Raw genomic sequence first — 68,235 nt, 5'->3', positions numbered from 1 at the left:
CTAATCCTTGAAAGTAATCCCCCAAACACCAGACAATGGGCCCATCACCCTCCTGCATAAAGCTATACCTCCGATGCACCAAGCCTGAGCAAGCAAGTAGCTGTAAGAAGGCATAGGAAGAGGTGAACAAGCAGGAGGACAGCAGGTTTGCCTGGGCTTTTATGTCAGATAACCCTAATGGGGTTATCATTCCCCAAGTCTTTTACTTTGGATTAACCAGGTTTTGGGGTTTGGATTCTCTCTCCCTTGGCATCACAGTGGCCAACTGAAATCTACTGGGGATTTGCTACCTTGCTGCTCAATAGCTCAGCATCCTTCCTGTTGATGAGAGAGCTTAAGCTGGTACCCAATCTGCCGAGGTTATACCGCAACAGATTTAAGCCATAAAGTGCAGGTGACACATCCCAAAGAACCCGCATTTGCGCACATTTATGCACATTTACAGTCAGCAAAACATATAAATATAAGGTCCTATTTAATGTTGTAGAAGAGCAAAAATACCTTCTACCCTCAAAAGCAAAGTACTGCAACAACCCAGGAGATGCTAAAATCAGCCTCAGAGACTTGAAAATATGCCTCAGTTACCAGACTCAGAAATCCAAAGGGCAAGCTCATGTAATGTATTTTACTTAGCAATCACCTAACACATCCCTTCCCTATAACCCACTCCAGTGATTTGTAAGCCTGGGTATTCCCTTCCCTTTGACAGCCCTCACAAAGAGGATTTCCTGCTGGACATGCGAGAGGACTCTATTGGAAACCCCCCAAATGCTGTCTGAGCTGACCTGAGGACGTCAGACTCCAGCTCTACTTTTATCCCCAATTAGGAAGTGGTTGTTGGTTGCCTCAGAATTGCATTTGTCAGGAATGGAAATTCTTTGCCAAAATAAATCAGTCAGATCTATCCGGGACATAGATTTTGTTACTGTCCCAGAGTATTATCCCAAAACACCGTCAGCTCAGCCAGCCCTGGCCCTCTCCCCTTTCATGCTTGTACCCCAGTCATTGAATTGTCTGTTAGAAGTTGTACTGAGGGCACAGAAACCTCCTCACTGCTACACCAGATGAGGATGAAACACAGAAATGAACTACTAGTGAGCCCTGAGCCTTTGTTGTGACTGACTAAGGATACAATCCTCTTTGTGCTCTTCTCACCTTGATGATCAAGCAGTGTGGTGTCTCAAGGATGTGGACACGGACACAAGACACAGTTGTGCCAATTGTCACATCTCAGCCACTTTTTGGCCGCCCAGCACATAGCCTTGACAAGCGTCCTACAGCCAGGCACCACAACACCGCTTGAGATCGAATACACAAGCTTCATGCCAAAGCAGGATGCAGCCTGGTGGCAAAGCATCCATCTGAGGGGCCAAAGATCTATTTTGATCGTGTTTGCCATCTCTCAAGCATCCAGACAGAACAATACATCACAGTCCCTGTGGACACCTGCAGCTGTACAATTCACTGTTGCCTTCAAAGGCCAGACTACCTCAGGAACCACTGGAAGTCCTGCCTGTGGTGAGGCTGATGTCAGGTTGACCTACTCCATAGCTAGGAGCTCAGCGCACGCACTTGGACATGAAGGGTATGGTTCCAAGACAGAAACTCTACCAGGTAAAGTGCTAGGATCCCCTCCATTATCCACACCCAGGGAACAAATCTGAACTACCCCTCTCAAGCTGTCCTACAGCCTTCTGCCAAAGTGACTACCTGCAAGGCAGACAAGTTACTGAAGCATCCAACCACACTTGGAGCCTTCCAAGGGCTTCAGCTACAAGACAAACTAAAGGCCATTGCCACCAGAGCTTCTTTATCAACTATTGCACATCCCTTTCCCCCACCTCTAATCCACCGGCTCAATAATTGCATCTTCAGAACAGCAGCAGAGGGACACAAGAGTGCTCCAAGTATCCAGTCACATTAAAAAGGATGGGCTAGAACCGAAGCAGCAGGGATTGCCAAATTAGGGTTGTGATTCACCTCTCCCAGCCTCCTTTAAATGGAATTAGGAGACTCAGTGTAACTCACCTGACCTAGTACCAGAGCCTGCCCTTGCGAGCTCTGATTGCTATCTGGGTAATCTGACCAGGGAGCATAGAACAGGGCAGATGACACTATGAGAGACCGCAAGTGCCCAGCCTACCAACAACGCCTTCTTGGTTCCAAGCCCAAAGCAGGTCTGATATCACCCTGTCACTCTGTCCTGGCTGACAGTGGCAGGGCTCTTGATGGTCTTGTGAGGGCTTTCACCACATCAAGAAGGCAGCTAAGCTTTTACCCCCCAAACAGCCCATGGCAATCAATTCCCTCATTCTCCCGTGTTATAGTGACCCAATGTGGGACAGACCTGGATCTTTACTGCTCACTGCCAGTCACAAGGCCAGGGCAGGAACCTCAGCAGGTAAATGCCTGTAGGAGTGCGATGGGAGCAGGAAGAGCTGGACTGTTCCCTGATGGAAAGGATAGCCCAAGGGACCTCCCTAATCAGACACATTCACCCAGAACCTGATGAGAGTAAGCCAGGAGGTGATGGCAACAGGTCCCACCCGCAGCCCTGTCATTGTCAAAGGCAAGGGAAAAAAGTCAGGTCCAAAATCAACCTGGGAAATTCAAAGAGCAGCTTGGGAACAGCCTGAAAACAACCACAATGACAGCAAAGTGCAGGAAAAGGAGAGATGCCCAGGCCTGAGTTTAAGTAGAGCTGCTGGGCCATGAGCAGAGGCTGTGGGAAGGGGTCCCATGTGAGATTGCTCAGGGCAATTAAGGCCTATTAGTGCCCTGGATTGCAGGAGAGCTTCATTCCTGTGACACAGCAGCTCATCCAAACCTTGCACCCAACAGGGGCTCTCAGCACCATGTTTTCAATTCAGCTCTTCCTTCCACCCTGCCTCCTCTAAATCCTCCTGCTTCTACAGGTGGAAGCGTGAAGTCTGAAGTGTTCAAACCTGACTAACAAGTACTGAGCACTTGGAGCCTTCCCTGGTATTGCTCAGATCACCTGGATGCACATGACCTGGTGCCCACACGCTGGACCACTGGGATATGAGCAACTTGGTCCTTGTGGGTACATGTATATGTGGGGTGGAGGGAATGGAAACATTTTGCTTTACAATAAAATCAAACCACTTCCTCTCCTTTAATGTCTCACACTGAGTTCTGCCACCTCGACACAGCATCACTCCCTACCACACAGCTACGTTTGCAACTGCCTGGGAAAGGCAGATCCTGTGAGTAGGCGCTGGATGATGATACTTTATCTCGCAGCCCAGTTTACAACCTGGTCTCTGGCAATACTTTTTCTGTATTGCCTTTTGTGATAGCCGTATATTTTCCAGCAGCCAAGCACGTTCTGCTGCCTGTGGTCAGGCAGACAGGCAGGCTCCTGCCTGACAAAAGGGCAGAGGGACACAGGGAGGTCTCTTCTCGAGGCAGATGGATGGAGATGCCTCATTGAAATGGGCAGGATAATGTCAGGGGTGCTGATACATCACAGCCAGACTAGAAGGGAGGAAAGGAGGAGTGGGTGTCAGAGACAGATCCTGTGTCAGGACGGGTGATGGATGAGGGAAGACCGTCTTCTGGGAAGGGTGGCTGGGGCAGACAATGCCAGTGCCAGGAGCTGAGCAGGAGGAAACAAGACCCACGCGAAGGCCCTGGTTAACCCTGCATTTGGACAGAACTGAAGGCAAACTGAATGGCAAGCAAATTGCTCCCAGTTTGGGCCTTTACAAAGCCCCACATGTCCTTGTCAATCTCTTTGACTGGCAGATTGGGAGTTCCAGATGGTTCAGAGCTGTCTGGGACCATGATAGTGAATGGGTCGTTCTCTCAGCCATTCATGTGCTTATCAGGTGTATCTCACTTTACACTCACCACTTACTCCTTCCTCTCTTTTCACCAGCAAGTGTGTCTGCTTTAAAGGGGTTGTAACCACAGTGACCATACAGGGGCAGAGCTGTCTATGCAGCCCCTGGTGAAAGGGAGAAACCTCACACTTTTATCATCCGAGATGGCTGCCCTGTATTCCTCAGTGCCACCACGATTTCATAGCCCTTATTGTTCCCCAGGGCCAGATGGGTCACGCTGACGGTTTCTCAAACCCTGCTGGGAGGAGGAAAGCCCTAGTGAGATGCTCCTCTTGGCCATTCCTTTCCTTTCATGGCAATATTAAGCAACTTGGGTCCCACTCCAAACTGGCAGCATCAGAGTGGCAGACCGCTGATGCAGGAGGGTCAGTCTAGCACAGAGAACAAGACTCCAGCAGCCCAGGAAGATACAAACTCAAAAGAGCCCTAAAAAGCAGGGAGCAATGAACTAAGCCATTAACTGTTGTTGCTCCCCTCCTGCAAGAATATGAAGACAACGTTTCTGGGCTTAGTGTCGATGAAGACATGCCCATCTTTCCAAGTAAAATTGTAGTTCTCTGTCCCATACATCTAAATGTTCAGCTTTTCCTTCCTGGTGCGTATTTTCCTATCTATCCATCATCTTCCAAGCAGCTATCTCCTATTCCAGGTGCCTTTCTTTTCCCTGTCCTCTCTCTTTATTTATCCTGTTGGGCAATTTGTGTCTTCTTTGTAGCTTCTGAACTCACATCTCATTGATAAGAACATTGAGATCTGCAGTTTGTCTTCTCTGGCAGGGTTTTGGCCTCCTTCCTGCCTCTCTAGGTATGCCTGCAAAAATAGCATATGAGCATTGCTGCCTTATGACCATATCCTTGAGAAATAAACTTCCCCAAACAACAAGCCCCAGCCGTCTGAGGCAGAAGCCAAGATACACTGGCCTTGCCACATGCCGCAAAGGTCAATAGACCCAAATTGCTGGATCAGAGAGGAGGACAGAATGCCAGGAGCAAAGGCCATATAAATCTACTGACTGTCAGCTTAACTATGTCAGCTGATTTCTGAGCTCAACAGGAGAGGGAAAGGAGAAAGATGGTCCCAGTTTACCTTTACAGGTCTCAATGGATTGAGGCTTCTTTCAAACACAAGCAGTTACAGCAGTTCCTGAAGTGTTTCACCCAGGAAACCTGGGATCAACTGGATCGAGTCTTGGAGTGAAATCTACTCTCAAAAGTGGTCATTCTTTGAGCGTGACGCTTGACTCAGAGTATGGAAAGGCTGGCAAAAAAACCAGGACCAAGTGAAGGATAAAGGCATCAGTAGGCAAAGGAATGGAGAAGAAGGAAAATTCAAACCAAAGTTATTGAAATTCATCCAAGCAGTGATACTAGCAAGTAGGACAAATGGAATTCACTGACCATAAAGAGGAATATCAGCAGGTTTTCAACCATCCGATCTGGTTAACACAACCACCTAGTTGGAATAAGCAGGCGGAGTGTCTGACAGAGTTAGCAGAGATTGATTTCTTTTATAGTGGGAACTCTGGGACACAGCTTTCTGCCACTCCAATTCAGAGCTCTTTGCTAAGGTCAGGAACTAATTCTGAGAGGACAAACAGCGGAGACACTGCACTCAGAAACTCTTGGCTGCAGTAAAGGCCAGTTGGGAGTGACTTGCTCCATAGTTATTTTGGCGATTTGTTGGCCCTCCCCTTGGGCATTCTCTTTCAGTAGCCAAACTATAGTGAACTTTGAGCACAGCAGAGCACACACATATCAGGCCAGCAGCAGGGCAATGAAGAAAGCTGTAAGACAGTGCATTCATTTGAACCAACAAGGCAGCATTACAGGAGACTTAAGTGTTACCAACATCCCTGCCAGTGAAGCCCATAGAAAAGGAGGTCCCAATTCTCCCTGCTAGCAAAACCTCCACATCACTTAGGTAGAAATCACAGATTTCATCCAGACAGAAATACCACTCCTGTGTGTGTGTCCTCTCCTCTGCCAGCCACAGCAATGATTCCCCCATCATCCGGTGTCTACAAATGTGGGTGTATTTGCATTCAGGTCTGCGTGTACACAGCACTTTACTGGCGCACGCCGAGTGCTTCAGGGCCTAAAGAATCACAGCAGCTCTCTCAGGGTTCGTGACTCTGCCGACTTGTGACCAAGAATGTGAATAGCTGTGACCCAGAGTATCCACTCCACCTCCTTCGGCATCCAGCTGACAATTGAGTTGACAGCAGAGCTAATGCTCCAGCACGCGGTAGAGGGCTGAGTCCTCTGCTGCAGGCTATAAATTACAGGCGGCCAGTTTTAACACCTCTTGATGCAGAACAGCTCTCCGTGGCGGTGGCTGTGTCATCTGCCTGCCCAAACACGTGTCAGCGATAAGGAAATCACCCCCCCTGGTGAGAGGCATCTTAGAAGCTCTGAGGAGAGGTCGCAGTTGCAGGCAGGACAGTGTGAACGTGGCTGCAGGCACCTTCTGACCCCCCTGGGCTCTTGGCTTCAAGGACAGGAGCTCTCTCTGCAAACAGATCTCCCTGGCAGAGGCCTGCGCCAAACACATCTGCTACAACAGAACGTGTCCTGTGCCCTTCCGTTAGGGATGTTGGGCTGGACCATGAAGCCCCACACTGTTTCCTGAGCTATTGCATGAGTGGTTTCACGTGGGCAATGAGCTTTCCTTAGGCAACCACTAGAAAAGTGTCTCTCCAGACTTTAGGGCAAAACACTATAAGACCTGGCACAACCATTCTATTGTCCACCATCCCTTTCAGAGGTACTGGGAACATCCGGAGGCTCTCTGAGTCATTTCTCCATGTTCGGTGAGACCCACTGACTGATGTGGTTGTGAATCAAAGGAAAAGAAAGAAAGGAAATGATTGTTTCACAGAGAACAAGCAGCCATTGGAATAATCTTCCCAGGTGCATTCCCCAGCACTGGACATTTCTAAGATTCAGCTGGACAGAGTTGGGACACCTCATCTAGGTCATGCTGGGCCTAGAAAGGTTGGACCAGGGGATCCTTGAGGTCCCTTCCAACCTGGTGCTCTACAATACCACAATTCTATCACTCTATGAATCTCAGTGCCACCATTCAGAAAGGAGATTTCTCATGGAAAGAGTCGCCAGGAAGCAAAACCCAATAAAGGTCTCTTCATAGTCCTGCGTGAGCTTTCCCTCACACTCCAGCATCACCCAGCAGTGACGAATTGCTTTGCTTTACCTCATTTGGATGAAGTGGGAGAAGCAGCCGCAGGGGCAGTGAGACCAGCGTCCTGCTCTGCCAGCACCCCCATAGCACCACGCTCCTGTAACGCGGCCAGAGCCACGGCTGGGCCAACCCCACTTTACCCGCGAGCTCCCGGCACACCCGTCCTTAAGGAAATGATCCAGCAGAGCATCTACTGCAGCCAGTGCCAGAATCCACGTCCCCGTCAGGCTGCTCGCTGTTCTCTGTGCACTGCAGGAAGGCGAACTGGCTCGTGGTCAGGGCTGCTGGGTAGCACATGACACTAAGCATGAGCACTGGTAGTCCTGGGAAGATGTCATTCCCGCTCCAGGCTTTTTGTCTCCGCTGACACGGCTGTAGCATATTTTCCAGGTCAGCCACTGCAGCAGTGTGAGCCTGTGGAATTCCAGGTTAAAGCTATTTACTTGGCACTGCAGAGGAACAAGTGGACTTGGGGCATTGTGGTCTCATCACAGACACACGGCATCAAGAGGGCCCTCCAGGCTGGGTGGTGAATAGCTCCCTGCAACCATCAATGACAACACACAATTAGCTCCACTAAGGAAGAGTCACAGCACAGACCTGGCAAACTGCCCTTCCTCCCACTGCTCCCTCATTAGGCTGCTCCTCTCTTGCTGGATCTTCAATTAGCTTGTCAGCAGCAGCTTGGCCTGGATCGAATCCCCTGCATTCTCCCAAAGGAAACCATATAGGACAGATGGGACAGCAAAAGCAGCAAGAGAGTAGGGTGAGAAGACATGGAAAGGAATCACGATGCGTCTGTGACCGGAGGCAGGACAAACTGGGAGCGTTCAAAATGTAAGTAAGCTGAGACTCAGCAATCTCATTCCAGCAAACCCACCATAGGGCCAGCAGAAGGGAGAGACAAAACCCAGCAAAAGCCTTGAGGAATAAAGCCATTTATTGTGCTGTTAAAGTGAAGAGCCCAGCCATGGCCAACCCCCAGCTGCACAGGAAAGCTTTGTCTCCCCTTGCTTCCATGAGCCAACACTTGGCCTCAAACCACCTTTTCCCTGTATTCTGCAGCCGTTCCCCTTGTCTGCATCCCTCTGAGCCCAGCAGATGCTGCACAGCACTGAGCATGGAAGGAGGGGAGGGCAGAAGAGCTGGATGGGGTGAGCAGCCCATAAAACACACACCTGTTGTCAAGCAGAAGCCAAGGCTTATGTCAGCCTGCTGCAAATATTTCCCCTTCCACCTTGGTGACCTTTCCAATCACACTTCACGAGGGAGACTGCTCCCATTAAGTGCTACTTGATCCTCTGTTAATGCAGCAGTTATGAAAGGACCACAGCACTTGTTGATAGGATAAACACCTCTGCAGCGGGAGAAGCTGCAGGGAAGGGGCACACACCTACTCTCCCCTCTGCTTCCTCGGGTCCCTCTGTCCATCACCACCGTTACAGCCCCATGTTTGGACAAGGAAAGCGGAGCCTGGCTGCAGCAGTAATCACTGCTCTGTATCTGCTGGCTCAGCTGAGCTGCCAGCACCTGAACTGACACAGAGAAGAGGATCTGGTTTTCTGATCACTGAATGCTCATGAAGTCACAGAATCCCAGCCTGGTTTGGGTTGAAGGGACCTTAAAGCTCCTCCAGCTCCAACCCCTGCCACGGGCAGGGACCCCTTCCACTGGAGCAGCTTGCTCCAAGCCCCTGTGTCCAACCTGGCCTTGAACACTGCCAGGGATGGGGCAGCCACAGCTTCTCTGGGCACCCTGGGCCAGCGCCTCAGCACCCTCACAGGGAAGAGCTTCTGCCTAAAACCAAAGTATCTGCAGGGTGGCTGAAGTCCCCCATGAGGACAAGGGCCTGCGAGCGTGAGGCTGCTCCTGTCTGTCTATAGACACTTTCATTCACAGAGTCCTCAACGGGGTGGCCTGTAGCAGATCCCCACAGTAATGTCCCCCGTTGCAGCTCTCCCTTGGACCCATTCATGTAAATAGCTACATCCGCTCCCCATCCGCCCAGCCTGTCTTTCCTAAAGAGCCTGTAACCTTCCATTCCCACACTCCAGTCATAGGAGCCATCCCACCACGTTTCAGTGATGTTCATGATATCACATCCCTGTAGCCGTGCACACATCCCAAATTCCTCTTGTTTATCCCCCATACTCCAGGTGTTTGTATAGAGGCATCTGAGCCGAGCTCTGAATGAAGCCGACTTCTTGGCTGGAGAGGCTGATGCAGCTCTGCATCGCTCCAAGCATTCATTACAGGCGCTGGCATCTGACCGGGAGCGTTGGGACAGATTGGTCCCCCCCACCCTCAACACATCCAGTTTAAAGCTGCCTTGACCAGCCTGGCAAGTCTCCAACCAAAGCAGCTCTTCCCCTTCTTCATCAGACCAGCCCCATCAGCCTCCAGTAGACCTGGCCTCCCAAAACGGGCCCCATGGTCTGAGTAAACCCCTGACTATGGCACCATCCCTCTAACCATTTATTAACCTGCCAGATCCATCTGGCCTTGCCAAGGTCCTCCCTTCTGACCTGCAGGATTGATGAGAAAACCACCTGAGCCCCAGAGCCCCTGCCTGCCTCTCCCAGGGCTCTGTGGTCCTTAATGCCTCCCAGGCTGCTGCTGGCTGTATCACTGGCAGCCCCATGGACCACTAGAAGTGAGTAATAGTAGGGCTTCCTAGAGCAGGCAGTCTCTCAGCAACATCCCTAATCTGAGCCCCTGGTAGGCAACACACCTCCCTTGAGAGCGGGTCAGGCCGACAGACGGGTGCCTCTGTGCCTTTCAAAGCAGCATCTCCTACTACTATCACCCGCTGCTTTGTCCTGAATAACAAAGCCACCAGTGCCCTGGCGATGATGATTCGGAGCACATGTGCAGGGCTCCTAACACTGGGCACTGACAAGAAGTTTCATCAACTCAGATAAATACCCTTGCCTTCTCGGTGATGGCCCCTCGTGCTCCACATGCCTCACCTCCCCTACCTGCCAACATTTGAAACCTATAAATAGGGCCAACTGGGAGAGGAGCAGGGCATGTACATGGCCACCCACTAGATATCTGACAGGCTGTCAGTGGTTTGCAGGTCCCAGCAGTGCAGATCACCCATGTTTCCATAGAAAGGGCAAGCACCTCCCTCCACAGATGTTCTTTAGTCCTACAGCCAGAGGCTGAATCTTGCTCTGCACTACAGACCCCTTTGTCACTGAGCCCAAAAGAGCAGTGGATTGCACCATGATTTTTGGCTCACTCCTCCATGGGACCATTTGTACACAGAGCCAGAAGCCCAGCACAATCCAGTGCAGGTCTCAGTGGTGTGGAAGCATCAGTGGAGGTGGGTTACATTTGCACAGGCCACTGCTGTCAAAAGATACCACTTGGAACCTCCTCTTGGAAAACTCCTGACCAAGCAGAAAGCCATCGCAGCAGGGGTGCACCAGCAGCTTCTGTGTCTTCCCTTCCAAGCACAAGGCTCTTTGACATGTACAGGACAACCTGCTTTCCAATCAGTGTCTGCTTGCTGGTAAAAGCTGTTAATGCTTTGTATGGTCTCCTGTCAGCAACATTATCCCCTCCTGTCCTATCCCCTCCTGATGAGACTGGGATGAGGGATTGTCCTCTTTGGTGCCTGCAGTGGGACATGGAGAGGGGGAAGGTGAAATACAATATGAGCAATATTATCTATGGCAGCAAGCAAGGCTAACCAAAAAACTGTGAGGGAAGCAGGATTCCGAGAAGAGGGAATGCTGGGGGAGGATAAAGCATGGAGTTCTCTTGACAGCGCTCCAGGATCATTTCGAAAGGGCCCAAGAAATGATTTTTTAGCGTCTATTTTTATGACCAGCCCCATGTGTGCTGAGGGCCCTGCCTGCCTCACCGCTATCCTCTTACTTCCAAGATTAGCAACTGAAAGATTCATTTGGATTCAGTGAGGATGGGATATTTTCTAGCAGATGCATCGCTGCCTGCTGGGGAGCAGCTCTGAGCTGCAAAGAGCACGTACAGGGAAACCCCACACCACAGGCAACCCCTCCGGACAGGAGTCCCCCAGCTGGGAATCCACCAGTTTGGGTTAATGTCAGCACAGCTGGGGTGGTGACATCAAGTGACTGTCATCTGTCACCGATCATAAATACATGTACCCCGCTGCAGCTGCCAACAAAAGCTGTGGAGACAACAGAGGATCAAGGCTATGCTCCTGCTCTCTGGGGGAAGAGCATCAAGAGGTATTAAATACTCAACTGAGCCCGTGGTCTTTGGTTCAGGAAGTTCCTAAGAGAGATGGAGCTGGGAGGGACTGAAACCATGGCTCTTGTACCCTTCCCCATACACGGCTGCCACATGACCCAGGGAATCTGGGAATGCTCCATCCCTGGCGGTGTTCAAGGCCAGGTTGGACAGAGCCTTGGGTGCCATGGTTTAGTGTGAGATGTCCCTGCCCATGGCAGGGGGGTTGGAACTGGATGAGCTTAACGTCCTTTCCAACCCTGACTATTCTATGATCCTACAATGGGAGAAAAGCAGGCTGCTTGTCCCATTGCTCTGATGTGGTGCCGCACAGGAGTACCCTTGTGCTTGTATGAACGTTAGCAGTGTAACATGGGGAACCTTCAGGAGCTTCCCACCTGCGTGTCAGTGCTGGTTGTCCCAGCTTATGTTTTACCTCTTCCATGTAACAGCAAAATGAAAGGCTTATGAGCACTCCCTGTCCCTTTCCAAGACCTGCAAAACCCATGGACAGATGCTCTCTGCCCTCCCTGGTTGCTGGTCCCCACAGGAGATGAGTGACTGGAGCCGAAGCCTGCATTGCCCTGCTCCTCAAGGTCTCACATGAAGTATTTTCCCCACTGTGCTGGTTTTGGCTGGGATAGAGTAAATCCTGCTCACAGCAGCTGCCTTGGATTTGTGCTGGAAATCATATCAATAACATGGGGTTAGTTATCTAAGACCTTCTCTGCTTCTCACCCCCTCAGCCCCAGGCTGGGTGCACAAGAAGCTGGGAGGGGACACAGCCAGGACAGCTGCCCCAAGGGATATTCCATACCCCGGGACATGGTGCTCAGCACATAATCTTGAGGGCTGTCACCAGAGGCTGCAGCTTGTGACTGATAACGCTTGGTCATTAACGTGTGCTCAGAGATCCCTATGAGGATTCACCACGTCTTTTGAGACTGTCAGGCCTTTCATGCCGAGATCGTAACGCACCCTCACAAGCAGCTCTTGTGATCCTCACAAGTTCCTCACAGGAACCTTATGGCACTGCTGAGAACCATTGGACTGAGGAAACTGAGGCACATCACCAGAAGAGCTTCCTTGGAGTTGTAAGGAAGCCAGCAGCAAAAGAGAAAACACGTGCTATTCCCTGGTCTAACCAAGCATCCCATACAGGCAGAGAGGCTGACCCAATGCTCAGTGCCCAGCTCCCCTGCATCCTCTCATTGTCACTGTGCAATTCTGAAAGCATTTCGTTTCATGTTTAACACAAAGACCAGATCATTTTGCTGCAGCTGAAGAATAAGGTCTCTTCTCCCTGAATGACAGGGTGCTCCTCACAATGGCAGGATGCATCTCTAGGGTATTTACAAGTTGTTCGGTTACAATGGAAAACAACTCATCCTTTACCTATCTGGCACCTTGGGGCAGGAAGAAGGTTTCCAGTGTGGTCACTAACACCCCTTTCCAGACTGATCAAGGACAAGCTGACCTGGGTGTCCTCAGTCACTGTCATGCTAACAAAAATGCCCCCTGTCCTTCAGAAGCTGACCCCACAAATACCACTCAGGACTCATTGCATCGGTTCAGGGCATTAACAGTGATGCCCAATGCATTTCCCCTCTTTTATGTATTCGTGTGCTTGTTTCCCACACTGATTCCCTCACCCTCCGTGCCAAATGAACTGCGTTTGGCCTCTATTCCCAGGACATCACATGGAAAACTCCTCCGAGGCATCTCCCTCACCTCTCTGCTGCCAACAAAGTGAGAGGCAGAAACCGGGAGGGAACAGCCCCACGAAGTCATTGCTAACGCTGCAGTGTCCCAGGTACGATGAAGCCTCCTGAAGGCTGGATGTGTGCAGTGGTGCTCTTAGGAATGAAGACAAGGCTGAGCAACAGGTAGGGAGAAATGAAGCAGCAAATCCTGTTGCCTCCAGCCAAACTCTCTCTTTTTCCACTGCTGCTGGGCTTTAAACACAGTGACAGGAGATAACTGTGCCCGCTGCATCAGAGTCACCCGGGACAGGCAAAAAGGCTGCTGAGCAGGGGGAAAGCCAGCAAGAAAGGGAACAGAAAACAGCTTCCTGGAGGTGTTGTGTGTGAGATCTCCCTCCTATCACTGCAAAGGATGCAGCCAATCCTCTCTCCCAAGGAACTGGAAGCCAGTGCCTTGAAAAATGGACTTGAAAGTGAAACGCAACTTTCAGCCTTGTACTTGGTGGGTCTGTCTTTGAGGCACTCTCCTAGAAAGCCTGATCCCTGCACTCAGTGTCTGGGCTGCCTGGGCTGTTCCTTTGCTTAGTGCAAGGGGATTGCTCGGTGTCTGGTCCCCAGTTCAGGCTGTTTCATCCTGGTGTCCACCCAGCTCACTCCAGCCCATGGACCTTTGGGCTGCAAAAGCACATAGCAAACAGCTTGCTGTGACAAGAGCATGGTAGGGAGGATGAAAACACCTCTTCCCCAACGGTGCTGGGAGGGTTGGTAACAGAAAACCCCCGTGGTCATCTGGCTTTTAACCCTGCAAGCTGTGGGTCACTGCACAGCAGCACCAGTGTCCCCCCTGAAGTGGGATCTGCACTGAAGAGGTTGTTCCGCTCAGCAGCACTGTAGTGGGAGGAAGGAATTAGAAGTCCCTTGTGCATCTCATACTCAGCATTGTTCTCATGGGGTATTTCCTTGGATCGGTCCAGCTGATGTAGGCCACGCTCCCATAACAAAATCCAGCTGAGTGCAAGGGTCAGGATTTCACAGGGTACAGCGATGGGGTGAGAAAAGGCAAACACAGCAGTGATCCCCCCACCCGGGTGCATGGGGCCGTGTGGGACGTTTTAAGCGCAGGGGTCTCAGGAGGCTCCGCATTCAACCCTAAAGCAAACAATCTCAGTCCATTTACTCCATTCGGACTTACACGTATTTCTGGCTAAATACATCTCATAGAATCATGGAATGGTTTGGGTTGGAAGGGACCTTAAAGCTCATCCAGTTCCAACCGCCGTTCCAAACACAAGACCCCATGGCTTTGGGAAGACACAACATTCTCCTCAGCACAACCATGGAGCAGAAATGGGTTTTAATTCAAGAGACTGATGGCAGACCCCTGGCCTTAGATCCTAGAGGATCATGAGTGGCATTTATAACCATACATCAGCCAAAAAGCATCACCAAGATAATGACGATGCCCTTCGACGGACACAGCAACACCTCCGGGGCTTAGCGCCCGTCCTGCCCGCGGTCCGCCCCACACCGCCCAGCTCCCCCCAGCTCCGAGGGGCGGTCGGGCGTGCGGACCTGCCCCTCGGGACACCTGCCTTCCGATTGGCTGCTGACACTGCCTGTCACGGCTCGTCACCCTCCGTAACCAATGAGCGCGCAAAGAACCGCGGCGGGGGCGGGGCTTGCAGGGGCCGGGGGCGGCGGTGATGAGGGTCGCGCCGGCGTCAAGGGACAGGTAGGGCTGGGGTGGCTGCGCCGGGCGGCCTGAGGGGCGGCGCGGCCCGGCCCGGCCCGGCCCGATCCGGTCCCTTCCATCCCATCCTTTCCCTGCTTCCCTTTTCCCCTTCCCTATTTCCCTTCCCTGATGCGCTTCCCGCCCCCCGGGGTCTGGGCCGTGGCTGTGATGGAGCACGGTGGTCGCTCGCTCGGTGGCGGCAGCGGCTTGGGGTAACCGGGGGGCATCCCGGGAGGCTCGGCCCCTGAAGCGGGGTGGAGCTGGGATGTGGCAGCCTCTGGAGCTCTGAGCATCCGCTGCCCTTGGCGGGCATTGAGGGGTCGCCGCCGGGCTCCGAGCGGGTCGGTTGGGTGTTGGCGCTGGGGAGAGCACAGAGCCCGCGGTGGGGCGGGGATGGACAGCGCATGGGAGCATCGTAAATAGAGCCTTGGAGGGGCTCCAGGTGATGAAGGGACAGGCCAAGGGGAATGGCTTTAACCTGCCAGAGGGGAGACTGAGATGAGCTCTTAGGCAGAAGCTCTTCCCTGTGAGGGTGCTGAGGCGCTGGCCCAGGGTGCCCAGAGAAGCTGTGGCTGCCCCATCCCTGGCAGTGTTCAAGGCCAGGTTGGACACAGGGCTTGGAGCAAGCTGCTCCAGTGGAAGGGGTCCCTGCCCGTGGCAGGGGTTGGAGCTGGAGGAGCTTTAAGGTCCCTTCCGACACAAACCAGGCTGGGATTCTGTGTTAAAGGTGAAGAGTTTATTGGGATGCTCCCAGGGAAAAGAAGCAGGTGTGCTATGGGCCATACCTGGGAGTACCGTGCTCCTCGGTCCCTCCAAGGCCATAACCACACACAGGTCCCTCTCCCCTGCTATCATTCATGGTGCTGCTGGGTTTTGGTACAGGTACAGATGCTTTTAGTCAGATAGCTGCTGGGAGCTTGGCTGATTGCAAAACAAGAGTTTTAAGGCATCTGTGCAATCACCCCTTTGAACATACATCGTCAATCATTGAAAGAACTACGCATAAATAGCCCTTTGTATGGCTGTTGATGTTGTACAGGTCATGATGGACTTGACTCTTGGAGTCATCCAACATGTTTATCAACATGGTGCAATAGATCACATTTCCCCCTGCTTTTATTAAGAATCACATCCCTGAGTTGTTTGGGTGACCTGAATTCACCTGAGCAGGCTAAAACCAAATACATACCTCATTGTTGAGTTAACAACTCAAACGAGTAGTAATCCAAACCCACTTACAATGAGGAGTGTGCATGGTGCAGCCTAGCTATGTCACACCATTTCTGATGGAGAGCTCAAACCCTGGTGTGCAAATAGTCTGCCAAGTGCAAGGTCCTGCACCTGGGTCGGAGCAATCACAGGAATAGCTACAGGTTGGGCAGAGAAGAGATTCAGAGCAGCCCTGCAGAGAAGGACTTGGGGGTGTTGGTTGATGAGAAAATGAACATGAACCAGCTGCAGTGCGCGCTCGCAGCCCAGAAAGCAACCGTATCCTGGGCTGCATCAAGAGGAGCGTGACCAGCAGGTCCAAGGAGGTGATCCTGCCCCTCTGCTCTGCTCTCGTGAGACCTCACTTGGAGCATTGTGTGCAGTTCTGGTGTCCTCAACATAAAAAGGACATGGAACTGTTGGCACAAGTCCAGAGGAGGCCACGAGGATGATCAGGGGCTGGAGCAGCTCCTGTGTGAAGACAGGCTGAGAAAGTTGGGGCTGTTCAGCCTGGAGAAGAGAAGCTGCGTGGAGACCTCAGAGCAGCTTCCAGTATCTGAAGGGGGCCTATAGGAATGCTGAGGAGGGACTCTTCATCAGGGACTGTGGTGACAGGACAAGGGGTAACGGGTTCAAACTGAAACAGGGGAAGTTTAGATTGGATCTAAGGAAGAAATTCTTTACTGTGAGGGTGCTGAGGCACTGGAATGGGTTGCCCAGGGAGGTTGTGAATGCTCCATCCCTGGTGGTGTTCAAGGCCAGGTTGGACAGAGCCTTGAGTGCCATGGTTTAGTGGGAGGTGTCCCTGCCCATGGCAGGGGGGTTGGAACTGGATGATCTCAAGGTCCTTTCCAACCCTAACTATTCTATGATTCTATGCTTCTGACTGGGGTGCAGAGGGTTAAGAAACCCTGGGATAAGCTGATTAGACTGGAATGCATTTTGATGGGGTTTGGCAGATCAGCTTGTTACAAGTGGCTGGTATTTTGTTTAAAGAAGAAAGAGGAACTTGGTGTTTGCAATCTGTAATGCTCATTTTTGGTGTTGACGTGAGCATAGCAAACAGTGGAGGAATATTCCAGTGATGGAAACACTCATGGAATTATGCGAGCCAGTAGAAAATAACCTGGAGTGAGCTGTGGGATTACCCGTGCCCTACAGAGCTGATTAATGAAGGTGTTTATTACCTTCCCTGAGTAAAGCTGTGCTGAGGTGGCTTTTCAGTGCACCAGGAATGATGCCACCTTGGGGACAGCTGCCTTTTGTGCTGCCCTCATGCATGGGGCTGCAGCCTTGTGGAGACTGCTATTGTGGCAAAGGAAATGGGCTCGTATTCCTTTGGATTCGGGCAAACACACGTCTCTGGAACAGCCTTATCTGTGCATTTTGCATATGCAGAATACCACAATAGGGTGCTGGGGACTTGCAGAAGTCACTCTGGAAGGAAGTCAGCAATACTTCCTGCAGGACTGCTGTAGTTGGGATGTGTGGCTCTAGAAGGTGGAAGCTTTTTCAATGGGAGTGTTTCTTGGCATCTGTGTAAAGTGTTTCCAGGAGTTTTCTCACTGGCATCAGCGCCTTGATTCAGGGATAAATTTCTACATCCTGAGCAAAGGGGGCCATAAAAAGAAAGCTCCAGTTAACTCTTTATGGCTGCATTCAGTTGAGATCCTCTGTCCTGGATGTGAGTTTCTGTTTCCTCAGGCTTCCATGATGTTTGCCCAGTGCAGCCCGAGGTGTGCGAGCTCCGTCCTGCTGCTGGTGCTGCTCTGCTGCATACTTCTTCCTCCGGCACTAGGCAGCAAGGTGAGTGACCTGCATCAGATACACACTGAACCGTGCGTGCAGTGCCACAGGAGCAAAAGCAGTGGAGAAGCAACTGGGTTTCACAACGACAGGGAGTGCTGAGGTGTGTTCTTCATGGCAGTGGCCTCTGCTCTGCCTTCTGCTGGGTTTTGGAGCTTGCATTTTATAATGTGTGTGAAAAGTCCTTGGTGTCTGGGCAGGCATGTGAACTGTGGAGCTCTTGAGGTGAAGGCAGCAGTGCAGGAAGAAGAGACGTGGTGTGAGGTCCTCTTGGAGAATGGTTTGCCTTCTCCCACCCGCCGGGTGCTGAGGGCAGCAGAACTGTCCCTGCACCTTCTCTCCCTGACACCACCTCCTCTTGTTGTGCAGAGCTCAGAGGACATCCGCTGCAAGTGCATCTGCCCCCCGTACCGGAACATCAGCGGGCACATTTACAACAAGAATGTGTCACAGAAGGACTGGTGAGTTGGTGTGGGTTCAGTCCATGAAAACCAATGCTCCCGAGCCTCCAGCTGGTGCTGGGGAAGTGATTCCCTGCCTGCGCATTTGCAGTGGAAGCTGTTTTGTTGGTAGGGGATGTTCAGCCCAGGCAAGGAGCGCTTTTTGAACAGAGACTGAGGAATCTGGGGATGTGATTCCTTAAGCCACAGTTCTCAGCAGATACAGGGTGTACCCTCCTGTTCCTTTCACCAGCACCAGATCCCTGGAGAAGGCGCTTGGACAGTATGTGCCAGGAATTAGCTGAGCTGTGAAGGGAACTCAAACCCGGATCTGAGTGCTGTCAGCCTGATGGGAAAGCTGGGACACAGGAGAAGTCACCCCAGTGTGCTTCCACAGAGCATTGCTTTCAGCTTGGCCTGCTGCTGATCTTGGGTTCTCTGTGTTGCAGCAACTGCCTGCATGTTGTGGAGCCAATGCCAGTGCCAGGGAATGATGTGGAGGCCTACTGCCTTCTGTGTGAGTGCAAGTACGAGGAGCGGAGCACCACCACCATCAAGGTAATCATGGCTCTGCTCCCTGTGGCTGGCTCCTTCCCCTGCCATGCCACGCCAGCCCAGGCACAGCCAGACTGGTGGGTGCCTGGAGAAGAGCCCAGGAAGGGGAAATAAAACTATGGTGGTAGTGCCAGGGGCACCATGTGCAAGCCAGGAGGGCTCCTGGCAGGAAGGAGCAGGCTGCACGGGAGCAAAGGCTTCTTGCTGAGGATGTGTGACAGTAACAAGCACCTCTGAGCAGGGGCACATCCTGTTGGGCTCCTTTCACATGCAGCACGTGTCCTGAACTGGCACAGTGCGGGGAGGAGCAGCACGTTGTGCCACTTGTGTCTCATCAGCACTTCCTGCAAATGCAGGGGACTTTCTAGTGAGCAAAATCAGAATGAGAGAGGAGACCCAGCATCCGAGGCAGCTGTGAAAGGAGCTTCCTGGCCTCTGCGCTGCTTCTCACCTACATGCTGATTCTTTTCCTCTCTGCTGTCCTTGACTGCAGGTGATCATCATCATTTACCTGTCTGTGGTGGGAGCACTGCTGCTGTACATGGCTTTCCTTGTGCTGGTGGACCCTCTGATCCGGAAGCCAGATGCTTATACCCAGCCCCTGCACAATGAGGAGGAGAATGAGGTGAGGCTGTGCTGCTGATGCATGTTTCTTGTGCTCCAGGCCCTTCACCAGCTCCATTACCCTTCTCTGGCCCCGCTCCAGCACCTTCCACCTCCTGTGCTGGGGCTGCCCATGCCTTGGTCTCCTTCATTGTTTCTTTCCCTTGCAGGATGCTCGCTCCTTGGCTGCAGCCTCCACCCCATCTGGGGCCAGAGCCAACACGGTGTTGGAGAGGGTGGAGGGGGCCCAGCAGCGCTGGAAGCGCCAAGTGCAGGAGCAGAGGAAGACAGTTTTCGACCGCCACAAGATGCTGAGCTAGATCTTTGCTGAGCACCACTTCCCAAGCGCCAGGGCAGCTCCACTGTTCGATACGGACAGCAGGTCATCCTCCAGGACCCTGTGGTGTTTGAAAGCTTTAACCCTCTCTGATTTACCATCTTCATGGAGAGCAACAGACCAAAACGGTTTTGTCCCCTTGCCCTTCACCCCTCAGCCCAGAGGCTCCTGACCCCTTGCCTGGCTGAGGTCTGTGCTCATCGTGGCTGCATGTACATGGTCAGATGCACGGGCTGACTCGAGCGGATGCTGCAGCTCTGATCTCCATCATCTCACCCCTGTGTTGGAGACAGGGGTCTCTGTACAGCGTTGGAAGCCAGCTGGGTCTTCCTGGGATAAAGATAGTGGGATAATTTTTGTGTGGGATAAGTTATGTAGTGCTTCTCCAGGACAAAGAAGCCTCCTCCTCCTCTTCCAGTTTGCACCGATGTTAACTGGGCGTCGTGGTGCTGAGATGAGTGTGTTGTACCGGAAGGAAGAGGAGGGGGTTCCCTGCTTGGGGTCAGCTGCTTACCCTGGTGTAAACAGGGTGGATTTCCACTCTCTTCAGTGGAGTCTGTCCAGATTTACACCAACATAACTGAGATTGCAGCTTGTTTCTGCACAGGAGATGATCACAGCACTGGTTAGTACATTCACAAGTAAGAGAGCAACAGGTAGAAGGTTGATTTACGTGTTATTTTTTCCTGCTTTGGCAGCAGATAAAAACATACTGGGGAGAAAGCTTTCCATTGCACCCACACTGGTAACCCTTGATGCTCTCACAGCATGGTCAGGAGCACACGTGTCCTGGGTACAGGCTCTGCAGGAGCACTGTAAACACTCCTCTGGGTCTTGGGGCCCTGGGAAGGGGACACTTGTGCTACTTCAGGCACTCCCAAGAGCTCTGAGTGGACCTGGGCTGTGTGGAGGAAACTGAAGTGATTCTGCTATGTGTATATATTGGTCCCACTGAGAACACTGACAACGTCAGGAAGGTGCTGGAGATCATCATGTAGCATCTCTGTATTAAATGCAGACAAAACCCTATTACCTGGCTGGCTGTATTTTCAGGGAAGGGTCCCATCCCAGCAGGTCTGGGGCTCCAGCACTGAGTGGCTGCTCCAGCTTCAAATCATACTAGGGTCACATTTTGGTTTTACCCATCCTTGTTCCATGGGCTCAATTGTTGGACCTTTCTCTGCCTTAAAAAAGCCCCATTTTCCATGTCCTTCCTTTTGAATCCCTTATGGACACAGGGTGGTCCCTGGTTTCCCTCCTCTAAGAGGGGGAAAATCTATTGTAAGGGTCTGAACAGCAGGATGGGGGCTGGATGGGAGCTGTTGTGCTGGTGCGATGGGTCCATCTGGTGGCCGGTGTCCCCTGACCAGCACTGGGACATGGGCGACCACCAGTGGCCGGGTTCTTGCCTTAGGCCCCGAAGTGCTGGAGGGTGAAGGGTTTGCTGAGCAGTTCCCCCAACCCATCCCAGGAACAGCTGGAACATGGGATAAGAGAGGAAAACCTGCAGGTGGTTGGTGGGGTAGAAAACTCAGGTGAGAGGGGATGGTGTGGAGAGGCTGCAGGAGGTGCCACTGCCTGGTTAACTGTGGCTTGTTCATCAGATGATTGCCTTTGTCCCCTACCCCATCCTTCCTAATGGAGCTTCTGCTCCCTTCACCCTGCACCCAGGCACAGCCTGGGGGCCCTGCTCCTGCTCCCATCCCACATCCCTCTGGACACAGGCGCCAGCAGGAGCCAATAATTTAATTCCTCATCCGAAAAAAGGGAGTGGGGAAACCAAGGAACCTCAGAGTACAAACTGCACCAACGTTGGTAACCTGCCTCCTCCGTGGTCAGGTGCCCGCCGCGGTCCAGATCTCGATGCTCTGGATGATGAGCCACTCGCTCTGGTCCCGGGTCACCCGGATCCGGACACACTCCACAGGCCCTGGGATGCCCCTGTCCAGCCCCCGCCGCTCACAGCTCCCCTTCTCGAAGGTGCCCACCATGGTGTAGGCAGAGCAGTCCCGGCCATCATTGCGGCGCCGCCGGCCCAGCTCCAGCACCCCGGCGCGCAGGATGTCCCCCCGGCGCTCGGCAGAGCCGGTGCGCACCCGGACACGGGTGACACGGGCCGGCTGCTGGAACACGATGGAGAAGGTGCTGCCGGCTGCTGGGTCCTTCCCCCAGAAGTACCCCTCTGCGGTGCTGTAGGCCTTGAGGGGCTCATAGTTCTCAAAGACAGACATGGTGGTGAACAAGGCTGCTGGAGGGTTGTCCGGAAGGTCCATGGCATCAGCCTGGAACTCATCATCCTCCAGCCGGTTGACAGTGCCCTGAAAGGAGGAGTAGAGGCCCATATGTTGGAAGAGGGAGGGCCTGAAGCGGATGACATCCTTCTGGGTGAGCAGGAGGCGGAAGTGCACCAGCAGCCAGTCGCAGGGCATCTCCTGGTAGAAGAGGAGGAGGAAGCAAGCCAGGCGAGGAAGGTCACTGGAGCGGTAGAGCTTCCCAATATAGCCCAGCTTGGAGAACTCCAGCGTGGCCCAGTTGGAGCCCTCCTGGGAAGCCAGTGCCTTGCGGATGGCCGTCAAGAAGGACTTGGCGCACCACACGTCATCCTCAATCATCAGGTAGTAGGAGGAGAGGTTGGCGGCGAAGGCGAGCAGGAAAGCGTAGTCCACGTTCTGCTTGGACCTGAACCTCACCCGCTCCTCCGGGTCATTGAAGTTCCTCTTGAGGCCCTCCAGGGTGGGGTAGAACTCGTGGGGAGCGTGGATGAGCAGGAGCCGGCCCAGGAGGATGTGCCGAGCAAACTTGGTGGCAATGTCGGCGGCCACACGCACGTTCCACATGGGGTCTGCGTCAGCCAAGTGCACCACCACCACCATCTCCTGCAGCTCCTCCTCTGTCGACTGCTTGAAGAGGGACTGGAGCGTGGCCGGGAGGTAGTAGCCACGCGGCCGCTGCACCGATGCCAATCCCACCGCCAGGAATTCTGCAAGGAAAGGAAGGGCTTTGGCAGGGTGGGGGCGACCTGGGATGTGCCATGGGGAGGGGGCTCCAAAAAGCCCTCTGCATGGCCAACCCACAATGGCCCCATGTCAAGACTGGTAGCTCCTTTCTGAAGCTGAAGCCTCCAGCATGTTGGGAGGCACCCAAATGGCAGGGAGGGCACAGGATGAGAAACCAGGGCTCCTCTGAAGAGGAAATATTTGGGGGAAAACACCTTTACCAAAGGCAAAGGTGAGGAGGAGCAGAGCAGAGCAGAGGCAGTGTATGAGCAGGGATGGCTTTGTGGAATGGCTGCACATCCTTTCCCGACTCCAAACCTCGTGGAGATATGGCCTCACCAGGATGAGATCACCCCTGCCCTCCCCACAGCTTCCCTACAGCTCCTCTGTGCAGCACCAGCTCAGTTCTGGGCCTCTGGTTTCAGCCCAGGCTCATGGGGGGCTGCTCCAAGGGGTTTGCATGGGAAGTGCTTCTCATGCACCAAAGAGCTCGATCCACATCTCCCACACTGTGTGCTTGTCCTGGTGCTTCAGCCCCACATCTCCACCTTCCTGACTGGAGAGGGGATCTCAGCCACCATCCCAGCAGAGACCTGGGGAACCCAAATGCCTGCAGTCACCCCAGACCCAATGTGCAGAAGCAGGGGCCATGCTTGGAGCACATGGACCTTCCTCTACCCCTCCGTCTCAACAAAGAGAGCTGGGGAGGTGTGGGCAGGTGTTGTGTCTCCTCCCTCCCTCTCAAAGAGGCTGGAGCAGGGCCCTCCCTGCCCGGCGGCAGCAGCGATGGGGCAGGTCCATGCCGGGGGTCCCGGGGACACTCACTTTTGTGGGGCGACAGGGAGCCGGCCAGCAGCTGGTAGGAGACGTTGTGGAGTGCAGAGAGGCTGCCCGTGTCCCTGACGATGCGCTGGGCTCCTTCCGGCTGCAGCAGCTGCAGGATCGTGTCTGGGGCCAAGGCCCCAAGCTCCACCTGGGTGGGAGCCGCAGGCAGCCAGGTCAGAGCCCAGAGCACCACGGACCCCCGTGAGCACTGGGCAGTGACCACAGGGGGAGCCCCTGACCTGCCCTGGGCAATGCCAGGGAGAGGAGAAGGCAGAGCTGGGGTGGGGGTGATGGGGTGCGGGGCAGGGAGCAGAGGTTGGGGTCCATGTGGGGCAGGCGGGGATGGAGGATGCGCCCGTGGGACATCACTGGTGTGGGACTCACCTCGGGGGGATCCTGTTCCTGCCGGCTGCCCCCGTAGAGGAAGAGGAGGAGGAGGAAGGAGGCTGCGAGCGCAGCTGAGAGGGAGCGCTTCAGAGAGCATCGCATAGCACCGGGCACACCGAGACCTGTGCGAGGAAAGGGCACATCAGGTCAGAGCACATGGGGCAGGGGGACAGCGCCTGGGTGCACCCCAGGGGTGACCCCTCCACCCGGAGCACCCAGCGGCAGCCATGGTTGGTACCGTCCTGCACCATCCCTGTTGAGCGGGCAGGGGCAGGACACCCCAACGCAGTCAGGCACAAAACGCACCCCGCAGCACTCACACAGCGTCCGGGGCTGGAGGCAGGCGAGACGCAGGCATCGCACACGGCGGGGAGGGGTTTCGGGTCAGGGCGGTACCTCGGGAGCGGTCACCGAGACCTTGGGACCTTGCACCGAGCCCTGGGAAAGGCTCTTCCTGCATCGCAAGAACAAAGCGGCTCCCGCAGCCCCTCCTGCCTGCCCCTTGTCCTGGCTGGACAAGGAACCCATCCCCGCGGTGGGGGAGTCGCCTTCAAGGAAGTCGCACAGCCCTTGAGGCGTTTTACCCTGCAGCAGGGGCTTGGCCGGAGGCTAAAAGGCTCCTGTGTTTGCCTGGGTTTTTTCCATTATAAATATGAGCTGGAAGAGGAGGAACTGGAGACGGAGCGAGCAGGGCAGCCCCAGCCCGGTGCTCACAGCACATCAGCCGGTCAGGTCAAAGCACCTTTGAGTGCCAACGTGAAGGAAAAGTCCTTCCAAGCCATGCCATAAACCATGGGGAAAGCTCTGCTGAACCAGAGCTGGGCTTCAGCCAGGGCTGCTCCTCACATCATGCAATCCCAGCCTGGTTTGTGTCGGAAGGGGCCTTAAAGCTCCTCCAGCTCCAACCCCTGCCACAGGCAGGGACCCCTTCCACTGGAGCAGCTTGCTCCAAGCCCCTGTGTCCAACCTGGCCTTGAACACTGCCAGGGATGGGGCAGCCACAGCTTCTCTGGGCACCCTGGGCCAGCGCCTCAGCACCCTCACAGGGAAGAGCTTCTGCCTAAGAGCTCATCTCAGTCTCCCCTCGGGCAGGGTAAAGCCATCACTTCTTGTCCTATCGCTACAGTCCCATGGAGAAACAAAGCAGCGCAGTCAGTTGGGCACAACCAGGGGCCACGGCCCCATCCCTGGGCTGCAGCATCCTCTGGGCTCCTGCTGCCTTCATGGAGCATCCGTGCTCTTGCTCCTGCCCCGGCACCTCGTGCACCTTCCCCACAGCTCCACACCCCAGTGGGGCTGTTCCCAAAAGCCATCCGCCTGCGGGGACATTGTGCTGGTGGACAAGAGCTGCTGAGAGCTCCTCACCCAGAGCCAAACTCCTCCTTTCACTGGGAAACTCCCGGCCTAACCTTGCTGTGTGACGCAGCGGCCGTGATTCACCCCAGCAGCGAGGGGAAGGGAAAGGAGTAAATGCACAACCTCGGTCCCACGAGGCCTGCGAAAGGGCCGGATGCTCCCTGTGTGCAGGCGGCTCCAGCTGCTTCCTCCGGCACTGGGCAGAGCGGGGCTCTTGCATGGAGAGGAGGGGAACAACCAGGGCTCAGTGTCCCACTGCCAAAACACCTTTTCCATGCTGGGGGAAACTGAGGCACGGGAGAAGGTTGTGCATCACAACCAGATCGCCTGCACCAGGGGCCAGTGCGGGGCAGGATGTAACCCAGCACCAGACACCACAGCTGGCTGGAGCCTGATGGGCACCACATCCTGTTGTTCACCCACGGCTCCGCAGGGAGGAAGGAGGGGCAAAGCCCCATCTCAGTAGCGCAGGGCTCCAAAGCTTTGGGTCAACCCAGGTCGCCTCCAGCCTCGCAGCACAGGGCGGGCTCTGCTCGGACACTCGGGTGTGAGCGATCCCCGGAGCTGACAGCGCGGGGACCCCCAGCCCCGCACCCCTCCCCGTGCAGCCCCATCCCAGCGCCGCTGCGGGCTCCCCCCGGAGCAGCGCAGACTCACGGGGTGCGCGGCCACGCTCCGGCTCCTCGCTCGGCAAAGCCCGACCCCGGGCCCCCGCCGGCCTCCCGCAGAGGAGGAGCGTCCGGTGCTGCCGCTGCCCCGCGCAGGGATGGGGGGACCCGGGTGCGATCGGGCGAAGAGTGCCGGCCCCGCTGCGGGAGGGACGGGGCAGGCTCAGCGTCCCGCTGTATCCAGCCACCCGCTGTCAGCATCCGAACCCTCCCAGGGCCCGGGAGAAACCTGCCCCTTGGGCGGCACCGGGGTGGGAACGCGCCGGGAGACCGCTGACAAGGAGCTGTGGGGTCTTTCTGCCCCCGTCTCTTTTCCAGCCCTTGTGCTGAAGTGGCAGAAGCTGAGAACTGCAGCCCCCAGAGCTGCCAGCATCCCCCCCGGGGTGCCCATGGGGACCCGTGTATCCCAGCTCCTCGCTGGAGCATCTGGCATTGCAGCCCTGGCTGAGGACAAAGTGCCTTCCAGCCCCCCCAGCCAATGTAAGCCCTTCCCATGGCCCAGTTTGTCCCCTGCTCCTCCACCCTCCAAGCCTCATTTCTCTCAATCGCTTCCCTCCTCTGGACCCACAGTGGGAACACGGCCCTGGAGCACCCATGAGTTACCCAACAGCTCCTCAGCTCCCTCCAACACAACTCACCCGCAGCACCCAGAGAGAAAAACCCTTCCCTTGCCTCCATCCCATCCTCCTTGTTTATCCACACAAAGTGCAGAGCCCGTTCACTGGCCTGGAGCTCTCCTACCTTTGGAAGGGCCCCAGCGTCTCTTCCCAGGCTTTGTCTTCTACCAGTCCCCTGGGACAGCCTCCAGCCCCTCAGGCAAGCCTGCAAGGAGAAAGGTGGCTGCGGAGAGATAAGGTACAGCAGGAAGCAGGTAATGGCATTGGGAAGGAGAGGAAAAGGCAGCCGCAGGCTCCCGTATCTACTGGCTTTCCCTGTCCTCACGGTGCTTGATGGTTAAATCCTTAAATTCCCATCACGGGATGCCGGTGGCTCTGTGCCCGCGGGGTCCCAGGAGCTCAATAGGGACACCAAGGCCTGTACCTGCGCCCAGACAAGGGCTGAGTGACACCAGGACAACCAAGGGAGCTGGGATCCGACCCAGCAGTAACTGCACATGGCAAGGATGGGATGTGGGGCTCAGGGCTCGTGGGGGATGTGGAAAGGACCGGCAGCAGCTGCAGGAACCAGGGCTCAGTGCTTCCTGCCCATGCAGGAAGGAAGGGAAGGGTTGGGGCCACGGTGCCCCACGCAGCCCTGGGGTTCCCATGGGACCTGTGGGTGTAGCAGGCAGCCCCGCTGCAGACCCTGCCCTTTGGGGAGCACACCCCACTGACACGAGGTGCAGCAGAATCCCCCTGGGGTCCTCATGGGCCATCTCAGGGCAGGATTTGCCCCTCTCCAGGCACGAGGCTCTCCACGAGCCTGCCCATAGTGGGAAAGGAATCCACAGCCAAGACACAGCCCCTGGTGCCCACCACGATGGGGTCTTGGGTCCCCCCATCTGGGTCTGGAGAGAGCACTGGGATGGGACAGGGACAAGAGAACCACAGTAGGTTCCAGCCACCTTCCCCACAGCCCTGTCCTACACTGGATACCCAGCAAGGTGAGGGGCAGGGGGAGGCTGGAGTAGGACCAAGCTTCCATGATTCCCTTGGGGAAACTGGAGAGCTGGGCCGGATCTGCTTACAGCCCTTCCATTATTCAGGAGCCCGAGCAGGACAAAGCGGAGGTAAACCAGGGCCCCACACAGCAGGGAGAGCAGCACAGCTCCATTTCCACACCGCGAGGACCCTTCTGAGTTGCATCCTATGGGAAAGAGTGATTGTCATACAGCAAAGAGCAGCCGCTCCTGCCTGGAGCCCTGGCAGGGACCATGGAGAGCAGTTGTACCAGGCATCACTGCACCCCAGCCCTGGGGAACACTGAACAGCCTTCAAGAGAGGCTGGGCTTGGGGGACAGAGGGTGGGACCCCTTGCTTGGGCTGAGCTCCAGCCAGGAGTCACCGACATCACTGAGGAAACCTCAACGTGGGGTTCCCATGCTCCAGGGAAGGGAGAAAGGGGGGAAGGGGAAACATGATGCCCTGCAGCAAGCAGAGCCCAACCTCTGCAGCATCCCTGCTGCCTCGCTGGCCTCCTCACATGGACCACCGGAGTTCCCAATCCCTGCCTGTGCTCGGCACGCCTCCAGCTCCACGGCCATCACAGGGTTTGCTACTTGCAAAGAAAAAGGTCACAGAATCAGTCTTCATTTTATACATTTCAGGCTGGAGAAAGGCTGTCAGGGAGAGGCACCTCTGTAGTTAAATGACCTTAATCAAACCCAGCAGGAAACATCCCATTCACCAGCTTCCTGCTTTACCTGCGCCATGCAGACCCACCCAGGGAGTGGTGGGGCTGGAGGCCACCAGTCACTATCTGGAGCTGGTGCTGCTGGAGCACCTCTGCCTGAAAGCATGGGGCACATCCTGGCCATGCTCTAGGCCTGATGTAAACACTCCTGCTCTCACACATCTCATAAACACAGATTGGTTCTGGATTTCTTCACCGGAGCAAGAGCAAGGCACAGGGCAGAGCTGGCAGACACCAGCCTGCTCCATCCTCCTGCCCAGCCCTAGCCACAAAACAAACACCTCTGCCTCCACCATCTGTACCCGTGTCTTGTGCACAGCCCAAGCAGCGATCACCAGGCACATGGTGCTGGCATCATCCTGCAAAACAGGTTTCAGGGTCTGTAGTGGAAAACACCTTCAAAGGCACTTTAAAGCACCTTGGATTCTGCAGGAAACAGGCTCTGATTGACAGACACCTCCCCAGGAGAGCCTACACCAGCCAAAAAGAGCTCCCAAGCCAAGACAACAGGGTGATGTACAGCTGATGCTGCTTCACCCACTAAACAGCAGTGGAGAAACTCCACCCTGTGAGCCCTGAGGACTTGTCCCAAAGCTCAGCTGCAGCCTCCATGCAGCTCCAGCACTAACCTGCTGCCCTTCCTCTCCTCCACCACAAAGGCAAGCACAGCTCAGGCCAGGCTCTGCTATCATGGGAACCAGCTTTGTTATCACAGTCACAGCACGCTTTTATTGGCCTTATCTCTACTTCAACTGATCTGGTTCCAACCAAAGTTCAGCAGCACTGAAAAGGGGAACTGTGACGGCAGAGTTTTCCCAAGTATGTTTGAAGTCAACATGGCCGAGCCTCGAACACAGATCCAAGTTTGGGTCCTCAGTGGTGACTTAGAGTGGCAGAGACACGTGGAAGGAACTCCTCATGGGCACCTATGCAGGATCACGGGGTATTTGTATGCAAACTTCAAACTGGGATGGAGAACTCCCTCCTTGCAGAAGCTTCACTAAACATCATACATGGGAAACCACTCGGTGACTCCTGCTTGAGGCAACATCTGATGAGGAATGTGACCGAGGAACCAGTGATGAGCAGGCAGCAAATCCCAGCCCAGGGTTCCTATTGCTTCTGTGGCTCGCCCACACTGCAGTTCCTCCTCTGCCTGCCACTGCTCCTCCATGAGACTCCATCTGCAGTAGCAGGATGTGTACCTCAACTACACCTCCAGCCTGCTCTCAGGAAAGACAGTCCTTCATCACTGCTGCAGTTTCATTTCTCCCCTCCATCTCCTCTCCCTCCCTCTGTTTACCTTCTCTGAAAAGCACCTTCTGGAGTTAAAAGTTTAGATCTTCTCAAAGAGGAAGCAGCAGTGTGACAACCTGGAGTACCTTTACATGCAAGTAAGACTTCTGCCTTACACTTCCTCTTTGAAAGAACTCCTTTTGTCTGATCGTTTATGCTTTTTTTCTTTCCTTAAACTCAGATCTGCTGCACTGTGAATTACTGGATACCTGCTGCTTTCAGACGCTCAGAGACCACGCTGTGTTTGAACACCATCCTGCTGCAGGAAAACCAACCTGGGTTTGGTTTGTACATCATTTCCAGTCGTATTCAAGCTGGAAAGCAAAAACCTCCTGTTTCTTCCCAAACAACAGAAAACAGGACCACAGCCATTAGCACCAAAAGGATTTTAAATGAACAGTTCCAGGGAGCTCCTTTCAAATCATAAAATGGGAATTTTACATAAAAGTGTGTTTACAAAGAGTTTCTGCTTTACACTCAGCTCTGCCCATCACTGACCAGAAGTTCTATACATACAGACCAGCGCAGCAAGAAGACTGCAGTATTTATTTAAGAAATAAAAAGAGGATTTCCTGCTTCCTTGCCATACTCTCAGCCTGTGACAGGGAGGCACCCGCCGGCTCTGAGGCCCCGGGAGCACTAAGCTTTTGGAGAGAAGGGGTACTGTGGGTGCCACCAATCCAGGAGCCGCACGCTGTGCACGGGGTCCAGCACAACCTGCACTCCCTGCTCCAGGCGCGGTTTCCTGCCGTTGCGAACCGGAGCGTCCTGGAACACCAGGCGCACACGATGATGCCTCATGTCTGTGCTCACGTTGATGGTGAACTGTAAGAAAAGAGAGCAGGAGGTGCCTCAGGAGATGAAAGAGATGGAGAAATAGAGTTCTTCACAGCAGGCTCTGAATCTACAGCACTGGATTCAAACCCATTCTCTCTGGCTGGCAACTTCAAATACTACTACTACCAGAAGTGAACCTGGAAGCAAGTGGCTGACAGAGGAATCTGGAAATCACTGCTCTGTTCTTAGTCCCTGACAGGGGTGTTGGTCGATGAGAAGCTCACCATTCCTGGGCTGCACCCTCAGAGTGTAAGCAGCAGGGCAGGGAAGGGATTCACCCCCTCTGCTGTGCTCTGGGGAGAACTCCCCCCTGCAGTCCAGATCCAGCTCTGCAGCAACAGCACCAGAGGGACGTGGAGCTGTTGGAGTGAGGCCAGAGGAGGCCATGGAGATGCTGCGAGAGCTGGAGCAGCTCTGCTCTGGAGCCAGGCTGAGAGAGCTGGGCTGGGGCAGCCTGGAGAAGGCTCCTGAAGGGGAGACCTGAGAGCAGCTCCAGTGCCTAAAGGGGCTGCAGGAAACCTGGAGAGGGGCTTTGGACAAGGGCCTGTAGGGACAGGCCAAGGGGAATGGCTTGAACCTGCCCGAACAGGGGAGACTGAGATGAGCTCTTAGGCAGGAGCTCTTCCCTGTGAGGGTGCTGAGGCACTGGCCCAGGGTGCCCAGAGAAGGTGTGGCTGCCCCATCCCTGGCAGTGCTCAAGGCCAGGTTGGACGGGGCTTGGAGCAAGCTGCTCCAGTGGAAGGTGTCCCTGCCTGTGGGAGGGGGTTGGAACTGGATGAGCTTTAAGGCCCCTTCCAACCCAAATCAGTCTGTGAGTCATGGGAAGAGTCTGGTCATATAGGGTTTTGCACTCAGAATTTACTGCCATAAGGTAAGGTGATATTTGCTTGAGGAAGGAAGACCTCTTCTCCTGCATCCCTTCCTCTCATACCCTGCTGGAGTACTGACAACTACCCTGCCCCCAGATGCTGCACAACTACAGCTCATTCTCTACATCATCTGTATCTGCTGCACCAAACAGGGAAGAGCTGACAGAAATGCAGAAGCTCAAATGAGGAGATCCTCAGCATTTCCTCTCATCGTTAACCCTAAGATTCCCAGAACTGGTTTGCTGATGCCCCAGGGTCATTTACACACCACCAAAGAGGTGTCCTCTGCATCTCCTTACACCTGCAAAGTTTGCAAGGCAGCATTCTCCAACACTTACCAAGGTAAACGTCATACCCATGACTATTGGCACGAATATGAAGTTGAAGGTGGTGATCTGCAGTAGACAGCAATCCTGATCTGGATTTGTATGGACTTCTTCATACTGAATGGGTGGCTGGAGACCTTTGCAACACTTGCTCTTAAATCTGGGAGACTTGAAAGAAAGAGACACTTATTTAGTGAAGCAAGATCCTATGATGAGAGCTTGGCTGCCTCTCACCCATGCTAACAGGTTCTCAGTGCATTCCCACACCCTGGAGCAGAGCTTGACTCAAACAAAAGACCATCACTTAGGACATGCAATTTCATTTGCAGGACCATTTCTTAGAGGGGAAAGCAGCACAATTCCTAAGGTTGCCTGAAACTATTTGCTCCTCTCGAGAGCTGAAGATTTTCATGGGCAGTGTTGGATTTCTGCACTTCTCTGGGCAACCTTTCCAATGAGAAAACCAGATGGTTCAGACCTTGGTCTATATTTTGAGCACTAAAGTCAAACGGTCTTTGGGTTTGGGTAGTAACCAATGACCCAAAGATTAGATTATTTGGGATCAAAAGGAACGTGACCAGCAGGTCAAAGGAGGTGATCCTGCCCCTCTACTCTGCTCTCATCAGACCTCACTTGGAGCATTGTGTGCAGCTCTGGTGTCCTCAACATAAAAAGGACATGGAACTGTTGGAACAAGTCCAGAGGAGGCCACGAGGATGATCAGGGACTGGAGCACCTCCTGTATGAAGACAGGCTGAGAAAGTTGGGGCTGTTCAGCCTGGAGAAGAGAAGCTGCGTGGAGACCTCAGAGCAGCTTCCAGTGTCTGAAGGGGGACTATAGGGATGCAGGGGAGGGACTCTTCATCAGGGACTGTAGTGACAGGACAAGGGGTGATGGGTTCAAACTGAGACAGGGGACGTTTAGATTGGCTCTAAGGAGGAAGTTCTTTACTGTGAGGGTGCTGAGGCACTGGAATGGGTTGCCCAGGGAGGTTGTGAATGCTCCATCCCTGGTGGTGTTCAAGGCCAGGTTGGACAGAGCCTTGGGTGCCATGGTTTAGTGTGAAGTGACCCTGCCCATGGCAGGGGGGTTGGAACTGGATGATTTTAAGGTCCTTTCCAAACCTAACTATTCTATGATTCTGTAACAAATGATCCATATCTTACAGTGAAAGAAGGATAGCAAAGGTAAGATCCTAAATACAGCCTGAAAACTGAGGGCAGTTCAAAACGTGCTTTAGTTTATCATGGGAGTCAGTTTCCATTTGGTGTCTGAACACATAACAAGTTTCCACCTTCCTTTCTACCACCCAGAAAATTCCTTTCTGCTTCAAAACCAACTCACAGCCATTCTGGTTCTTCTTTCATACCTGCTTTTTGAACTTGAAGTTGAATTCCCACATTGCTTCTTGTCTGTTCCCTTCAATCTTTTTGCACCAGAAAAGCAGACACTGAGGTAGAAAGAAAAGAAATACAAAACTGAGGAACCTTGAGGCACCACTGTAAGGAAGTTTCAGCAGAGCAGAAAGGCTTCCAATGACAAACACAGTTACACAGGAGCAGTTAGGAACCATTTATTCAAATGAATTATGTTCAAAGAACACACTCAGCAGCTCAGGACTCCCAGTTCCGAGTTGGCCAACTCGTCACGCAGCTGGATGACACAACAAGGAGCACTGACGTGCTAAACAAAAAACCTCAGCGCACACTTTGCCCCTTTCCTAAGGCAGAGATGAGCAGAACAGATTCACCCACTTCACCAAACCACCAGGAACTGCCACTAAACTGGACTCCAGGCAGGAATAAAGTGAGGAACAACTGAAAACAGAGTAAGGATCAAAAGGAGAGGATCCGGAGCGAAATACAAAGTCCAATACACAAGCTATGAGGTGACAGATGATAAAGTTCCTAAGCCACTGTGGTGTCAAAAGAAGGTCCTGGCATCACTAGGCACTGATGCTCAAGACTTCAGAGTATAAAAACCACCTCCAGGATAGCACAGGCTGATCGACCTACTGTCCCTTCTTAAAAGCAAATGAGGAAAGGGCCTCAAACAGCATCAGAGCTAGCCAGCCCTCACACACCAGGAGTCCTCCAACCTAATCCAGTCATCCCTGTGTGGTCCACAGGCTCCATCCCAGCATGCAGCACTCGCTCTAGAACAGGAGTCTCAGCAGAGCTCCTGTATTAAACTGAGTAGAAGGGAAATTTCCTGTCTACCAGTGAGTAGAAGCAAGTAGCTTTCAACAGCCAAGAAAAGAATCTGGCACATCAGTGCAGCCATCACTGCAAGTGTTTCCACACCACAGATGCCAGCCCACCACAGCTGGTCTTATCTTTGAACAGTGTCAGCAGGAAAAGGAAGACTAATATGGGTAAAGACAACTCCCCATGACCCATTCACTGTCTCCTCCACTCCAAGAGAAGGTCTGACTGGATTGCAGGGCGAAGCACACATATCATTTCATTCCAGGATTGCGTGACCCCAAATGAAACAAAGCCAGAGCCAACCTCCACCATGGGGGCTCTGTAACTAGAGCCTAGGGGTGACAAGAGAGCCTTTACTTCAACTCTGAGTCATGTCCATAAACATGAGTCCTGAAAGGACCTTTACCTCAACTATCCTCATGAGGTGAACAAAGCAGCTATGTGGAGTCAAGCTCAGAAACATGCATCAGGTATCCTCCACCCAGGAGGTTACTGATAGAAAGGTTCTCCAGTAACTTAGAGATACTGAGGTGAGCAGCAGATGCTGCTGAGTTCAACTCCACCACCAGCAGCATTTGTGGTTCACCTGCAGAGACAGCCTGATCTAGCAACTTGTTTGGTCATGGCAAGTAGTGAAGCACAAAATGGTCAGTACCTCCTAAGGGGCAGAGGATGTCGTCCCCGCGTCAGCCGTCCTGCCCTTCAGACGCGCCGTGCGGCTGCCGCTCCACCAAAAATAATGGGGGTGTCTTTAAAGGGCAAACACTTCTGCTGACACCATAACAGCTCCAGTGTCCCACACAAGCTAGGCTAGGGAAAGAAAAAAGGAAATTAAAGAGGAAAAGCTGGAGTTGATAACACCCGGGGCTGGGGGCTCCTCTTGCCACATGCACTTTCTGCAGGCATCTGCCATTAGTTTCAACAACCCGTAAAGGTAGAACCAAAGCCCATGAAAGCCAGAACGTGGGGAGGAGGGAATGGCAGCTCCTCCTCCGTACCCGTCGTGCCCAGGCATTTCTGTGCACAGTAACACAGGTGGAGCTCAGAGTCTTACAGTGGAGTAGTGCAGCAAGACCAGGCTCACGTTTCTGCTCCAAGGGGTTAGGTCAAACAAGCCTTGTCACCATTTAATTTCCTTTTTTACAAGCTGCATAATAAAGGGCTGCACCTGAAGGACCTTCCTCACACCGTTAGTACAGTAGAAGCACTAGCAGTGGGCACCAAAGCCGTTATGATGTCAACGTGAATGCTTCCGAAATGCTGACCCTGCCAGCACCATTTCATGGTTTCCTACAGCCACGCCACAAGCTCCAGCAGTGGTGGGAAGTCAGACCCAGGAGGATTAAGGTTAAGTTGGAATTTCCTAGAAATATTTTGCTTTTTGGTTTTCAAGAGATAGGATACCCAAAGCGGAGATTCGGGACGAGAATGAAGAGCTCTGGACGCAGAGATAAGACTGCCCATAGAAGTGTGTGCTGGTCTGCTGCTCTGCAGCACCACCTGCTTGTGGGACTGCTGGATGCACCCTGAGCCATGTGACAGTTCTTTCCAGTATCCACCAGGAGAGGAGGGAAGAAAGGAGGGATGTCACATACAGATCGCTGAGGCTGCTCTATTTAGCATGGAGAAGTCCAGCTCTTGAAACAAAACTACCTCAGTTTGGCCCCCCAAACCTCATTCAACAAGCTTCTGACTTTGGATTTGGAGGGTGAAGGATTCATATTGCTGCTTAAGCTGCTCACAGAGTATCAGCCAGTTGCAAGTTAAACCCAAACAAGAGACACAGAGGCGTTTCAGAGTTAATGGTCTACAGCGATAAAGAGGAATAGATACGCAAGTGCTCCAAGCTGGGATAGCAAAGGGAATTGCCTGCCCACACCAGCCCAACACAACTGCAGCCCCAGTCCCAAAGCAGACACTTGCCATGCTCACAACCTCATTGCCCTCCTTGCCCAGACCCCAAGCTGACGGATGACCTACAGGAGCGCAGTATGAAAGGACGCCCCTTCAGAGGCTACCAGTGGCACTTCTCATCTCTCCAGATGCCTGCTTGGGGAAAAGATGTATTCTGGCAGACAGCGTCAGAATAAAGCAGAAGATATAAAAGCTGATCCTACTACAACCTCCTTTCAGCAACAAATTCGCAACAGGGGAGGAGAGAGCTGCAAATATCCCTGGCAGTTCTGGCATTCAGTCAGCAAGTGCTTTTTTGCTGGTACAAAGATCTTGTGGTAGGAATTAAAGTGGAAGTTACCCAGAAGAGTAACCAGAAACCTCTGCAGTAGCACCTCTACAAGTAATCAGTGTACTTTTTAAAATGACTATTCAGAGCTGGAAGTCATCCCACAGCCAAGTTTCACTGGCACCATCTAAACATGGTCTATCTTAATTCTAGAAAGGGAACGAAAAAACCCCAGAAAGAGCAACATCTCAGACATACCCAACTTCCTCAGTGGTTCCACTTACTCTGGAATTTTTTAAAGTGCTGGGAGTACTGTCTGGAATAGCTGGATTCCTGGAGACTCGAGCTGCAAAAGGCTCGTACATGTGGTACAGCGACCGGATGACACACGCCCGGAGGCAGTGCAGCTTCTCCATAGACTCCGGGCGCAGGCGCAGGGGCAGGTACGCGTCCAGACTGTAGTGCCTGAAAAGCCAACAACAAACCCAGCACATGCTGAAGGGTTACAATGGCAGAGATGTGCAGAGAAGAGCTAGGAAAGAGATGCACGTGGAGAGAAAACTGAACATCTGATTGATCAGAGGACCTCTGGTCAGCTCCGAGCGCTTCAAGCGTGCTGCACGACAGTCTTGAAGGCTTCACCCATATCAGACAGGTATACACAGAAGCATATCATCCTACAATTCCCCAGTAATTCCTTGCAGACAGTTTGTCCAGAGAGCCCAGATGGTGTTTTAGCTGCGGGATACACAAAGACCTGCAGATTCCTGCAGGTTTCTCAAGGACTCACTTTAGCGGAGTGCAACTGCATCCCTGCAGGCAACTACCTGAGCTGTCTGCCTGTGCTCGAGGGTCATTCCTTGACCCAGCGCCAAAGGAGCCTTTCCTAGGGAACTTCACACTAAAAAACAGCAGTGAGGATGACTACGGCTGCTATTTGCTCCCCGCTCCACCTGCCTGCTCCTCCTGGACAACAGACACAGAAATGTAAAGCAAATGTTCTGTCCTGAAAGAAAGTCACCAGTGCCATGCACCAGGACAGAGGATTTGGTTCAAGTCTGACCACCTATTTGCTTTTCTTTATGTATTTATTTACTTTTACTTCTGCCACTGAGACAGCTCCAAAATGCCTTAGCTCCTTCTCAGGCCACTCTAATTACACGAAGGTGGCCACGGTCAAAGCTTGAGGCAGGGCAAGCTTTCCATCAGTGATGTCTTTCAGCAAGGTAATGGCACTGACTCTACTGTAAGCACTTTGAGTGCTTTACAGCCAAAGCACACTGTTACAAACAGAAGCAAGTAGGCCATGGCAAGCAGGAGAACACATCATACTTAAGAGATTATATACAGGAATATGCCACACAGATCCATTTCCAGATATAAAGCAGATGCAATATCCCACATCCCCTTGCCAGATGAGGCCCCCATCACCATATCAATAAGCAAACATTCTAGGACACTATTTCCTTATTTAGGAAATTATTAGGAATTATTTCCTTACAGCACCACAGAGCTAGTCACTGCTGAAGCCTCCTATAGTCTTTAGAATCTCACCTTCTGTAGAGCCTGGTCCAAAAGGCAGCAGTGCAAGTAACAGTCCAGGCTTTCTTGCAAATCAAAGAGAAGCGGACAATGTCCTCAGGGCGAATGTAGGAAGCCAGCAGCAGCCAGATATCAATGGGGTATTCTTCTCCACCACCCCCATCAGGATCTTCTAAAGGCAATGAAGGTATGTTAGTGTAGTAAGCGACCTCTTTATCAAGTCTTATCTAGAAGCGTGTACTTTACTACTGGTAGCACAGGGTAAGCAGCTGAAATATGTACAGATATAGGGTCAAGCACACCCAGGTTAATAAAACTTCATTACCACTGCTACTGGTTTTCATCAGCATGCTCTCGTCCATCCGCACAACCATTACGCTTGCCCTTTGCTGGAGAGAAGCCATCACTTATCCCTGCCACACTGTCTGCACAAGTATGATACGTGGCAGATTCAAAGAGTAATTCAGGCTGAAAGGTCCCCTGGAGGTCTCTAGTTCAAACAGCCCAGCCCAAAGCAGGCTGGATGAGATCCTTTTGTTCAGGATCTCATCCCATCCAGTTCTGACTGCATCCAAGGATGGAAACCCCACAGCCTTTCTGAACCCTGTTTCAATGCCTGACACTTTCACAGCTGAAAAATAACACTGAAGTGAAGAAATAAAAATTGATGGCAAATACAAAGGCAGCTTTATGTAAAGGAGGGCCAAGCTCATGGGTTTTTATCAAAACCCATTTATCAGGTCATTTAACTTCAACTTTATGAAAGCTCATTTAACAGGCCAGCAAAAAATGCTTTGCACTAGAAGTCCCTGAACATTACAACATTGCCAAGCTTGTCAGGTCTTTGTTCAAATGGTCACAGTATTTTGATAGAAGTTCTGCCAGGGAGAGCAAACAACTCTCTGCAATTGGCTGATCAGCTGCTTCTCTTAAATCTGATTTCATTAAAGCTTTTTGGAAGGGAATGGCCCATTCTTCCTCTCAGAGGTGTCAGAACTGATCAACCAGAACTGAAGGCACAGAAACGCCTCCATTCCTGCAGTGGGTTTAACACCACACCTTTTGCCACAGACAGTGCTCCAAAAATACTTTTAAAGAACATAAATAACTAAACAATACTGAGCACTAAGAACATTAAGACAACATACAACCTGTGTATGGTGCTAACAGAAAAACTGCTTCAAAGTTTGTGGATAGGTGACATAAAGAAGGCCTTTAAGAACTTGAGGGTGCCAGACCTAATCCTGAGGCAGCAGGCTAATAGCAAAGGGCAGTACTTTAGTTCCATGTGGTAACTGCCAAAGTAAGCTCTGCATGTAATCTCTTCCCTGCACCACTCTGGATTTATGGCAGGCACACCCACAAGGGGCTGTCACATCCACTTTGCTGTTTCATCTTACTCAAGAAGCCATCAAACTACAACTGCGGAACTGCAGAGCACAGCCAGAAGCATCCTTGGCCTCTTACTGGTTTGTTCCTTCCCTAAACACATAGCAGAAGTAAGCCAAGGCTGGGACAGACCAGAACCCTGTCCTTCCAGACTGCTAACTCCCATAAATCCAGTCACTCCTTATTTTCCCAGAATTCTGAAGCACGTCTTAATAAAAGAGATTAAACTCCTATCCCAGAGGAGTACTGTGCACCTGCAGTCCTTGATGGGTGGTGATGTGTTATATAAATCAGTATCAGCATTAAGAAAGTTAAAGCTATTCTTAAGCTCAAGAATCCAAGTCTAACTTCCAGGTTTCTCAACCTGGAAGTAACCTTTCTTCAAAACTCCTGCAAGATTCCACAGTGGAGCTGAACAGTCTGTTGCTTCCACTGCAATGCAAATTGCTTTCTAGAGCTGCACACAGCACTGAAGGCTACAGCCCCCTGGCATTACCTTACCGCAATGCCACTAGGGCCAAGTTCACTTGCTTGATGGAAAAAAAGCCCTCAACACTCATTTGTAACAAACCACAGCTTGGAAACACCCTAAAGGCAGAGCCTGTGTTCTGCCAGCCAATGCATCGTGGACAGTAGCAGTTTCTTCCCCAAAGCAAACACTGCTCTCACCAATAAGCTCAATGAAAGAAGAACCTGTCCAGTGGCAGTTTTACAACTCTTTCAAGAGCAGCATTTGTTTTCCAAGGTTGAGAGAGGTTTACTGAAAGGAAGGAGCTCTCAGGCTTTGATTTCACAGCCAAGGCTCTGCCTTCGTGAAAAGGCAACACCTCTGAGGAGCCCCAGCAGATCCAACTGATTTAACCTTTGGCACTTCATTTCTTAATGCACAGATGAGTTACAGAATGCCCCAAAAAACCCCATGAATACCCTGTAATTAGCAAATATTAACATGACATAGGCAGAAGCCACAGCAGCAGCCCCTGCAGAGCCCCCAGGAGAGGCTGGTGAGGGTGCAACCCTACCTTTGTGCCTTTTGCTCTTCTTTTTTCTAGAGGCAGCTCGCCCGTTGATGCTCTCCTTCGTATCCATTTCATCACTGCTGTCACAGGACTCTCCCGATACGGAGAGCACCTCCTCAGCAGGAACACAAGAAGCTTCCAAACCACAGAGGGATTTTACTAGAATGACAAGCAACCACACAGTGAGTATACCAGCAGAGAGGAAACAGTGCTTCAAATTCAGGAGGTACTTCAGGGGAGCCACAGCCACTGCTAAGAACTGCATGAAAGCTTATTGGTGAGTGACACAAGCAGGTAAATCCTGAGCCCAAGGATTACCTGGTCAGAGAAAGATTAGCACAATTGAGTGAACTGGAAACATCATTATTCAGCTTCTTGTTTTAAAGAGTGAACAATGAGGATGATCACCAGCACATTATGCAGGTGATCCCACTGGTTTAGCTGAAGCTGTTTACAATTCCAAATAGAAACAACAGGCTCTTTCTCTACAGAGCTCATGGGTTCCCCTGCACACCAGAGCTCTCCTGCATGGCCACTGCTCAGCCCAGAGCCAGCACCTACTCTGTAATCATTCTGTGAACACAGAAAAGATACACTCCCTTCTCAGCAGGATAAAGAGATCCTGTGGCCAATGACACACAATCCACTAATGATATAACTGGGGGCCAAGCAAGCAGGAGCTCCACTTATCCTGGAATGTAGTGAAGGGAGACTCTGGCCTAGTAAGGAAAACAGCAAGTCGAGTCAGTTGGTTTGGTTTTGGGTTAAGGAGATGTTTAGACACATCCTCACTGTCATTTTTAACAGGATCTGTAAACTGAGGGCTCTTTGAGGCAGAAAAATCCACATATGAGGCAGCAAAGGCAGCTTACTCTCTAAACCTTATGCACTCATGCCAGTAGCATCCCTCACTGTCAAATCACACTGCCCTCTCTACATCACCTTTTACAGGCAAAAAGAGAAATAGATGGCAACAGGAAGAGCAACAAGTTATGACACCAAGTACAGCCAAGCAAGAGAGGACAACAACTGACAGAGACTCTGAGAGAGGGTTAGAAATAGAAACCCTCACACTCTGCAAATATCAACATCTGAGTCGACAGCACAAGTCCATTCACACTCCACTGTAATCTTGCAGAGGCACCTCTCTTCATCTCACAGTTGTAATCTCCACCCCATCCCTGGGGGTTAGGGCAGGGAAGAGAAAAAGGCACAAGATGATTCCCCCTGGCCTTTGCTCCCTGTCCTGTGAAGCTCCCTGCCTGCTGGCAGTCACAGTACCATGTTTACTTGGAGGCAGGAGGTGACAGGCCAAAGGCTGAAGCTGCGGGGGCAGAGGCTGCTGTCGCCATGTCCTAGTGTGCTGCATCAGATAAGGCTGTAGCATGTGTCAGGACTGCACCAGATAAAGCTGTAGCACGGCCTCAGGCTGGGGAGGAGAGATCCTGAGGATCCCACATAAGGAGAGGAAAACCCCAACGACTTTGCACAGCGAAGACCTGAGGAAGGGGTGGGCAGGGAGCTGCTGTGACCTGCAGTCAGGCAAGTAACATGGAGAGGAGCCAGAAACAGAGCAAGATTTCAGGAGAGGGCTTCAGCTGGACAAAGCAGGTGATGCTGGATGCAGGGACTTGGAGTGGGGGAGGGAGAAAGAAAAGACAAGAGTTTGGCAGGTATGATGCTGAAGCACAGTACTTTGAGGCAGTGTGAGAGAACATAGAAGGGTGAACAGGAGAGGGAAGCCCCAGTCTACTACAAAGGAGGTAACAAGAGGGAGGTGCCCTCATCTTAAAAGCTGAAGAAGTAGCAGCTAAAAAGGCTATTCACCAACATCACTGCCCCATACAGCTTCCCCCATGACAGGCACTCATGCAAAGAGCATATTTTGTTTAAATGTGAAAGATTTCAGCAACATAACAAGAGCCTTCCTATATGAAGGGCTCAGTCTTCACTGTCAATCTCATAGCAGTCACCTCCAACATGTGTGAGTGGAGAATGGAGGCCTAAACATTAACATTTCTCAAGCAAACGGGGTGTGTTAGGTCAGAATGCTCTCTCCCAGCAGCTGAAAACTGAAGAGGAAGCTGACAACTAAATATTACACCACCTTTCCAGGAAGCTCCTTGCTTATGCACTTCAGCAAGGAAACAGCAACACCCTCAACAGAGCTCCCTGCAGCACAGGGAGGGAACAGGTTTGCCAGCACTATCATATTCCCACTGCAAAGCCTTTTACCTGCTAATAAAACTGGAGACAGTTTTATAGGAGGTACTAAAGCCTCCTATCATATTAATTTATGCTCCAAGCAGGATATAACACCCAATAGTTAATGGGAAAAGGCCTCTTGCAGGCGCTGACAAAGACTCAGCAATTCTTACCGGCCTTCTGCAAAACCTGCTGCCTAAGAACCCAACCACCTGATTTTGCAGAGGAACCGACTCATTCCCAGGCACTGAACGAGACGGAATCTCTCAGGCCACAGAAGGGGTGTTTCCCCCATCCCACCGAGGCCAGCAGCACAGGGCGGCAGCCTGGGGAACGCAGGCTCCCAGCACGCACTCACCTTCCTGCTGCACCGCGTTGGCCACGGCTTTCTTCACCCGTCCAGACTTCACGACAGCCGGGTCTGAGTTCGCATAATCCGCCACCGTCACTGCGGGAGACGGCATCAGCAGGATTAGGGATTACAGGGAGAGGAGAGAAGGGCTAAAAGCCGCCATCCCTCACGGGGGGCACAGGAGGTGCACACGCAGAAGGAGCCCCAGCAGAGAGGAGCAGGCCAGGAGCCCCCCCTCCTGCTGAGCTCAGGGCTCCCTCTCCCCCCACCTCAACCCACGCTAACCCCACAGCGCCTCTCTCCCCAGCCCAACACAGCCCTGCCTGAGCCCAGACCAGGCCAGCCCCAACCCAGCTCCGGCCAGAGGCAGCTCTCTCCCTCCACACCCCCGAGAGGGCTCGGTTCCCCCCTCGGGGGGAGGCTGAACCAGCCTCATCTCCCCCCCCACAGGCCCGTCAGCCCCTCGGGTGAAGCCACATCGCCCTCAGGCCCCAAGCCAGGCCCAGCCCCTCCTTTCCGGCCAGCCCAGGCCCGGCCCGGCCCCGCTCCGCTCAGGCCCCGGCTCTCACCGCGCTCGGAGCACACATCGTCGGCCCGGAACTTGAGGCGCTTACGGGCGCCCCTCTTGGGCATGGCGGCGGCGGCGGGGCGGCCGCGAGGGGCCATGTCCCGCCCGGGCCGCAGCGGGGCCGCGGGGACAGCGCCACCCCGGCCCGCCCCACGAGAGACCGTGACGTCACCTGCCCGCGACCTCGCCGGCGCGCTGCGCTGACGTCATGGCGGCTGGGTATGGTGGTGGGGGGCAGGCAGGCCTGGCTCTGCCCTCTCCTCCCAGTAACACGGGGTTTTAAGGTGATGGCTCCCTCCCAGTAAAGAAGGCACTTGAGGGGATTTGCACTGCCTAGAAGAGAAGGTCCCGGAGGTAATTGTCTCCTGCCCCCGTACAAAGGTCTCTGGGGTAGTTGGCTCCCCAGTACTCCCAGTAATGAGGGTAATGGAGGCCGCACTCCTTGTAACAACAACCTCTGAGGTGACCGCCCTTCCCAGTCCTCCCGGTAAGGACTCCCTTTGCACCCACAGCCCATGGGAGCACTCCCCAGTGCTAATGTCTGCGTGAGACCCCTCCTGCTGCCTCCCGAGTCCCCGGTCCCTGAGTGTCCACCACCACCCCCCCGGGGTACCCCGGCTGAACCCCATCATCAGCAGGAGCGGAGCCGGCAGCTCCCAGCGGCCTCCCCGCACCCTTGCGGTGGGTGACGCCGGGGCTGCGGGTGCAGCAATGAGTGGTCACTGGGGTAAACTGCGTTTACTGTTTCTGTTGGGTGCACGGTGCTTGTTGGTGCCACCTCACTTCAAATGGAGCCATAAAGGGGATCCAAGGCAGCAGTGGCAGCCCGGAGCCTGATTGTGAGGGCCTGTGTCCCCCTGAATGCTTGTGCAGCGCTGAAAGGAGGATTTGGGCACCACTGGGAGCAGCTGCTGGTTGGGAATCCCAGGCAGTCCTGGAGATGATCCCACTCCCTTCCTTTGGGATTTCCACAATGGCTGCTTGGGAATCCCAGCCAGTCCTTGGGGGTTCCCTTTGGGATCTCCATAACAGCCAGGGTGGCACAAGCCCTGGTGTTCTGCCTGTGCTCCTTTACTACAGGGCCACAGGAGATCAGTTGGCTCTCGGGAGGCCAGGGCCACAGTGAGATGCTTCCAGGGCTGTGGCTCAAGCTTTTGTGCCTCCCCGGAGCAAGGGAACATCCAGGGTACAGAGGAATCCACATTGTACAGAGCAATCCACGTTTCTTCTGCTTCCAGGCATGGCCAGGAGCTGACAGCATAAAAAACTTCCATTCCTGGCTAGGTTTCTTTCAGCAGTTCATAAATTACATTGAGAGCCTTTTATCAGCAAAGAACATATCTGATAGTGGAGAAGACTTCTGATCATCCCAGCCAGGAAAGGCCATTCCTTGACAGAAATGCTGTTTCTAATTCGTCTGGTTTGAAAACAATTGGTATGAATGGAGGGCAATGGCAGACAATACAACCAGCTCTTGGTGCTGAGGTTTGCCTTGGATTATGATTGTTATCTGAGAACTGTATCACAGTCTTAAACAGCAGAGGTTGTCTTTGCTTGGAAAACTCTGACACATGGAAAACAGATGAGTTTTTACCAGGGTGAGACAAAAGCAACGTGAAGGCAGCTATGTATCCTGGGCTGCATCAAAAGCAGTGTGACCAGCAGGTCGAAGGACGTGATCCTGCCCCTCTACTCTGCTCTCATCAGACCTCACTTGGAGCATTGTGTGCAGTTCTGGTGTCCTCAACATAAAAAGGACATGGAACTGTTGGAACGAGTCCAGAGGAGGCCACAGGGATGATCAGGGACTGGAGCACCTCCTGTATGAAGACAGGCTGAGAAAGTTGGGGCTGTTGAGCCTGGAGAAGAGAAGCTGCGTGGAGACCTCAGAGCAGCTTCCAGTGTCTGAAGGGGGACTATAGGGATGCAGGGGAGGGACTCTTCATCAGGGACTGTAGTGACAGGACAAGGGGTGATGGGTTCAAACTGAGACAGGGGACGTTTAGATTGGATCTAAGGAGGAAGTTCTTTACTGTGAGGGTGCTGAGGCACTGGAATGGGTTGCCCAGGGAAGTTGTGAATGCTCCATCCCTGGTGGTGGTCAAGGCCAGGTTGGACAGAGCCTTGGGTGCCATGGTTTAGTGTAAGGTGTCCCTGGCCATGGCAGGGGGTTGGAACTGGATGATCTTAAGGTCCTTTCCAACCCTGACTATTCTATGATTCCATGATTCTGTGATTCTATGTCTGAGGCTGGCTGATGTTCAGACTGAGCATCTGCTTCTCCAGTGGGGCTGATGCCGATGCTGTGTGAGGGTAGGGGCAGCAGCCTGTGGGCTCAGGAGGCCCAGATTCATTGCTTACCTGCTAATGCTGCCTCCCTGTGCAGTCCATGGACAGCCTCTGCTGCAAATCCCAATTTAGGGAGCAAGAGGCTCTTCCTAGAGAGGAAGCCAAGGGTGAGGGTCCGGCCTCACACATCAACCACCACTGAAATCAGGAGGGGTGATACTTCTTGTTCTCCCATGGCTCGGAGCTGGGCCTCAACAGGGTGAGGAGGGGACATGACAGAGGATGGGGCTTTACCTGCTCCCACCTTTGCTCCCCACGTGGAGGAGTCCCCAAATCCAGGAGGAAATGGATGCTCAGGATCTGGCTGCCCCACAGCATGGATCTGCCTCCTCCTGTCTAGGGACCCCTTGAACAGACGTACCCCTATGGGGCTACAGAGCCCCAAAGGATTTCCTGCCCCCCAGGAGAGTTCTCTGTTGTCACTGGGTCACCACCCCAAGGAATTTCTCTCCCACTCCCAAGTTTTCTATCACCCCAAGGACAGGCTAGACCCATGGGCTGTAGCCAGTGATATGAGGTTCAAGAAGGCTAAGTGCTGAGTCCTGTACTTGGGCCTCAACAGCCCCCTGCAATGCTCCAGGCTTGGGGAAGAGCAGCTGGAAACTGCTCATGGAATAGGAGCTGGGGGTGCTGATTGATGGAGCTGAACATGAGCAGCTTGTGCCCAGGCAGCCAGGAAGCCCCCAGCATCCTGGCCTGGATCAGCACCAGTGCGGCAGCAGGGCCAGGGCAGGGATTGTGCCTCTGCACTGAGCGCTGGTGAGGCTGCAGCTCAAATCCTGTGCTCAGCTCTGGGCCCCTCACTGCAAGAGAGACATTGAGGGGCTGGAGCGGGGCCAGAGAAGGGCACTGGAGCTGGTGCAGGGCCTGGAGCACAGTGTGATGGGGAAGGGCTGAGGGACCTGGGGGGTTCAGTGTGGAGAAGAGAAGGCTCAGGGGGGACCTGATGGCTCCCTACAACTGCCTGACAGGAGGATGGAGCCAGGAGGGGCTGGGCTCTGCTCCCAAGAACAAGGGATGGGACAAGAGGAAACGGCCTCAAGCTGCACCAGGGCAGGTTTAGATGGAGCTGAGGAACAATTCCTTCCCCAAAGGGTGCTCAGGCATTGGAACAGGCTGCCCAGGGCAGGGCTGCAGTCACCGTCCCTGCAAGTGTTCACACACAGTGGAGACGAGGCCTCAGTGTCTCGGGTTAGTGGTGGCCTTTGCAGCGCTGGGGAACGGCTGGCCTGGATGAGCTTAAAGGGCTTTTCCAGCCCCATTGATTTGATGACTCTGTGATGCTAAGGGGGGGGCCCTGACCCCGGGGTGCCTCCTGCCCTGTCCCCCCCGACCCCCAACTCACCCCACGGGGCGTGGCCATGGGGGCGTGGCCCGGCGGGCTGGTGACGCAGTGGGCGGGGCGGGGCGGGCCGCGGGAGGCAGCGGCGCGGCGACGGCTTCCAGCGACTTCGGTGGCCGGTGAGTGCGGGCGGGGTCGGGCGGCTCCACGCTGCCTCCGGCCCCTTCGGCCGGGTGGGGATGCTCGGCTCCCCCCTCGCTCTCCGGTGAGGCCGGGCTCGGGGAGGCTTTACCCTTCTCACCCCCCCCACCGCAGGGATGCTCTGCTCCCCCCGGGATGCTGGACCGGTGCGGCTGTGCTCCCTGTTCGCCTCCCGCTGGGGATGCTCTGCACCGCCGGGAGGGTACCTCAGTTCGGAGGTGCTTGGTCTCCCAGCCCCTTACCCCATGGAGGGGGTGTCAGATTCGGGGGGGGGGGGGGTGCAGAGCTGCCCCTTTTCCCTGGGTTGATGCTGAGTTGGGGGGTGTCATCCTCGCCCGTGAGCTGGGTTGGGATGGATTGATGTTCTCTGCTCCCCAGCTGAGCCAGAGGGGTGCTCATCCCGCTGCACCACTGGCCCCACACTGGGAGGGCTGAGGTTGGTGGATGTGCTGCCCCATCTTAAGGGTTTGCAGGCAGGAGGGGCGAAGGGGTGGGCACATCCGCACCCGGGAGGCTGCATGGTGTGGAGGGAAGCGATTCCTGTAAGCCGAGAGGGGGGCGTCCATGATTTTCCAGCTACTCTCTGCCCCTGGCAGCCCCCCAGTGTGGTCCCAAGCTGTCCCTTTGCACCCTTGCACCCAACAAAGCTTTCACCCTGTGCTGATGGGAAGGGCAGACATCCTGGTGAGACTGGTCCTAGCCTGGCCTTCTCCTGGCCTTCTGCTCCTCTCATTTCCTCAGTGCTGTCTCCAGCCCTGGAGCATCCTCCCTGGAAGCATCCACCCAGTGCTGAGCTCTGGGCTGTATCAGCCCTGGAAAGCATCTGCCTGGCACCGAGCTCCGGCCTGGAGCAGTTCATGGGCATGGATGCTTGCTACACAGATGCACACGGGGCTGGTTCTGCCCAGAGCTCAGCACCAGGTAGATGCTCATTATGCTGGTCCAGCTCCGAACTGGGCAGATGCTCACCAAACTGCTCCAGCCTGGATGTGGATGTTGGCACTGGGCAGATGCTCACAGTGCTCAGGGCTGGACCGGCTCAGTGAGCATCAAGGAGCAGGGTTAGCTCCAGCTGGGCTCACACTGGTTCCCAGCCTCTGCTGGTGCTGTCTCGTCACGGTGGTGGCAAGCTGCCTCCAGACACCATGATTTTCTCTGGAATAACCAGCCTTGAAGGGCTTGTTTATCCCCTAAATTGCATCATTATAACAGCAATTGGCTTAGGAAGCTGGGTTTTGTTAAAGCTCTGTAAAACCTTCTGGGGATGCCCTGGGTTTGGCCAAGTCAGGCTTGGCAACGTATTCATTTAAGCTCGTTTGCCGCCATCTCCTTGGATGCTGGACTGAGGTTCTGCTGGTGGGGTTGACACCACCACGAGGTGTGAGCTGGAGGTTGGTACCTGGATGAACATGCCTGTGTAGTTTGGGAGTTTTGTGGTTGTGGTGCTCCTGGGCTTTAGAGGAGATGAATTGTTGGTGTCTTCATAGCTCTAATGGTCTGGGAGTCTCAGGTGTCTGTGCTCTTGAGGACACCACAATGTGCTGCTCCCTGCATCTCAGGACACTGCTGGTGGGCAAATAGGATGGATCTCTGGGGCTTCCTTGTGGGAACAGCACACTGATGCTGTCCCCATCCACCCAGAGGTGCTCAGGTCCATAGATGACTTCCCAGCTTCAGTGCTTGCGCCTCCTGCATCTCTTCCATGAGACAGGCCAGAAGTCCGGGACCTGTATCACTGGCTGGAGCGAAGGGGGAGCCTCTAAACTGGCAGGTTCCTGAGACATTGGTGGTGGGACTGATGGATGGATCTGGCTTTTTGGGGTGGCCAGCCAGCTGTGGCTTGGCACATGTGGGATTAAGTGACTTGTCTGTGTCTGTGCACCTTTGTGGCAAGGGTGAACGGGTCTTGCTTTTGCTGTGCCTTGGTGCTCCCCAGCAGTTGAAGTGATGCTGCAGGATTGAACCTCCTGGGATTCGGGTTCCTGCCTGCCTCAACTGTCTCAGAAGGTGCCGGGAGTAAAAACCACTCTGAAACCCCCCCTGTATCTTTTGAGGGCCCTTTTTTTGCTGAAGCCTGGCCCTGTCGGGCAGCTCCCACTGGGGTGCAGGGGAAAGCGATGGGGATGGTGGTGTGAGGAGGAGGCTGAGTGAGCGGGAGCTGGGTGGGTGCTGGGGTCCTGGTGTGCTGGGTGGAGAGATTGTAGCCGTGAGTCAGTGCTGGGGAAGAGCCTGGCACTGGGTTGGAGCGGGGAGCTTGCACTGAAGCTGCGGGAGGCAGCTCTGGAGCCTCAAAGAGAGCTCAACCCAAACCAGGACCCAGCTGGAAGTGCTTCAGGAGATCTCCACTCTCTGGGGACAGGGAGGGACTTTGCCATGAGTCTGCCCTCTGCCTGGGCAGTGCCACTTCGTGCTTTGCAGCCAAGCAGAACACGGCTGCAAACCTCGGAGCCTTATTTCACAGTTCCACCTAAGGAATGCTTCGGTGAGTCTGAGGTTTCCCATATGGCTCCCAGAAGGGAGCCTGGAGGTCTGATCTCTGGGCTATTAACCGGAGGGGAAGGATGTTGGCTCCATTTTCCACTTTTCCTCGCAGAGAGGTGTTAAATGCAGTAACAACCCCACACAGATGCTTTCTCTGAAATGCCATGCACTTAAGTGTGGGGTGATGCTCCAGGGCAAGGCTGAGGGCTCTGGCATGGGCTCTGCAGGTGGGTCCAAGCCCTGACCAGGCTCCTGAGGGATGTGCTTGGGAGTTTTCAGTGCTTAAAGGGGCTCCTCTGTGAGCAAAGGATGCCAAAAGGCTTGGAAGTGGGTGCATGTGGGTGTGCTCACACGAGCTGGCATTTGGGAGGGAGGAAGGGAAAATATCACATGGAACAACTGCAGCGTTGGGGGACAGGTCTGCGTTGGGCCCATCTGGAGCAGAGTCGTGAAGGAATGATTCAAGGCTCTTGGCTAAAAAAAGTTGTGCTGATAGAGGTGGCTTTTGCTGCAGTTTGTGCTGTGGTCAAGCCGGTTAAAATCCATGTGGGGACATGGGAAAGCTCTCAGCTCAGGCTGCACAGTGGGGATGCCCCAGGGAATGATGCGGGTGTTCATCTCTGGTTTCCATGCATGGAGCAGCGATTTCCATCCCACAGCAGGAAGATGGAGGTATCTTGATGGTTGGTGCCCAAACTCCTCCTAAAGTGTGTTCACAGCCCAGAACCCCCCCGTGTGCTGGGCTGCACCCCCAGAGCGTGAGCAGCAGGGCAGGGAGGGGATCCTGCCCCTCTGCTGTGCTCTGGGGAGACCCCCCCTGCGGCCCTGATCCAGCTCTGGGGCAGCAGCACCAGAGGGATGTGGAGCTGATGGAGCGAGGCCAGAGGAGGCCATGGAGATGCTGCGAGGGCTGGAGCAGCTCTGCTCTGGAGCCAGGCTGAGAGAGCTGGGCTGGGGCAGCCTGGACAAGAGAAGGCTCCTGAAGGGGAGACCTTAGAGCAGCTCCAGTGCCTAAAGGGGCTGCAGGAAACCTGGAGAGGGGCTTGGGACAAGGGCCTGTAGGGACGGGACAAGGGCCTGTAGGGACAGGCCAAGGGGAATGGCTTTAACCTGCCAGAGGGGAGACTGAGCTGAGCTCTTAGGCAGAAGCTCTTCCCTGTGAGGGTGCTGAGGCGCTGGCCCAGGGTGCCCAGAGAAGCTGTGGCTGCCCCATCCCTGGCAGTGTTCAAGGCCAGGTTGGACACAGGGGCTTGGAGCAAGCTGCTCTAGTGGAAGGGGTCCCTGCCCGTGGCAGGGGTTGGGACTGGATGAGCTTTAAGGTCCCTTCCAATCCAAACCAGTCTGGGGTTCTATGAGTCTATGAAAAGTCACTGGCCAGGAGGGTCCTGCCTCTGTGCCCTCCAAGTTGCTTTTCCTTTCCTGAATCTCCCCCCTGGTGTTTTAAATGAGCTCCTGTGTCGTTGTCTCCAGCAATGTAATCCTGCAAGGACTGACAGGGCTGGAATTGATCTGAAATGCAGATTGAGGGTTTTTTTTCAGCTCCTGGTTTTCAGTTTGTGCCATGCTGCTTTAGCAAGCGTGAGGAGGTACCGGCTGGGTGGCTGCCTGTAATTGCATCCAGAAAGCAGAAAACAAGTGGGGGATGAGAGCTCATTTCCCCCATGCATCCATTGCGACTGCTGTGCAGCAGGGAAGGATGCTCTTGCTGCCTGGATGCTCTCTCCAGCCTCCCAAGGGGATGGGATCCATCGCCAGGGCAGGATGGCTTAGCAGGGGGAGGGACCCCCTCCCCAAATCGCTGCCCATGCATCAGCCGTATTGATTTCTCACTCTCATTTCCACCCTTTCTTGATAGAAATGGCTTTTCTCCTGAATTCCAGATGGGTTTTCCCTCCCTGGCCAGCATCGTTCCTCATGCAACTCCTGTGCTGGGACAGGAAAAACGTGATGCTGTGGGGACCTGAGGGACTCCATAGCCAAGAGGTGGGAGCTGGGCTGTGCATTGCACAGCCGGAGCCTGGGGAGAAGGGGATGTTTGGCCCTGCTGCCTGCCCAAAACTCACCTTTCTGGGAGTCTTATTAGTGCAGAGCATCCTCACACACATCCTCTCCTGGTCTTTCTGGCTTCCGAAATCAGGAAGGGTGTTTATAGCCTTGCTGGTGGCATTAGCACAGGTGTCATAAACGCGAGCCCAAGCTTGTCATCATGAATTAAATCGGTTTGGTGGTGGTGCCTGCTCCTGTTCTCCAGGCAGGAATTAATGGTGCCAGGGGCTGCAGACAGGGAGGGGAAAGATGGGCTCGTGCAGAGTTTACAGCCTCAATAACGCAGGTAAATCCACCCTGTAAAACACCCTGTAAAAACACCCTGGCAGCTCTACTTAACCACATCTTGCCCTCTTTCTAGCATCTCTCCAGCCTGGTTTGCAGGAAGAAGTCAGAAGGGTCCAGAGGTTATTTTTGGCTGTGGCTGATGTATTCACACGCTGCTGAGCCAGGAGAGGAAGTTATTCTGGTCCCGAACTGTCCCACATAGCGCGCAAGTGCCGCGTGCGAGTGTGAATCCTCCGGGCGAGGTTGTGAGATGACATTCCCGGTTTGGGGAGCCAAGTCACATAGAGCCCTTTGACGGCTCCTTGTCCTGTGATCCCACTCGGGGAGCTCAGCTCAAGCCAGAGCCCCACAGCCGGGGAATATGGGCTCTGTGCCCTCATGTCCTTGGGAGAGACCCAAGCCTTGTGTCTCTGGGGTGATGGAGAACACTGTGCCTTGAAATTCCTGCTCTATCCAAGGGAGCACTCGGCCAGCCTATGGGTGTCCCTGGGTGAGACCTGGGTTTGGGGAGTACAGGGCAGTGTTCCAAGGCTTGGGAAGCTGTGGTGTCATGGCCAGTTTCTCTGCAGGATGAGGTAGCTGTGGTGCTGCTGAGTTTGCTTTCCCTGGCACGCTGCGAAGCTGAGCTCCCCATCTTGGGAATGGGTGTTGGGAATGAAATGTGAGGGTGGCACAGCCAGATCCTGCTTTCCTCCGCTGTCTGCGTGACAGATTGTTTCCATGAGGCTTCCGACTGTTGCTGCAACTGGTTTCTGACCAGGGCTCCTGTGGCCATCGCTGGGATGTGGCACTGATGGTGCCTTTGCCATTCCGCTGTACCAGTAACGTGTTGCCCACCCTGGCTGAGGATGGCACCACTGTCAGCTGAATCTCTACTGGTTGCAGTAGAGATCCTGTCCCTGTGCCACCCTCAAAGCTTCTGTGGTAGCGATGTCCGACCATGGATGCACTGCTGGCATGGGCAAAATGGGACCTGATCCCCACGTCTCCTGCAGCGAGGAGGCAGGCAGGGCATGGTGAAAGGGAGCCGGGTGTTAGGGCTAAGGCAGGCTGGGGAGGGCTGCAGGAGGCTTTGTGGGGGCAGAGGAGCTGCAAACCCAAGCCCCTAAAGGACCCATGGAGGTGTCGAGCAAACCAAACGTGTTGGCTGCTGCTTTGCCGCTTGGAAAACCTGGCAGTGCTGGAGAGCAGATGGGTGGATGTCCTGGAGATTCCCATCTGCCTGCTAAGCGCTGCTGCCCTCGCTCCTCGCCAGCACCTGGAGGCAGGTGCCCGTGAGCTGCGTTGGGACACAGGGGCCGGAGCGAGGTCATAAGGACACTGCCAGCATCCCTTGGGGAAGCACCTCCTGAACCCTTCTGGGGGCTTGGGCTCCCCAGTCACCATGTGCAGAATAATGTGGCTTAACTCCTTTTAACCCATTTATGTGTTAACTGGAGCCAGAAGGCTCATCTCTAGTTAAAGATGTCTCTGTTCATTGCAGGATATTGGACTAGGTGAGCTTTGAAGGTCCCTTCCAACCCAAACTAGTCTGATTCTATGATCTCTCCTCATCTGAGCTGTCTTCCCTTCAAGCCCAGCTCCAGAAAGGGTGTGCTTTGCTGCTGTTACCTGTCTGACACTCAGATGTGCCACCCAGAGAGCAGGTAGTGTTTGATGGAGAGAGAAGACTTCTCTTTCCTCCTCCCCAGCATGAAAACCTGGATGGAATCCTCGATTATTGCCAACACTTTGGGGATGCCATATTAAAAACAAAGCTCATTTTGTCCCCTTTGCATCATCTGCTTCTATTTTGTTCAGTTCCAAGACTTCCGTGGTGGCCATTTTTAGAGGTGGCAGGCACAGCATCTCTGCAAGCAGAAATGCCTTTCGTGCTGCATGTCCTTTGTGTTGCCGTGTATCCGAAGGGATTTTGTCTCTTCAGATGAAGCAGAACTGAGCCCCAGCGTTGCTGATCACTGCGTGGCTCTTCCCGAGCGCTGGTGTCGCTTTCAAATCACACGTCGTCAATAAATCTCATTGGAAGTGCCCTGCAGCAAATGGCATCAGTCTGCACTTGGAGATCTCTCCCACACTGCTCCTGCTGCCTAAAAATACCAGCTCTTTCATTCTCAAATGACTTGGCTATTGTACAGCCACCATTTTTTACTTCAGTGTTGCTGCATGGCTCAGTGCAGGGCATCTGTTACGCTGCAAAGGGTGAGATTCTGCTCCCCAGCCTGGGGCTGTCAGGAGCGTAGCGGCTGGGTTGACCTTTGGGTTCAATGAGCACTGATTGCTCTTACCCGTGCTGTGAGGTGTTAATCAGTGTTCCAGGAGGGGGAACTCATCCCTGAGGTAGCATCGAGCAAAATACCCCCCAAAACTCATCCTTTTGCCAAAGAGATGGACCCTCAACAGCCACCAAAGCAAATGCCATCGTTGCTGCTGGCCTTGGCATTATCCACACATGGCATGGGAAAGGCACTTCCAAAATCCCACCCAGCCCATCACCCTCCACATCCCTGAGCTGTCCCTGCGGTGAGGAGAGTGGAGGTTACCAATGAGGATGCTCTTGTGTCCAAACACCTGCATGCTCTAGGAGCTGTCAAACGCCCTGTGCTGCCTCCATCCCTGGTAACCTTCCATGTGTGTGCCCCAGGTGTCTATTCCATCCGTCTTGCAAGAAATACATCAATGACATTTCCGTGTCTGGGTTTGGGATGTGGAATACTGCTTTGGTCTGAGCAGCTGGGTCTGTCTTTAATGGGTGAATACAGAGACCATGCTGTGTTTTCAGTGCATACGGGGCACTGGGCAGACTGGTGTGTGATGCAGAAGCAAGCAGGCTTTTGGAGTGGTGCTGAATGCGATGGATGTGAAAACTGAAGTGTGGCTGGGAGGTGCTGAGGCTATAAAACATGAGTGATGCTGTAAATGGTTGTGTTTCTTTCGGGGGGTTTGCATTGAAGGTATTTGGATTTTCCTCTCTCTGTGTCCATGCAATAAACCCTTATGCTGCTGGGGGGAGTTTGTTTCTGAGCTGTAAAGGCAGCCTGGAGCAGTGGGTGAGCACTGGCGTGAAGCACACAGGGCTGGTACCTGGAATCCCTGCACCCTGCTGCAGTGTGGTCAGGCCAAGCACTGATAATTGCCCAGCCTTGGAAAGAAAACAAGTCTATTCTTAGAGGCTGCAAAGGTGAGAAACCATCGCAGAGCCCACTCTGCCCGCTTGGTTTCCTCCTCTCCCCGCTGCAAGCAGGAGGAACTCCAACCACTGGAGATGCCAGAGAGGCTCCGCTGCTGCCCCGCCGTGGGGACAAGTGACCCATCAAGAGCCAGCACATGGGCACTCAGACCAAGATGTGGCAGGACCTCCATCACTCAGTGCCCAGACTTCCTCCATCCTGAGGACTCTTGACTCCACGTGGGCTGACCTGGTGTACCTTGAAATGCGTGTGCCTTAACGCGGAGCCAACGCAAGGACGTGTGTGTCTGCCTCCATGGAGAGCTGGGGCTGGGCTGTGCACACTGGGGTCTGTGCCGAAGGGGCTCAGAGGGATGTTGTGTGCAGATGCAGCTCAGGGGCGGCTGGGGAAGCAAAGGAGAGCTGCCAAGAGGGGAGACTGCCACAGGGAATCCGCGTCGCTCCTGCCTGCAAAGCTCCTGCTGCTGCTCGGGAGATGCTGGAGAGGCGGCTGGGCTGGGAAGGACCAGTGCTGGAGCATGGAAGGGGCTTTGTGTCAGTGCTGGGAGAGCAAGAGCAGCTCCCAGCGTGGCTGCAGCCCGGGATGGAGCTGCCTCTGCCGTGCTCCCGCAATGCTGCGTGACACTGGCACAGCCCAGACCCTCGTCTCCTGACAGCTCCGGAGCTGGGAAGAGCCGGGGCCGTGTTTGCCTTGCCCAGTGTGGGCTCTGCCTGCGGATGCTCCGGCTCGGGGAGGTCCTTGGGAGGCTGGAGGTGTGGCTGTCCCCTCACAAGGGGAAGCTCATAGGGATGCCAGAGGGATTGCTCCATTTGCTTTTCCACTTGGGATGCTGGCAGCCGTGCTGATGGGGCTGCAAGTGCTTGAGAAAGCAAGGAGGCATCCACACTGCTCTCCTCAAGCAGTCAGAGCAGGGACCCTGCGATGTGCTACAGCAGCAATGTGGCCTGGGGGTGGCAGGAGAGCAGGAGGAGGATCTCTGTAAAGAATCAGAGAATCCCAGCCTGGTTCGGGCTGGAAGGGACCTTAAAGCTCCTCCAGCTCCAACCCCTGCCACGGGCAGGGACCCCTTCCACTGGAGCAGCTTGCTCCAAGCCCCTGTGTCCAACCTGGCCTTGAACACTGCCAGAGATGGGGCAGCCACAGCTTCTCTGGGCACCCTGGGCCAGCGCCTCAGCACCCTCACAGGAATGGGATGCTTCAGAATATGAAAGCATTTCACCACAGCTCCTATGGGACTCGCTGGGCTGGGGTTGAGGGGGGATACCCAAAGGCTGCTGGTGCCTCTCAGCACCCAAAGCATCTCACAGGTCACCCGCAGGAGTCAGCCACCCCTGTGGTCACAAGGGTGAGCAGAGCCGTACTCAGGTGCTTGCTACCCATCCCGCTTGTTCTCCAGATGTTTTACTTCCCCCATCATATCCCTGTTCCCATCAGTTGTTATTTCTCTCTGCATGAAGGCTTTTTAATAACATCTGGCATTTTAGCCAATTTTTGGTCATTTCCTTTCTTCTACTCCAATTTTCTTCTTCTTTTTCCTAACCAGGAAGTCTTTCTTTGTCCTTGGCCAGAGGGGAGGTGTCTGTTATTGCCTCTGTTATCATATTCCAGGCGGTTTGATTAGGTTAATGAAAATCTCTTTCTCTTGTGTGTCGCTTCCACTCCCATCTTCTTTAGCCTGGTTTCTTAAGGAAATGACACTAAAGGGCTTGTGTCATCACAGCTTTTACTCTCCCTCTGCTCACTCTTGTATTGGTGTCTCTGGGGTGGACCCCAGAGAAGCTGTGGCTGCCCCATCCCTGGCAGTGTTCAAGGCCAGGTTGGACACAGGGCTTGGAGCAAGCTGCTCCAGTGGAAGGGGTCCCTGCCCGTGGCAGGGGTTGGAGCTGGATGATCTTAAGTTTCTTTCCAACCCAAACCATTCCATAGTTTTACGATTATATTGGCCCAAGGGAAATCTTGGGAGGCCTGGGAGAAGCACAGTGTGCAGTCAGGAGTTCAGATGCATCGGTGGGAAAGGACCAAAGTGCTTCTTGGCATGACCTTGGAGCTCATTGCCCTTTGCAACACGGGATGAGGTCTCTCATGAGCATGTGCCCTCCTGTCCCAGCCTTACGTGGGGAGAGGGATCGTGCCATGCTGGGGAGGGGGGTTTGCTGAAGCCCTGCAGCATGGAAATGCTCTGCCCAGCTCTTGCAATGTGGAAGCAACCTCTCTGCGTGGCAGTTTAGCTGGGGCTTGGCTTTTCTGCCCATGAGATGCTGCTTGTTGGCACCAAGTTGTGTTGTAGAGCTGCACCCTGAAGGTTTCCCCCTCAGCGTGCCGTGTCCTTCTCTTTGCATGGACATCTGGTGTCTCTTTTGGCCCTCCTGTTCTGTTCTCTTGTCAGCCTTTGGCCCTCAGACCTGGAGCCTTGCTGGACCTCAGCATGGTGCCTGCCTGGTCCCATGGCTGGAGGAGCAGATAGGGCTTGCCATAGGGAGCCATGCCTTGTTCTCTGCCTGGTCCCCTCTTCCTTGTTGATCTTCCCAACACAGGAAGGTGGCACCAACCCTGCAGAGAGCACAAGGGCACTTGTAGCCTAGCCATGAGCAGGATCCTCACCAGGTCCCCCTGGGCTCCCTTCTCCCAGGGGATGCCCAAACATGAGATCTCATTACGGGGGCAAACACAGCAGTGGCTCCATGTCCCAGCTCATGGTGCATCCTTTTCACCTTGCTTGGCCTCTACACCTACTCGTGGTCTGCTGGGTAAGAAGGCTCGATGTTGGGAAGGCAAGACCAGCTTTGATTCTGTGATTCGATGACTTGATGATCCTTATGGGTCCCTTCCAACTTGAGGCATTCTGTGATTCAATGATGCAGTGTTTGGGGTATGTTTGAAGCTGAGCTTCCTCGTGTGAGACATGGATAAAGGCAGGAGAAGGGCTTGGCAGCGGCTGCTGCTCAGGAGCTGGGTGCAGGAAGGGGTTTGTTGTCTCCAGCCTCCCCTTCACTGGCGGTGAGAAGGATGGGACCGAGGAGCTCAGAGCTGAGCAATCCACTGAGGAAGCTGCTGCTGGGAAGCCGTGTCTGTAATAATTAAATCGCTGTCTGCAGGGACGTGGGGAACAGGCACCGAATCGGGGGTAATTAAAACCCAAACCCAGGCTGATTCGGGCTCTGGGCACAGTCCATGGGGATGGCTTCATGTGTAATTGCTTTTCAGAGCACCAGTCCCAGCAGCAAACTCATCTGCTCCCCTTCATGAGACAAGACTGACTCCGAAATCCTCTTGTCTTCTCCTGTCCCATGTTCCTCTGAGCAGACACAGCTGAAAGATGGCCATGTACTTTGCTAAGGACAGAGGAGATGGTGAGACCCAATCTGGGAGGACAGTTGGTTCTTGGGCTTCAGGAATTAGGTTCTTCCATTTCTCTGGAAGATTTAGTCCTTATCTTCTTTGAGCCTTCAGGCTTGGCCAGTGCTCTTTGGAAATCCCTTGAGATCTAGGAGCAAGGTGGGCTCCTATCTATGCCCCCTTTATGCGTGGAGGGATTTGGACCTGTAAAGGTGCCACAGGGACCCAGTGCCTGGGGGAAAGGTGGCTTTGGCTGTAGGGAGAGATGAGTCTTGTTCAGGTTGATTCCACATCTGGGGTGGGAGAGGTTTTGTGTTCTGCATCAGCTGTAAGGATGCAGTGCATTGCTGGAGATGAGCCCAGCCCTTGGGTTATCCTGGGCTGTCTGCTCTGAGCAGGTCCAAATGGGTGGAGGTGGCTCTGCTGAGCTGAAACATGGTGACCAGGAGGTGTGGTTGTGATGCTGGTGGGGAGAAAGGGTCTTCAGGCAGCCCTTTGTGCTAGGCCATGATGCTGGCACATCTACAGGGTGGCTCTTAACATCTGTACCCCAAGGTGAACGCTTTGCCCGAGGCCAGTCAAGCCTGAAGCCCACCACGGCCTTCAGCAGGGCCAAACCCTTTGCAAAGGACAATGCATGAAAATCCCAGCTCCCATTTGCAGGATGCTGCATCCAGGGCAAACTCCATCCTTTTGTGCTCCTGCACTGGGTGGTTTTCTGTGTCAGGAAGGTGTTGCTGCTCTGTCTGCCTAGACTGAAGGTCCTACCATGGGTGGTAGCAAGGTGGAACCCAGCAGCAAGCATCATTTCAGAGGAGCTGGCCTTGAATCACTGTATTTGGGCAGGGAAGGGCTTGAGCTGCCCAAACCAGGCCCCTTCCAAAACTGGTTGTGATCAATTGGTGCATGTACCCAATGGAGACAACACCAGGAGTTCTCTCAGGTGCGCACATCCTGAGCATCACTCAGTGAATGCCCCAGAATCATGTAAAGAAGCCAGGAATTTAAAGCTGTCACTGAACCTTCTAGAAGATGCTGGCTCAGCTGCTGTGCTTGAGCTGTGTGTGGAGAGGGACTCCCAAGCCTGTGTCCATCTTCTTGGCTTGTGAGCTTCCATACGCTGCTTGCTTTTCATCATCATCTCAAGCAGCAGATGTGTTGCCAACACTTTGGGTCATCCCCTTCCCTTCATCCCCCACCAGGGATTTTAAGGTTTCCTGGTCCCCATGTTTTGGAGTACCCAAAGGAGCACTGCTCAGACAGAGGGACCAGGATGGGACCCACTGCCCTGCATCTCCTCCAGCCACTCATGCCCCCGTGTAATTACCTCCATGTCATCTCTTCAAGAGCCTGCGGAGCTGTAAGCGCAGTTCCCACTTGTCCCAGCTCAGTGTGTGCAGGAGGTCCTCCAAGTGCTGGGTTGAGGATTGCAGAGTGCTGTGTTGAGGCTTTGTGCCCGTGGGAGTAAAGGGGATTGATGCTTCTTGGGTGCTCTTTAGGAGTGATGGATAGAAACAGGGGCCAGGCTCATGATGATGATGGCGTGGTTGGGGCCACCACCACAAAGGTCTTCTTGGGTGAGCTGGGCATGGCTGGGGAAGCTCAGTGGAGACAAGGGCAAAGCTCCCGGGGCTCTTGGTGCCAGGCACAGGGCTGTGCTCAGGCTGCAGTGGCGGCTGCTGGCAGGGACACACTCACTGCATTAGCCTGGCTCCACAGAGCTGACATTTTAAGAGGGAGCAAGCTGGAAATTGAGCTGAACTAAAGCCCAGGCTGCTTTTTGTGACAGTAAATGTGCAGATGAGAGCTCTGCTGCCCCTCGGCTCCTGCAAGCAGCGACACTGGCCACATGTCCTGGGGTAACTCTGTGTTAGTTCCCTCACTTTCAACCTTGCACCGTGGTTTCAAACCCCTCAAACCAGCTGAACAGTGCTGGGGCAGTGGATTCCCTCTGGCCAGTCTCTGTTCATTCAGCACGATGCTAAGCATTCCTAGATCGGGTGCTGGAGCAGTGGATTCCCTCTGGCCAGTCTCTGCTCATCCAGCACGGTGCTGAGCATCCCTAGCTCAGGTACTGGGGCAGTGGATTCCCTCTGGCCAATCTCTGCTCTTCCAGTGTGATGCTGAGCATCCCTACATCAGGTGCTGAGGCAGAGGAACAAGGAACAGTGCTGAGCAGGCACTATGGGGACTGTGGCAAGCACAATGGGTACCAGGATCACTGAGTGGGCATGGTAGTAGCTGGGGCTGGAGCATGAGTGGTAAAATCCTGGCACAGGGTGCCCAGAGAAGCTGTGGCTGCCCCATCCCTGGAGCCATTCCAGGCCAGGCTGGATGTGGTTCTGAGCAAGCTGCTCCAGTGGAAGGTGTCCCTGCCCGTGGCAGGGGTTGGAGCTAGAGGAGCTTTAAGGTCCCTCCCAACCTGACTGGGATTCTGTGATTTCAGCTGGTGCCTCTTCCCCCGTCGCTGCATAAATTAGCACCAGTGAGTGCTCGGGTGGGTGACTAAAGCAGGGCAGGGGCTGGTTTGGCAGCAGGGAGGAGGCCCCGAATGCAATAAATAACTCCTCAGCAGTGTCATGGGGGTGGGAGGGAGGTGTCTGTGGCAAAACCTCACAGAGAATCACTGGCCACCCCTCGAGTCTCTGCCCTGGCAGTGGGGAGAGGGAGGCACCGAGCCTCACTTGCCCAAAGGAGAGGGGACTCTTGCAGTGATGCCACCTCTGGGACAAGCTCATGATTTCTCTTCATGGTTACAGGCTACCTGCCCTCGCCTTGTTCCCTCTGCACCCACCTTGGGCTGGATCCCAGCCCCAGTGCTGGGATCCCAGTGCTCCCCTTCATAGTCATAGAATAGACCAGCAGGTCAAAGGAGGTGATCCTGCCCCTCTACTCTGCTCTCATGAGACCTCACTTGGAGCATTGTGTGCAGCTCTGGTGTCCTCAACATAAAAAGGACATGGAACTGTTGGAACAAGTCCAGAGGAGGCCACAAGGATGATCAGGGACTGGAGCACCTCCTGTATGAAGACAGGCTGAGAAAGTTGGGGCTGTTCAGCCTGGAGAAGAGAAGCTGCGTGGAGACCTCAGAGCAGCTTCCAGTATCTGAAGGGGGGCTATAGGGATGCTGGGGAGGGACTCTTCATCAGGGACTGTAGTGACAGGACAAGGGGTAACGGGTTCAAACTGAAACAGGGGAAGTTTAGATTGGATCTAAGGAAGAAGTTCTTTACTGTAAGGGTGCTGAGGCACTGGAATGGGTTGCCCAGGGAAGCTGTGAGTGCTCCATCCCTGGTGGTGTTCAAGGCCAGGTTGGACAGAGCCTTGGGTGCCATGGTTTAGTGTGAGGTGTCCCTGCCCATGGCAGGGGGGTTGGAACTGGATGATCTTAAGGTCCTTTCCAGCCCTGACTATTCTATGATTCTATGATTCTATAGCATAGTTTGGGTTGGGAGGGAGCTTCAAAGCTCATCTAGTGCAAGCCCCTGCAATGAGCAGGGACATCTTCAACTAGAGCAGGTTGCCCACAGCTACATCCAGCCTGGCCTGGGATGTCTCCAGGGATGGCAGATTCATGTAGGGCTGGTTCATCTCAACATGCTGCTTCCAGAAGAGCTCTGATTGCATTTTCCTCTGCTGCTTCTTTAAAACAACCTGACATGAAGCAGAAGTCAAGGGCTTTGTCCCAACAGAGCCGAAGACATAGGTTTGATTGCAAGGTTGTACTAATAGGGATGAAACAGCCACGTGCACACACAGGGGCGGCCAATGGACCAACTACTGAAAGAGGAAACGATTGGAACCAAATTGTGGCTTTTTCATGTCGTGTCGGTTGCTGTTAACGCTCCTCCATGTGTCTGTGGCTGGATCCGAGGGCAGACCACATCCTGGAAGAGGGATGTGAGCTCGGGGTGATGCACCAGGCACATCCTTCTCCTCCCTTCCAGGGAGTCAGGCTCCTGGCATCAAGTGGTTTCCCATCGCTCACCCATTGAAGGCATCGCTGTTTCTGTGGCAGTCCCATCCTTCCAGTGATGCTGTTGGCTCTCTGTGGGAATCCACCCTGGGTGCAGGTGACAGGATTGGGGGGATTGTGTTTCTGATGGTTTGGGGTAACCCTTTCTGCCTGCCGGGGCAGGGCTTCAGCAGGTGAGATCCAGCTTGGGGGCTTCTTATAGTGGCTGCATGCCCTTGTGTGGCTTCCTTGTGAGCTCCTGGCCACCCTGGGATCCTCATGGGTTCAGCAGCACCCTGCAGACCCGTTGTCCTCTCTCCCCTGGGTTGTGTTTTTGGCTCCAGAGATGAAGCTTGAAGATGAGCCTGGCCTTGCTGAGTGTCTTGGCCACGCTTTGGGATCTCACTTGTCAAAGGGATCATCCGCTTTGGAGCCCCTCCAAGGCTCATTCCGGCTGTCGTCTCACCCCGAAGCACAAAGGCAGGAGGTGTGCGTGTTGGTGTGTCTTGATCCCGGTACTACCTTCATGTGCCACATTCCTCCTTGCAATAAATGGAGGTCAGGTGAGGACATAGCCCATGTTGGAAACAGGGAAACTGAGTCAGAAACCATAAAAGGACTGATCCAACACGCTCCAAGGGGTGCCATGGTGCTGTAAACCGGTGTCCGTGACCAGGTTGAGGTGCCATCCCCTGCAGGGGTGTTCTCCATCCTCTGCGCTGTACACCCCAAGGACCCAGCCGAGATTTTGGCTCCTTGTCTGATAAGCTTTTTGCTGCAGAACCATTGTGTTTGTGCACAATGGTGAGGAGCAGGTGGCTTTCTGAAAATACCCACTGGAAGTGGTGTGTAATGCCTCCCTCCCACTGGGAAGTAAAAATACCAGTGGAATACTAACACTTCTCCCTGCAAAGAAACAGCCAGATCTGGACATTTTTCCTCCTGGTTCCTGCTCCGGCTTGGAGCGAGCAAGGGCTGAGGAGAGGAGGTGCTTTTTGGTTTGGGAGCAAGGCTTTGGGGCAGAAATGTGCCCATTAAAGGAAGATCCTGGGAGCAGCTGTCTCTTATTGCCTGCAGTGTCCTCTGTCCCCATGCTTTAGGTGCTTCCCTGCCACCTTTAGACTGGTTCAAAACCTGGAGATGATGCCCAAGGGTCTTATCTTGCCAGGGCTGCATCTCCAGCGTGGGATAAGTTGGGCATTGTCCCCGGGGGAGCAAAGGACGCGTTGCTGCAAGCGTGGGGACCTCAGGTGACTTCCCAGGCTTGGACAGGAGAGGAGGCACCCATGCATCTCTCCTCCGGTGTGGAGCGCATCCATAGCGCTGCTCTCCGCAGCGGTGCCTCTCCCTCTGCGGCTCCGTCTCACCTCTTCGTGTGTGAGTCTAATCCCATGCTGCTAAAATCTGGCACCTTATTCCTGGCCAGAATTCCTCATTTCCCTTCTTATCCCTGGGTGTCCTGGCCACGGGCTGCCCCTGGCAGCGGCTGGCACCATCTGCGCGGTCCCCTGCCAGCAGCGGGGCTGTGTGACGGAATGTGAAGGTACCATCACCATATGGGCCCCATGGGAAATTGGATCTTCCTGGACTCTTCTTCCCAGAGAAGCTGTGGCTGCCCCATCCCTGGCAGTGTTTGAGGCCAGGTTGGACACAGGGGCTTGGAGCAAGCTGCTCCAGTGGAAGGGGTCCCTGCCCGTAGCAGGGGTTGGAGCTGGAGGAGCTTTAAGGTCCCTTCAACCCAAATGAGTCTGGGATTCTGTGATCCCTCTTGGCCTGGCTGAGAAGGGATCAGTGCTGGGACCCTGTTTTGCCGCTTTTGGTGGAGGAGAAGCCATCCTCATGCTGCTGAGCTGCGTCCTGGGTACCGGTGTGGGCTCTGCTGCCCTGCCTGTGCTGCTCTCGGAGGCCAGCTTGGGCTGACGGGGACTTTCCAGGCATGGAAAAGATCAAAGTGACGTCTTTATGGGATGATCAATCTCCGCGAGCTTGTTGCCTCCGAGGTGCGTGTTAAACCTCTTTGCCAGCTGCCTGCTGGGGTGAGGATCTCGCTGACACAGAGGGTTTTATTCTGGCTCTTGTCAGGGCTGAGATGAGAGTGGAGCTGTTCAGAGATGAAACACACGCTTGTCTGTGCCTCGGCGCACAGGAGGGTTTGTGTGGGGGTCAATGCTGACTGTGCTGGAAAGGGAAAGCCAGGGTGCTCCCGGGGACTCAGCATCCCATGGGCAGCCTGCCTGCCTCCGGAGCTGTGCGAGCAAAGAACCAGCTCAAGGGCAAAACTCCCCCCTCTGCTCTCCATGAGCTGCTCCGTGTCTGGGCACTGCCATTGGGAACCAGCCTCTCCAAGCAGTCAGCGCGTGACTGTGCTGGTTTGCAGCCCAAAGAGCGGGGAGAGCATCATTTTGGGGGGGGGGGATGGACGACGGGGGGGGGGGGATGGACAACGGGGGGGGATAAGGAAAACCAACACGTTTTCCCTGGCAGCAAACCTGCTTCCAGCAGGGCTGTGCCTGGCAGCCCCGCGGCACTAAAAATACCCAGCAAAGGGCTAGAGCCGTGCGGCGTCTGTTTGCTGAGCTCCCCAGCTGTCTCCACGCATCCCCCCTCTCTACCCAGTGATTATCCCATCACTCCAGGCCCTCGAAGCCCCAGCAGCAGCATTTCCGGGGTTTTACCACATGCACTTGAAGGGTTGGGATTCACAGGCAGGGTTTGGCTGCTAAATGTGAGCAAGCTGAGGCCCCTCTGCCCTCGCTGCTGCTGAAGTGCAGTGGGTGATGTGTTTGGGCTGTGGTCCACACTGACAGCCCCGAGGTGCTTCAAAGGGAGCAGCTGGACGTGCAGGTCTGCCTAAGGGATGCTGGGCTTTGCTATGCATGGATGGAAGCTTGTGTCTGCACCCCCCAGCTGGGAATGGCTGCGTGGGAATGGGGGATCTGCCGGTGCTTGTGGAGGATGGAGAGAATTCCATGGTTTGAGGTGGTGCCGCAGTGAGGGGCTTGCTCCTGGCGAGGGGAGCTTCCTGCACATCCTGACACCATGCACATCCCTGCTCCTGCGCACGTCCCTGCTCCTGGGCACATCCCTGCTGCTGCGAACATCCCTGCTCCTGCGCACATCCCTGCTCCTGTGTGCATCCCTGCTCCTGTGAACATCGCTGCTCCTGTGAGCATCGCTGCTCCTGTGAACATCGCTGCTCCTGTGTGCATCCCTGCTCCTGTGTGCATCCCTGCTCCTGTGAACATCCCTGCTCCTGTGTGCATCCCTGCTCCTGTGTGCATCCCTGCTCCTGTGAACATCCCTGCTCCTGTGTGCATCCCTGCTCCCATGCACATCTCTGCTCCTGTTCACATCCCTGCTCCCGTGCACATCCCTGCATGCCTGGATGTTGCTGTATGTGTGAGTGTCCTTGCATTGCCTCTTGCTCAGCCAGCACACTTCCCGCTCCAAAAGGCTTGGAGACAGCAGGTATCAAACCCAGCCTGGGCCTGGCGTCCTCACTCGGTATCAGGAATAAAACCTTTGCACTGCCCTGACACTGGACAATGGTCCTTGCCATTAGCCAGGCTGCTGCTGGGGCTTGGAGTTTGGCGTTGCTTTGAGTCACTAAGCATTGCCTTATCCTGGGGGGCCAGTTTTATGCTGTATCATCTCTGGTAAGTATGCTGAGGAGCACAGAGCACAGATGCTTTGAGGACCAGTGAGATGGGATGAGTCCGTCCTGGACCAGCATTGATGCTCTGCAAGGTCCCTGTGATCCTGTTATCACCCTCCCCAGGCGCAGGCGTTGTGTTGTGCTCCACAAGCACAGCACAAGTAACAGAATACAACAGCGTACAGGGGTGGGTTGCAAGGAAGCAAAGTAGCACCTGGGCTTACCCAGAGCCCCCCAACCACCCATGCACCAGTTCAACTGTGGGGCAAGCAAAAAGTGAATTACCCCCTGGGTGATGGATGGGTAAATCCATGCCTCCTCCTGCCCCCTGTGAGTCCAGAATCACAGAGGCTCCTCATGGCGAGTCTCTCCTTTCCCTCCCATCATTGCTCCCATCAGATTTATGCCATTTCCTGCAGCTTTCCCCCCCCTCTAAGTGCTGGCAGGGCTCTTCTCTCTGTGCCTCGATTGATATGTATTAATTCACCTGACAATTCATTCAGGTCCCTGCCAGCAGCTGGGGTGGGATGGAGCCATGTGGCTGGTTTTGCCATTCACATTGTGCTCGAGGGCTTTCCACAGTGTGGACGTGCTTTCCCCACACTCATCCCACAGACAGAGGCACAGCAGTGAAACGGAGTCGCCTCATTTGGGTTTTGCACCCAATTAACAAGGCTTAGCCCTGGGGTGAGCCTGATCCCTGCTCTTCTTGGCCCCGAGTCTCCCTGGAGCCTGGGGCATCTGCCCACTGGGAAGCGTGGCCATGCTCCTGTGTGGGTACCACTGGGGATGCTCCTTCGGGGAAGGCGGACTTGGAAACACTTTACCTGCTTAGTTATGGTGATGAAGCTCGTGTCCAGCTCAACCCAAGGGGAGCCAGGGCTGGGATGGTCCCTCACTCTATGGCTTTTCCTCCATCAGCCTCCTTTTTGCAGGGATGCTGTGGGGATGGGATGTCCTCAGTGCATGGTTCTCCTCGTCAGCCATGTCCCAGCAGCCAGGAAAGAGCATGAACAAGCCTCAAGGGTTCAGGCCAGCGTTAACACACCCCTGACAGGTTTTATCCCTCTTGAGGGACGTGACTTAAATCCCTACAGGGGGAGGAGGAGGGACAGCCACGTGTGAGACATCCCTGTCCTGTGTCCCTGGCACACCGGAGCTGACTCCCTGTACCACACTGAGTGCACATCAAGGGCCTGATGCTTTTGCCAGAGCTCCTCTATTTTTAGAGGAGGTTTTGTGTCAAACTTCCCATCAACTGAGGAGCCAATGTGAGCCCAAGAGTGGAGCCGTGGTTCCCCTGGCCCCGGCACTGGGTGTCTGCATGGCTGCTGTGCACAGAAGCACCTCCTTCTCCTTTGAACAGGGCAGAAGGGCCCCACTGTGCTGCCGAGCTCTTTGAGACACGAGCTTTTGTTCCAGTCCGAAGGGTCAGAACGGGCTGATCCGGCCCCTGGCGGCACCTGAGTCCTTTTTGTCTGTGTGCGTACGTTGGTTTGAAAGGGGAGCGATGCGAGGATATTCAAAGTTAACCTTGTACCACAGAACCCCAGCCTGGTTTGGGTTGAAGGGACCTTAAAGCTCCTCCAGCTCCATCCCCTGCCATGCGCAGGGACCCCTTCCACTGGAGCAGCTTGCTCCAAGCCCCTGTGTCCAACCTGGCCTTGAACACTGCCAGGGATGGGGCAGCCACAGCTTCTCTGGGCACCCTGGGCCAGCGCCTCAGCACCCTCACAGGGAAGAGCTTCTGCCTAAGAGCTCATCTCAGTCTCCCCTCTGGCAGGTTAAAGCCATTCCCCTTGCCCTGTCCCTACAGGCCCTTGTCCCAAGCCCCTCTCCAGGTTTCTTGGAGCCCCTTCAGGCACTGGAAACTAAATCTCGCCTGTTTGAGTTTGATCCCATTCCCCCTTGTCCTGTCACTACAGTCCCTGATGAACAGTCCCTCTCCAGCATCCCTATAGCCCCCCTTCAGATCTGCAAGCATTATGTCTCTTGTAAAGATTTAAAAGCTTAAGGCAGGCTTCCCCATAAGCAGCATTAGACCAAGTTTGCCACATCGTGTTTTGCTGCTCAGCTCCAGTCCTGCCCATGCTTTGTCCCCTTGCAGACAAAGCCTGGCCAAGGCAGTGATGAGGGGTGAGCAGGTCCCCATGGTGCTTGGGTGACAGCAGCACAACCCTTGCTGCTGGGGACCCTCGTCCAGCTGCAGTGGGCTGAAGCTCACCCATCAATAGAAATCCCCATCAGGCTGTTCCGTGCAGCTTGGTACCATTCTGGATGCAGCACAGTGACCACATGGGCACAGGGTGGCACATCCTGGCACAGCCCATTCCTGTGAGTGCCGAGCCCACCTATTGCAGCCCTTTGGGGTTTGCCTGGGGGGACAAAGGGTGCTGGGCAGGTGCCC

The 68,235-nt window shown here is 54.2% G+C and overlaps 4 protein-coding genes across 20 annotated transcripts in view; 1 reads left to right on the top strand and 3 right to left on the bottom strand.

The window, feature by feature from the left end:
• Positions 1–7,361, bottom strand: part of IGFN1 (immunoglobulin like and fibronectin type III domain containing 1) — a gene marked incomplete at both ends in the record, with an annotated part of 52,801 nt that extends 45,440 nt beyond the window's left edge. The window contains one exon of the mRNA XM_080632898.1: positions 7,259–7,361. Within this exon, the coding sequence (XP_080489024.1) occupies positions 7,259–7,361 (103 nt within the window). The remainder of the gene's footprint in view (positions 1–7,258) is intronic.
• Positions 7,362–16,823: 9,462 nt separating this feature from the next.
• Positions 16,824–19,665, top strand: TMEM9 (transmembrane protein 9). The gene is made up of 5 exons (XM_080632686.1): positions 16,824–17,735; positions 18,105–18,196; positions 18,625–18,733; positions 19,224–19,355; positions 19,504–19,665. Exons 1-5 carry the CDS (start codon positions 17,445–17,447, stop codon positions 19,651–19,653), a joined length of 774 nt encoding a protein of 257 aa, XP_080488812.1. The 5' UTR covers positions 16,824–17,444; the 3' UTR covers positions 19,654–19,665.
• Positions 19,666–19,861: 196 nt separating this feature from the next.
• LOC308228985 (alpha-1,6-mannosyl-glycoprotein 4-beta-N-acetylglucosaminyltransferase-like) lies at positions 19,862–29,914 on the bottom strand. Of its 15 annotated transcripts, none has more exons than XR_013958305.1 (7): positions 26,644–29,914; positions 24,199–25,447; positions 23,876–24,000; positions 23,492–23,639; positions 21,495–22,650; positions 20,185–20,269; positions 19,862–20,000 (listed from the first exon to the last, which is right to left on the bottom strand). XR_013958305.1 is itself a non-coding variant. In XM_080632669.1 (7 exons), the coding sequence occupies exons 5-7, from the start codon at positions 23,978–23,980 to the stop codon at positions 21,506–21,508; spliced, it is 1,398 nt and encodes a 465-aa protein (XP_080488795.1). In that variant the 5' UTR covers positions 23,981–24,000; positions 24,199–25,447; positions 26,644–26,724; positions 27,590–27,708; positions 28,008–29,914; the 3' UTR covers positions 21,402–21,505. The 15 variants fall into 15 exon arrangements, 14 of the variants coding, with proteins under 14 accessions (XP_080488795.1, XP_080488799.1, XP_080488806.1 ...); XM_080632669.1 differs by lacking the exons at positions 19,862–20,000; positions 20,185–20,269 and having other exon boundaries at positions 21,402–22,650; positions 26,644–26,724; positions 27,590–27,708; positions 28,008–29,914; XM_080632673.1 differs by lacking the exons at positions 19,862–20,000; positions 20,185–20,269 and having other exon boundaries at positions 21,402–22,650; positions 24,199–25,195; positions 25,288–25,447.
• Positions 29,915–30,054: 140 nt separating this feature from the next.
• TMEM183A (transmembrane protein 183A) lies at positions 30,055–43,214 on the bottom strand. 3 transcript variants are annotated; one of them, XM_080632683.1, is made up of 8 exons: positions 43,049–43,214; positions 42,486–42,575; positions 39,926–40,081; positions 37,527–37,683; positions 36,257–36,437; positions 32,953–33,033; positions 31,595–31,750; positions 30,055–30,375 (listed from the first exon to the last, which is right to left on the bottom strand). In XM_080632683.1, the coding sequence occupies exons 1-8, from the start codon at positions 43,143–43,145 to the stop codon at positions 30,190–30,192; spliced, it is 1,104 nt and encodes a 367-aa protein (XP_080488809.1). In that variant the 5' UTR covers positions 43,146–43,214; the 3' UTR covers positions 30,055–30,189. The 3 variants fall into 3 exon arrangements, with proteins under 3 accessions (XP_080488809.1, XP_080488808.1, XP_080488810.1); XM_080632682.1 differs by having other exon boundaries at positions 37,527–37,686; positions 43,049–43,212; XM_080632684.1 differs by having other exon boundaries at positions 30,236–30,375; positions 36,231–36,437; positions 37,527–37,686; positions 43,049–43,213.
• Between the last annotated feature and the right edge of the window lie 25,021 nt (positions 43,215–68,235).

The sequence above is a fragment of the Psittacula echo genome, assembly GCF_963264785.1.
Source record: "Psittacula echo genome assembly, chromosome: 22".
NCBI classification, from domain to species: Eukaryota; Metazoa; Chordata; class Aves; order Psittaciformes; family Psittacidae; genus Psittacula; species Psittacula echo.
The sequence above is the reverse complement of the archived record's forward strand: the minus strand, read 5'-3'. Positions and strand labels throughout refer to the sequence as shown.

Bases quoted from the DNA above. Each gene is read 5' to 3' on its own strand.
- TMEM9 (XM_080632686.1), top strand. From the start codon at position 17,445: ATGGGAGTGTTTCTTGGCATCTGTGTAAAGTGTTTCCAGGAGTTTTCT. The intron at 18,734-19,223 runs GTAATCATGGCT...CCTTGACTGCAG, and splicing joins GGAGCACCACCACCATCAAG to GTGATCATCATCATTTACCT. The intron at 19,356-19,503 runs GTGAGGCTGTGC...TTTCCCTTGCAG, and splicing joins ACAATGAGGAGGAGAATGAG to GATGCTCGCTCCTTGGCTGC.
- TMEM183A (XM_080632682.1), bottom strand. From the start codon at position 43,145: ATGGCCCCTCGCGGCCGCCCCGCCGCCGCCGCCATGCCCAAGAGGGGC. The intron at 40,082-42,485 runs GTGAGTGCGTGC...TTGTCATTCTAG, and splicing joins CAACGCGGTGCAGCAGGAAG to TAAAATCCCTCTGTGGTTTG. The intron at 33,034-36,256 runs GTAAGTGGAACC...TTTCTACCTCAG, and splicing joins GCACTTTAAAAAATTCCAGA to TGTCTGCTTTTCTGGTGCAA.
- LOC308228985 (XM_080632675.1), bottom strand. From the start codon at position 23,980: ATGCGATGCTCTCTGAAGCGCTCCCTCTCAGCTGCGCTCGCAGCCTCC. The intron at 23,640-23,875 runs GTGAGTCCCACA...GCTCCCACCCAG, and splicing joins AGGAACAGGATCCCCCCGAG to GTGGAGCTTGGGGCCTTGGC. The intron at 22,651-23,491 runs GTGAGTGTCCCC...CTTTCCTTGCAG, and splicing joins CTCCCTGTCGCCCCACAAAA to AATTCCTGGCGGTGGGATTG.